The 72089-nt window shown below is 34.5% G+C and overlaps 6 protein-coding genes across 7 annotated transcripts; 3 read left to right on the top strand and 3 right to left on the bottom strand.

The window, feature by feature from the left end:
- Window positions 1–2210: 2210 nt before the first annotated feature.
- On the bottom strand, window positions 2211–9975 carry LOC130221195 (beta-galactoside-binding lectin-like). The gene is made up of 4 exons (XM_056453555.1): window positions 9871–9975; window positions 5809–5888; window positions 5557–5728; window positions 2211–2729 (listed from the first exon to the last, which is right to left on the bottom strand). Exons 1-4 carry the CDS (start codon window positions 9874–9876, stop codon window positions 2583–2585), a joined length of 405 nt encoding a protein of 134 aa, XP_056309530.1. The 5' UTR covers window positions 9877–9975; the 3' UTR covers window positions 2211–2582.
- A 2685-nt stretch (window positions 9976–12660) lies between these two features.
- On the top strand, window positions 12661–16735 carry eef2kmt (eukaryotic elongation factor 2 lysine methyltransferase). The gene is made up of 8 exons (XM_056453554.1): window positions 12661–12862; window positions 12935–12997; window positions 13086–13166; window positions 13264–13365; window positions 14540–14673; window positions 15987–16222; window positions 16367–16516; window positions 16593–16735. Exons 1-8 carry the CDS (start codon window positions 12734–12736, stop codon window positions 16691–16693), a joined length of 996 nt encoding a protein of 331 aa, XP_056309529.1. The 5' UTR covers window positions 12661–12733; the 3' UTR covers window positions 16694–16735.
- Window positions 16703–25382, bottom strand: alg1 (ALG1 chitobiosyldiphosphodolichol beta-mannosyltransferase). The gene is made up of 13 exons (XM_056453553.1): window positions 25105–25382; window positions 24854–24931; window positions 24670–24773; window positions 24440–24588; window positions 21198–21287; window positions 20983–21093; window positions 20726–20847; window positions 20596–20634; window positions 19924–19983; window positions 19520–19630; window positions 18652–18766; window positions 18500–18575; window positions 16703–17066 (listed from the first exon to the last, which is right to left on the bottom strand). The coding sequence occupies exons 1-13, from the start codon at window positions 25376–25378 to the stop codon at window positions 16929–16931; spliced, it is 1467 nt and encodes a 488-aa protein (XP_056309528.1). The 5' UTR covers window positions 25379–25382; the 3' UTR covers window positions 16703–16928.
- A 2055-nt stretch (window positions 25383–27437) lies between these two features.
- Window positions 27438–34523, top strand: c3h16orf89 (chromosome 3 C16orf89 homolog). Its single transcript, XM_056453552.1, has 8 exons — window positions 27438–27712; window positions 30520–30672; window positions 30773–30923; window positions 31007–31124; window positions 31240–31402; window positions 31507–31611; window positions 33667–33744; window positions 33851–34523. Exons 1-8 carry the CDS (start codon window positions 27448–27450, stop codon window positions 33952–33954), a joined length of 1137 nt encoding a protein of 378 aa, XP_056309527.1. The 5' UTR covers window positions 27438–27447; the 3' UTR covers window positions 33955–34523.
- A 92-nt stretch (window positions 34524–34615) lies between these two features.
- Window positions 34616–54690, bottom strand: ift70 (intraflagellar transport 70). 2 transcript variants are annotated; one of them, XM_056453550.1, is made up of 20 exons: window positions 54504–54690; window positions 54291–54356; window positions 53406–53615; window positions 50776–50832; window positions 49895–50030; window positions 49486–49590; window positions 49274–49402; window positions 47881–47930; window positions 42909–43061; window positions 42696–42761; window positions 42384–42437; window positions 42238–42303; window positions 42021–42097; window positions 40373–40583; window positions 39673–39720; window positions 39446–39517; window positions 39254–39357; window positions 37516–37594; window positions 36835–36964; window positions 34616–35139 (listed from the first exon to the last, which is right to left on the bottom strand). In XM_056453550.1, exons 1-20 carry the CDS (start codon window positions 54555–54557, stop codon window positions 35003–35005), a joined length of 2004 nt encoding a protein of 667 aa, XP_056309525.1. In that variant the 5' UTR covers window positions 54558–54690; the 3' UTR covers window positions 34616–35002. The 2 variants fall into 2 exon arrangements, with proteins under 2 accessions (XP_056309525.1, XP_056309526.1); XM_056453551.1 differs by lacking the exon at window positions 39673–39720 and having other exon boundaries at window positions 34617–35139.
- A 7436-nt stretch (window positions 54691–62126) lies between these two features.
- Window positions 62127–66013, top strand: si:ch211-76l23.4 (uncharacterized). The gene is made up of 4 exons (XM_056453549.1): window positions 62127–62227; window positions 62676–62796; window positions 63214–63343; window positions 65182–66013. The coding sequence occupies exons 2-4, from the start codon at window positions 62694–62696 to the stop codon at window positions 65381–65383; spliced, it is 435 nt and encodes a 144-aa protein (XP_056309524.1). The 5' UTR covers window positions 62127–62227; window positions 62676–62693; the 3' UTR covers window positions 65384–66013.
- The last annotated feature ends 6076 nt before the right edge of the window (window positions 66014–72089 follow it).

Below are 72089 nucleotides of genomic sequence, written 5' to 3'. Positions count from 1 at the left end.
GGCTATGAACAATTTACCCCTGGGCAAGACTGAATCTGGGGTTTTAGTAGCCTATGTCCAGTTTATATAAGAGATCTGTGAAGTAGCTATTTTTATCCTACAAATCCAAAAGGTGTTGAGATCTGAAATCCATATTTAAAAAAATAATAATATCTTATCTTTATCAGTAAGAAATATTCAGGGCATTGAGTTCTTCCTGTGGAAGAGATAGGAGCCGGTGTTTAATTTCACTGGCGTGGTGGGATCAATGTGGTCCTGAGAATGTTCTCTTGAGCTCAGGATTAAGCCACCAGTCAAAGCCTCATATCAAGGCATTTAGCAAGCGTTTTATTTATTAATTTATTTTCTCATAATTTCTTAATCTAGGACACACAAATAATTCTGAATATGATCATGTCTTTGTTATATTGATGAAAAAAAAATTCTCAAATAAATTAATGAAATACGTCTTGTATGAAGAACAACATGTATCCTTGAGGTGGAGGATACAGTGATATTCATTTTTTTTTTTGTCACAATTATTAACCTAATTATTAAATTAACTATTATTAAATTATTGAATTAATTATTAACACCAAAGACATACAGACATTTTCATTTAATCATTCATCAATTTAGCAGATATTTAGATCTTAAGCTACTAACAAATAAAGACTTTTCTTTTCAGCAAATACTCACTACAATTAAGGGAGAGGGGGACAAAAGTAACAAAGCAATTTTCTTGAAGCACTGTCAACATTTGCTTTGCAGGCTATAATAGCACATTCAGCATGCAACCCTTGATGGAGCTGCCAAATATCATGTTATTTCGACACCATGTCCAGAACATAGCTCCAAATTTCAGTTTTAAGTGCAAAAAGTAAATTATAGCAGTTCTTTTTTCCTTATTACAAATTGCGTTTCCCCTTTCATGTCACAGTAATGATCAATCTATAGGTCATTTAGTGCAATAACACATCCTTAAGTTTGAAATGTCTGAGATTTTCAGTGTAAAAGAAAATCAGATTTAAATGGCGAGAGTTCCTGTTGAAGGTAACACTGTTATTTATGTCCCACTGATAATAGCCATACCTTATTTTTCACTTCCACGTTAGAGTTTGCAGTGTTTGGATTCATACGTTTTTAAAAAATGAATGCAGATTGTCAATAATAAAATATATATAAAAATAGTAGAAATTTTTACATTTTGCATTATTGGATTGCTTTTGAAACATTTGAACTAAGCATATCTGGTTTCAAGGTTTACCCTGGTTTGGAAAAGTCAATGGTTTTAAAACCGCAAACATTTTCTGTTATACCATTCCTAAGGTTTAATTTTCCTAATTTTTATGTGTTTTTTATGTGCTGTAAAAAAATCTGTGCTTTAAAAAAATAATTAAAGAGAGAAGTCAATAATTTATTTGAATTATTTAGCCTGTTTACTGTTACAAAATAATTCTTAAAATAAAATATATTGTGTTTAATGGGGTAAAATGTGTTGTTGTTTTTACCCAGACATTACACAGAACTTATTTTAGAGCAGTAATCAATACCGTACAGTGAAAATGTGTTATTTTTATCCAAGGTTATCATACCGCCATGCCTAGATGGAACTGAAATTAAAAAAGAAAATACCATTAATTATTATTATTATTTTTTTTTTTTTGCAAAAATAAAGGCCAAATTTGTTTGCGGTTACATTAACAAGGTCAGAAATATTTAAAATGAACAAGATCAAGTCAGTAAATCTAGCAAATATTGTTGTGTTACTTTCGTCCCTACTGATGGGTTCAAAGTAACAATGTGCAATTTATGTTTAAAGCGAAATTATTTTGAAGTTGTTCTACATTTGTTCAAAATACCACCTGATATTGATAGACCACACTTACGAGTTAGTAATATACTTCTCTCAAAAACATTATCTTTTAAAAATGGTACTTACGTCCCCATTCTCCCCTAAAACTTTATTGCTTTATCAATGCTTTGTTGTTTCCAACCTCAGAGAAAATGCATACATCAAAATACCTTTGAATCTCATGCACTGAATACATCATGTCATGAATGACCTATTTAAATAAACTGGCAGTGGGACTTCAAATTCCTGACATGTTTTTATATCAAGCACCTGACAGAATTAAAGGTTTTGTTTCACTCTGAAAGTTCTTACACGGTTTGTGTACATCCTTGAATATATTAAGCACAACTAAACTTCAAAACAACATGACACTCTGTTTATGTGTGAAAACAGGATTTAATTTCATCTGCCAACAGCTGTAGTTTGTGAATTTGCTTTAGCTACAAACCAGAATTAAAACCATGGTGTTGTATTACAGAAAAATAGTAGGAAAAATAAACTATTTGAAAAACGAGACAATGGTTAGCATGAACCGCTAAAGCTCATGGCAATTTGCTGTAGTTGCGCTCCCTCTAGTGGTTAAGACAGACAGTGCCACAGAAAAATTATAATGCTGATTCGGCACACAAATGTGATTGAGATGCTCCATAGTGACTGAAAATTGTGAATAAAAGAGCTGCATAGTAACAACATGCACAGAATAATCCAGACTAAATCAGATTATAACTGTGAGCCACTTTTTATTAGTCTATTTGATTTCAACCCCTTGGATCCTGACTTCACCTTCAAAATGCATATACTTGTACTTCTCTGAGGCTTGACGGTTAGGGAAGTGGATTTCCGAACCATCAGGAAGAGTCACCAGAAATTCTTCATTGGTGAACGTGATTTTTATCTGAAGGAGGAAAAGGAATGAAAGAAATAAGAGTTTATGTCGTCCATTTGCACTGCACTGTTGAATTACATGAAGACAATTTTATTCAGTGGCGTAATCTAGATCACTCGCTTTAGAGAAAAAACATTATAAATGCACAATTTAGAGGAACAAATGAAAATATTTAGAGTGGGACAGACAGCACTGCCTATGAGATATATGACTGATGTGCCATGGCCTGAGAGATAGCAGATAAGCATGTGTATAATATAAATAATGTGTTTTTTACTCTTTGCTTTATGTCTGACCTCAGTGACACAGTCTGTGTGTGGTATACCACATTGGGGTATGAGGTGTTCACATGTTCTTATTTAATACATTGTTTAATTAAGTTTAAATTGTGATTTCTTACTTCAAAGTGGTTTGACTGATAACTTAAAAAATGTAGATTACATAATCCAGATTGTGTGTAATCAGTTACTATTCAGTTTAAAGTGATAATCAACATGAAAATAAATATTTACTCACTATTTACCCTCTCTCAGGTGGTTCAAAAGCTTTTAAAGTTTGTCGGTAGAAAACAAAAGATGATATTTTGAAGAATGTTGGAAACCCGCAGGCATTGACACCCATATTAGGAGGAAAAAATACTATGTAAGTCAATGGATACCGCTTTCCACCATTTTTCAAAATCTCTTTTTTTTTGTGCTCAGAACAAGTTGACAGAGAGCAAATGTCAGAATTTTCATTCTTAGGTGAGCTATATTATTAAGTTCTTGCTTAAATAGCATTCTTTCATTTCCATAGTCCCTTTATTCATCAGGCGTCACCACAGTGGAATGAACCGCCAACTTGTCCAGCAAATGTTTTACACGACGGATGCCCTTCCAGCTGCAACCCATTACTGGGAAACATCCATACACACTCATTTACACACATACACTACAGCCAATTTAGTTTATTCAATTCACTTATAGAGCATGTCTTTAGACTGTGGACGAAACCGGAGCACCCGGAGGAAACTCATGCAAACACTGGGAGAACATGCAAACTCCACACAGAAATGCCAACTGACCCAGCCGAGACTCGAACCAGCGACCTTCTTGCTGTGAGGTGACAGTGCTAACCACTGAGCCAACGTATTGCCCTGCTTAAACAGTGCCTCAATTTAAATCACTATAAAATAACAATGGGTTTTGTTATTGGATACAATGATATTTGTTATTTGCCTCCCCACGTTAGGCAGGCCGCAACCCTTTCTGTTTTTAAATCTAGTCCTAAAACCCATTTTTACTCTTGGCTTTTGGCTTTTAATACCATATAAGAGTCATGTGTCATACCATATCAGAGTCATATGAGAGTCATGTGTCTGTTGTATTTGTCCTTTGTTTTAAATAGTGTACTGTATCTGTGTACAGCACTTTAGTAAGCACTTGTTGTTTTTAAAAAGCGCTTTATAAATAAACTTTGACTTGACTTGGATTTTATTTTGTATAATAAATCAGTGTTTAATGTGCACATTATTATTGATTTCATTGACATTAAACATTCCATTAATTTATTATTATTATTAATCAATAAATCCCTCTTGCAACAAAATCTCTTCTCTGATGATGCGTTCAGTGCCTTGTGGGCAGGGTCACCTGTCACTCAGACGAGACAAAGTTCCTCTTTGGATGAGATCAGTCTTAGGCCCAATCCCAATTCTATTTTTGTACCCGTACCCCTTCCCCTTGGCCCTTGAAACAGAGTGTGAAGGGGAAGGGCTTTAAAATGTACGCCTAAGAAATGGGACACCACAACAACACCTACGCATGTCATCATATGTCATCGCAATCTCAATCGACAAAGGCGACTGCTGTAGTTATTCCAGTTGTGTTATTTTTTAGTATTTATCTTCAGGAAATCACTGAAGGCAACGATATCATGTTATCATAACGATCTAATGTGGCAATAAGCTTCGCATTTGCACCGTGGCCATATTCATTTATGTAAACACACAAAAAACAACATTAACATTATACCAGACACTGTAAAAGCTCATTCCCACACTCTCAGAAATAAAGCTGAGCTGTCACTGGGGTGGTACCTTTTTAAAAGGTACACATTTGTACTAAAGGGTCCATATTGGTACCTCAAAAGTATATATTAGTAGATATTATATATTAGTATATAGATTAGTACAAAATAAGAGGAACACTTTTGTACTTTTTTAAGGCACTAATATGTACACTTGAGGTATTAATATGGACCTTTTAGGTACAAATTTGTACCTTTTGAAAAGGTGCCACCTCAGTGACGGCTCACGTACCTTTATTTCTGAGAGTGCAGTCACTAGACTATTCTGACAGGGTATTCGAGTGTAAAAGTATGTTGCGGGACTACTATACAGGTGTTAATCTTATGGATTATAGATAGCGAAATTTTGTTTTTTTATTTTAGCATTTATTTTTAAAAAAGGAAGGAAATAAAACACAAACGCCAGTATGTATTTATTAAAGCATTTGCTTGTTTGTTGTAAAATTTCGTAATAATGAGAAAAAATCCTAATTTGTGCAACTCCCTAGTTCCGTGTGCAGCCATACTGTCGTTGCAGATGGTTTATGCTGGGAAACGCGCAAAACAAGAGGTAAGGGGAAGGGCTAAGGGGTAGAATTGGGATAGGGCCTTAGCAAACTACAATTTCCAATTCCAAATTCCAATCAATTCCCAATAAATAAAAACAGATCCTAACCTACATTTGTATTCTTCTTTGAGAAGCATTAAACTTGCCTTTATGATAGTAAGATAGTAAGTTAACTTCTTGTCATGCCAACTTTAGGTTAAATGTGAAAGTTTTTTGTCTTGCCTGGAACTCCTCGTTCTGAATAAATGGAAAGCTGTTGCCTCTGTGCTCCTCACACCAGCAGCCGCCCTGGAATGAATTGCACACTATAGTGCACTGGTCCCCATGGGCATCAAATCGAGGGTTCATGTGGAGAGCGATGTCTTCTGCGCTGTTACCAATGTTAATGGCAAAACTGCAAAAGGGAAAGTGGAAGATATACTTAATATAACTTTGAACATTCTAAATTCTAATAGCTACATTTAGTAAGCTTACTTTGTGGAATCAGGCTTGGGGACTCCTGTAATAGTCAGAGTCTGACCAACCTTGAAGGACATATTCTGTATAAGCACACCCTATAAGACAAAAAGAGAGCGCTTACGTTGTGATTTATTCCATATAATTAGATTTTCCTTTTGTATATCCCACAGACTGATTCATCTGACACACACACACACACACACACACACACACACACACACACACACACTACAGGTCCGGATAGCAGAACATGTGCATCCACTTAAATTTGACTTGTACAGGTGGGCAATGTGCCCATTTTTCTCCTGGAGGCCAATGAGAGGCTGTTGTTATAATGATGGAGTGGACAGAATCAGCCTTGGCAATGAAGGTTGTCAAATGTTCCTATATGGACTGAAAGGAAAATCCTGATTCAATGGTAAAAGGCAAAGAGCCAGAGCTGAGCTTTCAAGAAACTGCAGATGTGGCACGGTTGCTTTGGTTGAAAACTGTGCATATATTCTGTAATGGCAACCATCAGATCACTAGCAACCACATAACAACACCCTATAGCAAACACTCACTGTATCATAGCAACCACAACAACACCCTATGGAAAGCGCTCAGTTTCCTAATATAAAAACCTAGAGGTGATACAGCTTCGGACACTTTGCATGCTCAAATCAATATAGCATAATTTTAATGACACTGTAAAATAATCACTATTATATTTTAGTGTGAGTGGTAGGTTCAGGGTGTGGGTAGGGGTAGATGTTCATAAAACACAATAATGGGTCATTTTAGAAACATTATAAATAATTCCTGTTACCTTTCGGCTATAGCTGTGCCGCTTCTAGCAACCACCACATCCTAACAATCACATAGCAATCATAGCAACACTATAAATACAGAAATTCATTTGCAACATCATAACTATTTTTTTAATTGATACCCCCTAAAATATAGTCTTTGGACCAACCTAATGTGCCATATTGGGTCATATTTTTTATATGTATTTTCTTAATATGGATTAAAACAATATATAAATTGTATATGTATATAAATAAAAAGTATATGTGTTTGTATATATATATATATATATATATATATATATATATATATATATATATATATATATATATATATATATATATATATATATGTGTATGTATATATATATATATATATATATATATATATATATATATATATATATATATATATATATATATATATATATATATATATATATATATATATATATATATATATATATATATATGTATGTATATATGTATATGTGTGTGTATATATGTATATGTGTGTGTGTGTGTATATAAATATATATATACACACACACACACACACACGGTTGAAGTCAGAATTATTAGCCCCCTTGAATTATTAGCCCCCCTTAATTATTTTTTTCCCCAATTTCTGTTTAACGGAGAGTGATTTTTTTTAACACATTTGTAAACATAACAGTTTTAATAACTCATTTCTAATAACTGATTTATTTTATCTTTGCCATGATGACAATAAATAATATTTTACTTGATATTTTTCAGGACACGTGTATACAGCTTAAAGTGACATTTAAAGGCGTAACCAGACTAATTAGGTAAACTAGGCATGTTAGGGTAATTAGGCAAGTTATTGTATAATGAAGGTTTGTTCTGTAGACTATCGAGAAAAAAAATAGCTTAAAGGAGCTAATAATTTTGACCTTAAAATGTTGTTTTTTTTTTTTATTCTAGCTGAATTTTAATAATATTCTAGCCGAAATAAAACTAATAAGACTAATAACTAATAAGACTGAAAAAATATTATCAGACATACTGTGAAAATTCCCTTGCTCTGTTAAACATCATTTGGGAAATACTTAAAGACAAAAATTCAAAGGGGGGCTAATAATTCTGACCTCAACTGAAATTATATATATCTCCTACTGAAAAAAACAGCTTAAACCATCTTAGGCTGGTTGACTGGTTTTAGCTTCAGCCTGGAAATGGCCAAAACCCCTCTAAAACCAGGCTGGTTTAAGCAGTTTTTTTTTCAGCAGGGTATTTATATATATATATATATATATATATATATATATATATATATATATATATATATATGGACAGACATATATATATATATATTAGAAAGTGTTAAGTTTAGATAGGCACGTTTTGATGTTGTTTCTTGACTAAAGACCTAGCTTATGTCTGAGACAAAAAGCAATCCAAATCTTTTTGTCTCAATCAATGTCATTTTCAGCAACAAAAAAAAAAAAGAAAAAGAAAAACTTTCAAATATATTTGCATTTTGAAAGTTTTGAAACCGATTTTTTCTGTGATTTTGTGATAATTTGACAACCAAAACAACAATGATGACGACAGGACTGTATGTGCACGTGCGTAATGTTTCTTTACGAAGTGACATCACCAACTATACTGGTCTCCCATGCAAAAAACAGCACTTCCAGAAAAGCGGACATTTTTTCTTTGTACTGTATGTCATTGTCGAAACTTACGAAACATGGAAAGAAAAAACAAATTTTAAGTAAATAACTTTAAGTTTACGTAGCATAAAACTTTAAGGTTTTAAAACTAAAATATTGGTTAGGCTTCCTTAAACCAACTGCAAAGTTTGTTTATTAACTTTACTTACTCATCATAACCAGAAAAGAAGAGTTACTGTATCTTGTAATAATTCAGTCTGTAAAAACTAGTGGACAAGCCATCTCTGAGAGAGCTGGTCATTGATTAGAAGCCAAGTTTGAACAACAGCTGCCAAATCCAAACCTTATACTGTATACAAGACCTCGATGTGACTCACAGCTGCCACGGAAAGCAGATTTATATAGCTGTTTAATGATGACAGAGAAGATGCAGGCTGCAGCTGGCTGAACAGTAAAGAGAAAGAAAATGATCAGACAGAGAGATAGGAAGAGAAAAGTGTCAGAATCAGAATGTGAAAGCAGATGTGGAGCAGAGGTGAATACTTTCCACATTAGTCTGTGTACATTTTTGCAGAAGAAGCCCCTGCAGAATGACCCTCCCTATTCCTTCCTTAATATTCTGCTTTAGCTGCAAAAGGGTAGCAGGCCAGTGATGCTCAGGCTTTCAGTTCAGCATTGCATGAATCACTGAGTCATGCTGCTGCATTCTCTGAGCTAAGCTAAAGGCCTCTTTACAATGCACCCAGACCATAGTTGGGCTTAAATTGGGAAGTCTTGCCTTATTATTAGTATTGGCAGAAGACTGAACAGCAAAGTTAACGTCTGTCCCAAATTGAGTATAATTCACTTTTTATTATTAGATTATGATGCAATTCTCAATAAACACATCAGCCAACTGATTTAAAATTATATTACATTTGAGAAACCAGCAGCCATTTCAGAGTCACAAGATCCTTTTCAAATCATTCTAATATGCTGATCTGATTTCTTACACACAGTAAGTTTCATATTTTATGGCTTAATATATTTTAAAATATTTTTGTGGAGACACACCGTTTTTCCAATAGCATATTTTTTTTTCCATCATTTGTTCATGCATTTTATTTTTGCATCAAATGCAAAGTTTTTCTGTGACTTTTGGTCTATTTAAAGCATCCTTGCCAAAAAATAAATTACTAACTTATTTCATTTATTTATTTTTGATGACCCTAAATTATAGCAAACTATGAGATACTCTAAACAATATACCATAAGGCCAAAGCCATTAAATCTCAATTTTAAAGAAGGAAAGTTCTTAACTTAAATTTTAGGGTTTTTTAAGTCACATGATGCCACACTCACACTATTATTCAAACATTGCTAATAATTTAATCAATAATAAGAGTATTGAAGTTATGAGGGGTCACACCCATGAACAATGCACGTGGCTACAATATCTACAATAACTAGCAAATAGACAACAGACTGTACAGCGTCAATAAGCATAAACACCGGACTTCAGATGCTTCGAGTAGGCAATTTAGGCTACTATATATTAGTATAATATAGACGAGACATTCTCCCATATGCTCTCTTACCCATATATAAATCTCATACAGTCCATTTGACATAAAACTAAACAACAACGTATCTTGTTGTAAAATACTCACAGCCATTTTGACTCCTTTTGAGACCCTTATGTGAAGTGAAACGAAGTGACGGAGAAAGTTGCGCAGTGTGAAGGGCTTCTTATGCCCACTGTGTTCAGCTGTTCAGATGACCGACATTTACTTCAACCAATTAGATTTCTTTGTCAGTCCCACATTGACCAATCGCAGAAAAAGGCATGCGGAGTTACTGTATAGGGTCTATTTCTAGGCATACCCTTGTAATACGCTATAAATACACCTAACTAATTAAAACTCAACTAATTTAACCACTGTGAATGTTGGTGTACGTTGCGAGAGACAACAATTAATGTAATTATACGCTTGTAAAGCAAAACAAATGTACTTATTAAGGCTTTATTAAAATAATTGGCTACGGTTTACAATGTGATTGAACGCTTAATGCAAGTGACAGGCTTATGAAGAGATGAAAAATGTGACACGTTGTAAAACATACTGATCATATGATAAGTAAGGAGTTGGTATCGGAGGTGATGTATTTGTGGTCTGTATGCTGGAATACTCGGCATTTTGGGGCTGGTGACATTAGGGTGTGGCACTGCCAATTTGCGCTGCTTTGCGAAAGCGACGAGCACATTAACATGAACGTGTTGTTTGCTTAGTCTACACCGTACAACCGAGTTTTTCAGCATATTAGAAGCTGGTACGTTTTTGAAAGGGGCAAAATGTTTTTTAGTGCTGCAGGATGTCTAAAGACAGTCACAAGATACAGACCGCAAACTGGAAATGTTTTGGAGAAGTAAAAAACACTTATTTTTTTCTTGTAACAATGTCAAAGTGTTTTCGTCTACTTTCGATCTATTTAATGCATCCTTGTTGAATAAAAGTAGGGGAGAGTGGGAGAGTTGCAACACTTTTTGATTTTGCTGCAGTTTGTCAGAGACTCAAAATTTTAATAGGCTATAATAAACCAGCAACTATTGGACACCCACCCACATTGCTATAATATGTACACTGTAAAATGTAAAAAAATATATATGGTCAATTAGTCATGAAAGCACATGTTTTTAGTTCATTGTAACTTAAACTGAGTTAATCATGTTCTAATGTAAATTAAAGTTAAGCAAAATAAAGTAACGCAAGATGTTTTAAGTCAGTTTAACATACACTGTAAAAAATCAATTATTTTATGGGTTTTTTTCGGCAGTTGGGGTGGGGGGGTTAAATAACGGCAAATTACAGACAATTTACTAATATTACACTGGCACTGGCATTTACGGGCAGCCGAAAAACCATAAAATAACGGTAAATTACACATTTACCAGAAATTTAAATTGAAGGAAATACTGTAATAAGCATCCGTTATTATGGTTTTATGTATTTTAACGGCCATTATTTAATGGTTTTCAGGCTGCCGGTAAAAAACATAAAATAACAGATTAAACTACCTGATAGTCAACCCTGATTAAACCATATACGCTTGATATCTGTATTTAAAGCTAAGAAAAGACTGATTTAAATTATACAAATTAATGTTTCAAAAAACAGATTAGACAATAGGAGAAATTTTCTGAACATTAATTTTTTTTTTTACTTCAAAATGGGTTTTATACTGAAGGAATGGTCACATATGGATTTCTCTCAGATTGAGAGCCCACCTGAGAATATGTAGTATGAATATCATATAGCTCATTTCTGAATGAAAGAATAAGTCTTGTTGCAACTGCCCCATGTTGCAACTGTCCCCACTCTCCCCTAATTATGTATCAAGTTATATTTGGGAAGTAACTATCAAAGAAAAAAAATGAAAGAAATGCAGCATGATCTCTCTCTCTCTCTCTCTATTATATATATATATATATATATATATATATATATATATATATATATATATATATATATATATATATATATATATATATATATATATATATATATAAAAACTGATGAGCAAATGACATTGCAGACAATACTGTTCTATCTATCCATCCATCCATCCATCCATCCATCCATCTATCTATCAGTATAAATTATAACAGCATTATGAAGCATTATAACAGTATAAATTTTATGTCATCTGCTCGTCAGTTTAATAAAATAACATATTTAATTTATCACCGGCAATAACGTTTTGTCATCAGCAATTTCATCTTAATCGTCATCATCATCACCCAGATGCGAGCCAGAACAAGTCTGTCAGTCAGCGTCCTGCTGTCTTCTAAACCACGCCCACAGTTAGTCACGCCCAACACTAATCGCTCCTGTCATGTATGCACAGAATACTGTATACTGTACATTTAAAAAGGCAATGGCTGCATCTGAAATTGAATAATACAAGCCTAAAATATTCATTCATTCATTCTTTTCGGCTTAGTCAGGGGTCGCCACAGCGGAATGAATCGCCAACCTATGCAGCATGTTTTACAAAGCGGATGCCCTTCCAGCTGCAACCCAACACTGGGAAACGATAATCTATAGAAAGCAAAGAAGTCTAAGTCACAGTTCAGGGTTGCTGACTAACAGCGACGCGCGCGCATGTTTATTAAGTTCTAGGGTGCCAAAATCATCACACCTCACAAACGAGGATGCAAAAAGTCGAGTGGCAAAACGTTTGCAATGCAATTCAGCGAAATTTGAGAATGAAGCGCATTTAAAAAGTATTTTTAGAACATATTATACAATAATAATCTTGTAAACAACTTTTATAAAACAGAATCTACTTGCAGAGATTAGGGCCTGGAATTTTAGTTCACGGCCATAAATCGACGGTGATAATGCACAACCAAACCGGCAGGTGGCGCTGCAACCACAATATATGTGGAGTGACACACACGAAGAAATTCACTGTGGAGCTCACACATGTATCTTCCGTAGAATAAACTACAATGATTGTACGGTTTAAAAGATGAACAATACACATACAGTGGGAGTACAAGAAGATGAAGGAATGGAACACAAAACCAGAAAAGACATCATTCACACCTTTCAAGTAAACTTCCTCGCGATGAGTCTTTTAAATGCATTTCCATGGGATGTAAGTAATGTTGGCTCATTGCAACCTATCCTGTTTTAGTTCCAGAAATAACATAACACACTCTTTTTACAGTATTTAGACGAAGAAATTAGAAGTTCAAATACTTCAGACATCATAGAAGACATCCTTCAGAAGGTAAACAAGCTATTGAAGTTATTTTGATAAAACAAACTAAACATTTAGATTTTTTTTTTTTTACATATACACATTTCCTTTTTTACAGACATGCTTGCATCCCATTTGCATCAAGAATCCTCCCTCTTTAAAATACAGAAGACGCTTCCTGACAGAATTGATTAAAAGAGTAAGTTTTATTTACAAAGATAAAATTGTGTACAGGTTTATCTCCTACATATTCTCAGATGCAGCTTATTTTCATGAAGACTTATTTTTTTATGTAGCAAGAAAAGCTCTCTGCTGAACCTCTGGATATACTGTATGAGGCTCTCGGTGAGGTCATGTGTGCTCAGGAGGAGGACGTATGCTACAAAACCTACTTACTAGTAAGTTAGATTACATTAGCACTGGACATTAAGTAATGATACCTTTTATTACACGGCTGTCTGGAATACTTCATTCTGATTGGTCAGTCGTTATATTCCAAATCCAAAGTTTGTTATTCCAAGATTACAACCACTGAATAACACTAGGAAATTCGAATCGCCTTGCCTGTCAGCGTGAATACGATAACATCTATATACTTACATTGATTCATGTCTGGTTCCGATGTTTTCGACTGTTTGACCCAGTCTTGTGAAATGAATGATAAGTAGGTTAGTGTGCTCCATTGAACCGTTTCGTTCTGTCAGCTTTGCATTTTTGACTGTTTTCCGCCATCTTATGAGTGATTAATGCACAGGTTAGTGAATGCTCCATTCAGCCGTTTGCATTTCTGTCAACTTGGCTTTTAGTTAAATAAGTAATAAACTATTACAGCTCAGAACAATATTTTGTGTACAATTTTTCATATTGTGTGGCAAGTATTTGTGTAATAAATGGTATAATGAACATCCAGGACGGTCGTTTTCACAGAATAAAGCTGCGGTCAGACTGGACTTCTCTCTCCATAGACTTCCATTCATACGCACGCGAATGAGTCAGACTGGAAACAAGGTCATGCATCAAGTTTCGCAGGTCGCTGTGGTGCTTAATAAACTCTGACCTGCAAAATCGCATCACTTGACTGCGTGAGACCAATTAAGGATCAAAACATGACCTCTCTGGACAGAAATATAAAACATGGAGCAATCGCTCGTTTTTTTTAATGTCTAATCATCTTGTTTAATCCCACCCCTTTTCGAAGCGCCGCATGACAGAAGTTCGCATTATTAAACTCTAGTGTGACCGCAGCTTAAGCCCTTCAGTCTTACACAACGATAAGACTGTCGGGCATTATTCTGCGATAACCACCTGGATGTACTTTATCTTTAACTTAACATATAGTTGAAGTCAGAATTTTTAGCCCCCCTGAATTATTAGCCCCCTGTTTATTTTTTTCCACAATTTCTGTTTAACGTAGAGAAGATTTTTTTCAACACTGTGACTTTTCACAATACTGTGAAAATTTCCTTGCTCTGTTAAACATCATTTGGGAAATATTTAAAAAAGAAAAAAAAAATCAAATTCAAATAATTCTGTCTTCGACTATATATACACTTTTTAAAAAATTATCAACAGCCAACAGGGGATGCTGTTAGCCTAGCAGAGAATGTGGCCCTCATCTCTCAGGGCACCACAGGTCTGGTCACCTGGGAAGCTGCCCTTTACCTTGCTGAATGGACTCTGGAAAACACACACATCTTCAAAAACAAGTATGACTGACACCTCACAACTATATAGCATTTTACCCAAGAGCTTCATGTTCAGAAAGGTATATCATGTAGATCCATTTGTCATTAAAATCCAAGTTTTAGTATTTTGAAAAATAATTTTGAAGAGGCGACACCATTTAGTAGTTTAGAATGTTTAAAGAAATAAACATTCAGCAATGGTGCATTAGATCAAAAGTGAAAACAACAACTTTTATATTGCATTGAAACAAAAACTGTCTTTTGAACTTACTATTTGTCAAAGAATCCTGAAAAAAGCAGTTTCCACAAAAATAAAGCCTCTTAATCAACTGAAAGTAAGATGTTCCCACACAGCAGATAAATGAGTTCTGAAAGACCAAGTGTGGACTAAAAACTGTAGTAATAATGCTAAAAAAAATCAGCTTTTTTCATAATCTAGAAAAACAAAATGGGCTATAGAGAAATTACTGCATTTTGAATAAACAAATGCTTGGTAAGCAACTTAAAAAAACAAAGCAAATTAAACCCAAACATCTGAACTAATGTACGTACTAATACATATACAGCTACATGTGATATCATTTGAAGGTCTGAAAGCTTGTTGCCCCGCTAGGCCTTGCTGTCCTATGATAGAGTGACTTTCATTCATACGAATGCTAATGTGACAGACTGGAAACACAAGCTTGTGTGACAGGTTTCACAGTTTGCTGCTTTGCAAAGTTCAAGCACGGTGAACTCTGACCTGCGAAATCGCATCATGTGACTGCGTGAGACCAATAGAAGATCTGTTCTTTCTGAACAGAAATGTAAAATATGGACCAATATTTAAAAAAAAAAAAAAAAGTCTATTCATCTTGTTTAATCCTGTCTCTATTTGCAGTCCCATAAGACAGAATTCACATGCCCAAACTTTAGTGTGACCGCGGCATAAGGGAGTACTGTATTTGCTTACTAGAATACCAACTTCTCGCTAGAAATGCTATCAAAAAGTGGAAAACATTAGCAAAAACATACATTAACACACTTAAGCAGTGCTTTGAGATGTTTACTGTTATAGTGCAACTATTAGAAATGTAACAGGATTGAGGGCTATTGAAGGCAGTATAGGAGATCTAATGTACCTTTAATTAAATCAGAAGGCATCACAGGAAACAGAAAATTAGGGTTTGGATGGGTCTTGATGCCTTCCTACTTTGGAACGTTGCAGTATTTTAGAGCTTTCAGATGCAGCCTTTAACATTTTTTTTAAATTTTGCTAATAGCTTGAATTTAAAACATTTCATTAGCATGCAATTAAAAATTAATATTTGTGTTTTTGTACATTGATGATACAGGACAGTGCTGGAACTGGGTAGCGGAATTGGACTTACTGGCATCGTATTGTGTCGGTCCTGCAGCCTAACCAAATACATCTTCAGCGACTGCCATCAATCTGTGCTTCAGAGGCTGAAGGACAACATCACAAACTGCTTAGCTAACTGCGACGACGTCAGCGTGGAGGAACTGGACTGGGAAAACGTGTCAGATGAGCAGCTGCAAAGAATACAGGCCAACACAATCATTGCTGCAGGTGACACAAATCCCAGAGATACTGTCTGGATTACAACAATTGTAGATTCAAATATGATTTAGATTTATTTTAAATTTAACGAATCATGTCTAGTCCTTTACAGTGTTATGTTTTCAGTAACATTACCGTATTTGTTTGAAGCAGATGTGGTGTATGATCCTGATATAATTGCGTGTTTGGTGAGACTCCTGAGCAGACTTCTGAACCGTGAGGTTGAAGAAAACCATCCTGATGTTTACATTGCATCTACTGTACGCAACCCACAGACATACGAGTGCTTTAAGAAAGATTTAGGTAGGTTTTATATTATTAATATATATTCTTCTCAACTGATTTAAAACTTAAAACTAATTCTTTTTTCTATATGCAGAAAGGGCTGGACTGAGACATGTCATCATAAAAGATTCTGTTACTCAAGTGTTTCCATACAATCGAGCCTCCACTATAGAAATGATCAAAATATATGTATGACAAAATCAATTTCTTTATAATAAAGTATTTATTTACATATTATTTACAGTGACAGTGTGCTTTTTATTCTCATATTCAAGTCTTTCCCATTTGGCGTTGCTGGAATGCTGTTTGTCCTGACGTGGGGACAGTTAGCTTAAAAATGTACCCTGTGCGAATACCTGACAGTAACTTTCTAGTGAATGTTTGTCAAAGGATTTGGGAGCATGCTACAAAATCCCATCGGTCTCAACGGTCAGTCACAGTGCTCTTTAATAAGTGGCAGAACGTTTTGGTCCCAGTTCTCATCCCATCGCTGCTGCCTGCTTTCCCGTAGATTCTTCCTGAAGACGCCCAGTTTCCCCTGATCACCAGGGAAATCTAAAAACAGAAGCTAAAGAGGTTGCAAGAATTAGCTGTGAACACTTGTCTCATTAACTTTAATAGGAGATTCAAAAGCTTTAAAATACGTATTCCTTTAGCATTATAAAAAAGTGGACATAAAAAAAGGCTTGGATATAATTTTTTTGCTGGATACCTGGTCATATGGGATTTATTGGAAATAAACATGCAGATAAAGCAGCTAAGGAAGCCCTACAGTTGTAGATAACTGAATGTCAATTTCTTGTGTCTGATTTTAAACCTGTTTTAAATCTGTATAATGAGAAATGGCAAATGGAATGAGATGAATGTAGAAACAACAAATTGTATGAAGTGAATTCATTTATAAATGAAAAAAAAAAATTACAATTTTGAATATATGATCAGGTTGTACATATTGAATATGAGGCGTTTGAGTTTTTTTGTTGAACACATAGAAAGATATACTGAAGAATGTTTAAAAAAACAAAAAAAAAAACAGCCATTCCATCATGTTTTTGTCCCTGCTATAGATGTCAATGGCTGCTTTTTTACAACATTTGTCACAATATCTTGTTTTGTGTTCAAGAGAAGAGAGTAAATGGTGAGGAAATTCATGTTTTTGAGGTGAACTATCCCTTTAATACAGCCTGAAATTAATCAAGTAATTCCATGGTTATTTTCTGCACACCACAATGTCTTTGATTCAGTGTAGTTTTAACTGAGTCCTGGAGGATTACGTCTTGTTGCTCCCTCATAATGAGATTATAATGGGACTTTGGCAATATTGTGATTAAATTTCACCTCATGTAAATACAATAATTTGATCAAACTTATAACCAGCATTGTATTTGATTGTATGTGGGGTAGGCCAATTTTAAAATCACAAAAAACAGAAATATAGATACCTCAAAGGCACAGAATTTAATTTTTGCCACTAGAGGGCACATTCACAACAAACATAGGCGTACTTTGATGACACCTTGACTAAGTGTGGAATCATAGAAGTCGTGATCTTCAATATGGATTTGAACATTCTTTGAAAGAGTTGGGAAATGTCAGTACATAAGTCAGCAAAATCTTAGCATATTTCTTTGTCTATTTCACATATTTTCATTAAAAAAGTTGGCATATTGTGCCCTTTTATCGCATTTGTACTACTCTGACCAAAGTAGACATGGCTTGGAGGTATTCAGATAGGTGAGAGTGGGTAGCACAACATTATGAATGAACTGTCAAATAAATTATTGCAATTATGGTTATCTCTGCACTTCAAATCACGAAAATGCCAATATGAACTTTCAGGGAATATAATACTACAGTGTATATTTGGAGAAACGTAAAGCGTTTATTTGATTCTTGGATGGATCAAGACCTCCAAAACAAAATTAGGAAGCTTTAAAATAATATTAAATCCACATCTTTAATCTCAAGTTCAGTTTTTTTTTCCACTAGCAGATGACTTACCTTTAACTGTTCAGCGAGTTCACTGGAGTCTTTGAAAATGAGCCCATTTTCCTCATGTTTCACCAACTCATGCAAGCTAACAAAATACAGATAATGAGCAGATGACTTTCATTCATTCATTCTACCATAACAGACAGATCTCACAGTCTTACCACTCAAAGTGTATGGCACAGACTGGCAGGCAACATCCAAACATGTCAACCACTTTCATTGGAAGGTCAAGACCACTGGAGGATTTGTGCAAGCAGACCCCAAGGTCAGCAGAACCTGTGCACAAAACAGAGAATAGCAAGATCATGAGGCTATTTTTTTTTAAGAGAGGTATCTGGAGTAAATAAGAGGATTTTATTTCTGTTCAACCAGTCTGTCTTTTGAGAGTCTGATAAAATACAGTTTTATAGCATGGTATGAAAATCTGACAGTCCAATCAAAATCAAATCTTGCTCGACTTGTAAAGACTGCTTTAAAAGTTGTTGGTTGGAAAGTTAAAAGACCTATTCAAGAGATGTATGAGTATAATAACTGTTGTAAGCAAAACTAAGGAAATCATTTCTATGATGATACACATGTTTTACACAAGAATGTTAACATGTTAGCCAGAGGAAGACGATTGCTGATGATTGTTAAATTACTTATTATTTAATGTTTAATGTTAAATTTATTGTAATGTGTTGCTTGACCACGTCACGTACATCCAAGACAAATTTCCTAGAAATGGGCCAATAAAGTACAAACAGCAACAATAAATATGTGCGTTTTAGGCACTTAAGGTTATATTCAGTGTTTATGAAAGTAATTTTGAAGTGAAAACAATATTTTAATATGTTTATTAAATTTGAACTTATAGGTACACAATAAGTTGCAGAGAGATAAAGAATGAGGCCAACATTTAATGCCATGATTTTGTTCAGTTAAGACTCTGTTCTGACTGAAAATCTTCTTAAGTATTAATAGAAGGTCAAATTAAGGCATATAGACACGCAGAACCCCCTGATTTTGCTGTTAATTACATCCTCTCACCAAGTAAAACAGGATAATCTTCAGCTTCCAGCCATGGAGTGCAGATCTTGACATGATGAAATTCCCTGGAGTCAATCAGCTTCTTGTAATACTCCTTCTGAGGACCTTTCCCTGCATTGACAAGTCAAAGTATATATATATATATATATATATATATATATATATATATATATATATATATATATATATAATTATTATTATTAATATATATATTATTTCAATGTGGTGATGGCACAGGCCCATGAACATTTCCTGCTTGTTACCAAACTATTTCCTAACTGTAACCAGGCAATCATATCGTAATGTTAATCTTGGACACTATGGAAACTCAAAATTTAATACCGGAAATAGGACCATTGTTATTGTTTACATCACTTGAAATGGTCTAATCAGTTGATGTGTACCTGTAATCACGCAAACCAGCGAAGGGAGTCTGTTCTCGGTCTCAACAAATTTCTCATACTCTGTTAAAGGAAAGAAATAAAATACTGAGATTACAGTGTATTCGGTTGCAGTGTAAAAATAAATGTAGTACTAGTAACAGAATCCTGGCCAAGTGGGAAAAGCGTGTTCAAAAATGTTATTAAAAACTAAATATTGAAAAAAATTTGTTTTACAAGTTAGATAACTAAAAATGTAATCATATGACAGCAAAACGGAATTGTCAGCATTCCGCAGCCATTAGTTGTCTTCAGTGTAACACAATCATTTGACAAATCTGTTCAATATGTAGGAAACAGGATACTACCTATATGTTATTTTATACATATTTTTTGCTAAAGGATACGGTTTTGTATGGTTCTTTAATGAAGTTAAAGATTTAAAACAGTACTAATTGGAAAGATTTTACTGTTTGTCATCACTTTTGAAAATCCATGCATCTTTATAATAAATATAATTACATTTTTCTTTTTGATCCCCAAACCATTGAACATTAAATGTGCTCAATTCAAAAGGTATTTGTGATTTTTAAATTAATTATGCCCAATTTATATCATCTGTTATGAATAAGTGTAATTTCTTCAAAACTAATCAGACAGTAGTGTATACGATTAGATAAAAAAAATAAAAATAACCTTCAAGTGCTTGTAACAGAACTGAGAAGTCTTCATCCTCTGTTAGAGAAAGTAAATAATGAATAGTTAGGACATTTCAATTATTGAATGAAGCCTATTACCCCTATAGCTCAGAGTATGTGGCACTGACCAGTCCAGCTGGTGCTGCTGATAAGTAGAGCAGGTCGTCCAGCAGAGTGTGTCACAGCTCCTGTCTGAGTGTTTCGCTCTGTGAAGGCTGTCAGTTCCATGTACTCCTTAGTGACAGCAGAACTAAAAAAAATAAATATATATAAAATATTTGTACATAAAATGACAAAGACATAAATGACTGGTATTATATTGTCCGAAAATGTTTTTATACTACAACACAAAAAAGAAAAGGAAAAATGGTATGAAAATACCTACCTAGGCCTAAATGGTGGATAAGCACTTCCCATTCTGACAAACAGCTCATGTTGAAGTTTCAAAGGTGTTTCTCGAAATATTGAGGGTGGTTTGTCATATAATGTGGTTGCCCTGCAAATGCAAAACTGTTTATTAGCATGTCTGATTAATTAAGAAATGGTTTTAGTATTAATTATTTGATAGCAATGAAAACAAAACATGAACGCTATACATACTCAATATTCCAGTTCTTACAAAGATCTGCTTTCATTGCACTAGTGACACACAAGTTATGATCCGAGAGACATCCAAAGAGCTTCTCGTACCTGCCAACAAAACAAAGGTGTGAAGATTCTCGAGGGCCATTCATATTGCTGTTTCCTTAAGAAACGTTCTGCACGCTGTATGATTTATAATATTTCTTTATGGTTCGCAAGTAACACAGGGATCTCTTTTGTCATTAATACTAGACGGTATTACAGTCAAGACTAGCACACAGTTTTACATCATTAATCTGTGGTACATTTGATGATAGCGACCTGCATTTACAATAGAAACAGAATTTAAATATTGGTTTGCAAACAAAAACAATCTCTTGAACATAGCTTGTCCTGAAAAAAATGTGCAAAAAAATATGGCAGTTTGCCACACTAAGTGCATCATCAGGTTTTGTGCTCATATTAGTCCTTAAGAAAATGGCATAATTAAAAACACTGTGTTAAACCATTTAACACTGGCATAATTATATCTTATTTATTATTATTTTATTGTAAATATGTTATTTATTATTATTGCAGTGGCCATTAAATGGTTAGTTCTAGGCCTGGGTGATTACTCTAAGTAATCGAAATCGACATTCAGATCCTATAACCGATCTAATTTTTCCAGCTCATGTTCGTAGCCTTCGCTCGGTCGCATACCCACAAACCTCTCAAAATGTAACTACACGTTGCACGTTTGCACTACATTGACGATGATTGGAAGCTGCACCATAGATGCCTTGATATGGCATATTTTCCTTTAGACTAAAATGATTACTTACATTAAAATATTTGTTTACAGAAAACTCAAGAAATGCACTGTTTAAAATATGATTTACAAGATATACAAGTTTTTTTATTTAGGAGAGATGATGCTTATTTTCTATGGAGGACAAAACCCGCAAAAACAATAAATAAATAAATATGTAAATGAGTAAACGAGTAAGTAAATCCAAAAATTCATGCATAAATAAAACAATAAATAAACAAATAAATATATATAGAAATAATAAATAAATACATATTTAAATAATTAATCGTGAGGGCAGATAAATAATTAAATGGATTACACTAGTGTTGGGGGAATAAGAAAATGCTAAACTGAAAGTTTATCCACTCCCCTTTCAAACATTTATTCATTTCTTTAACGTAGTTCCGAATTTACTTTCATCAGGCCAACATGCTAATGAAAATTAATGGATAAACGATTGAAAACGGGGTGAGAGGGGGGAGTGGACAAACTTTCAGTTTAGTATTTTCTTATTTCCCCAACATTTGTGTAACTTATTTAATTATTTACCTGCCTGCACCAATAATTATTTATATATTTATTCATGCAGGAATTTGTGGATTTTAGATAAATTTATTTATTTGCAAATTTATTTATTATTTTATCTACGCAGGAATTTATGGATTTAATATACATTTATTTATTTGCATATTTCTTTATTTATTATTTTACTTATGCAAGAATTTATGGATTTAATATACATTTATTTATTTGCATATTTCTTTATTTATTATTTTACTTATGCAAGAATTTATGGATTTAATATACATTTACTAATTTATTTGCATATTTATTTATTATTTAGATATAGACAAGTGGCATTTACTGTTTGTTGGCGACACAAAGATGTTTTTGGAGCTTAATGATTAGTTGAACATGGAAAGCTTTGACTGTTTTAGTTCCTTTTCTTTAACATCTCATGACCACTGTTGTGTATGAAGGATAGAGAGAAGGTTTTGAGTTTAAACAGCAAAAATCTGTCCAAGGCACTCGAAAAATGTGGAAAAAACATGAAATATAATTAAAAATATTTTTTTTTCCACATTTTTCAAGTGCCTTGGACTGATTTTTGCAGTTTAAACTGATGAATCCCTTACCCAAAGAGCACCGACACATACCCCTGTGCACTTTTTGTTTGATTTAAGGTTTTGAGTTTGCCATATCAGCTTCTCTGGCTGTCTTGTCCAAAAAAAAAAATAAATAAAAACATTTTATAAATATCACTTTTCTGTAATTATCAAAATATTTTAACAATTAAAATTTGTCAAAACCAATAAATAAAACATAAGAAAATACATTATTATTATTAATAACAATAATAATAATAATAATATTAATAATAGGATGGTGGTGCAATGGGTTGCGCTGTCGCTGTCACAGCAAGAAGGTTGGTGGGTCAACTGGTATTTCTGTGTGGAGTTTGCATGTTTTCCCCATGTTCGCTTAGGTTTCCACCGGGTGCTCAGGTTTCCCCCACAGTCCAAAGACATGTAGTATAGGTGAATTGAATAAACTAAATTGGCCTTAAGTGTATGTGTGTGAATGAGTGTGTATGGATGTTTCGCTGTACTGGCAGGGCATCCGCTGTGTAAAACATGCTGGATAAGTTGACGATTCATTCTGCTGTGGCGACCCCTGATTAATAAAAGGACTAAGCTGAAAAGAAAATTAATAATAATAACAATAATATTAATATTAAGATAAAAATCTAAAACAGTTTATGATTTACTTTTAATAAAATGATACAATTTTGGAAGGATTCACATTTTAAAATATTTCATTTAAAGTCTCTCCATATAAAAATCGTTCTCTGATAACATTAAAAATAGGGCATTCCACAAGAATATGTCGAACAGTTTGGTTTCTGTTGCAATATTGTCATTTTTCTTCTTGTATAAAGGATTAGCGCTCTCTGATTACATCTTATATGTTAATTTGTGTATTAAAGATGAATGAAGCGCTCAGACATTTGGAAAAACATGAGAGTGAGTAGTTTCACTTTTGGGATGATGAATATTTTAATCCTCAAGTTTTTTTAAGAAAATTGTGTCCTCATTTAGGTGGAAAGGATTCTAAATGATCCAACTCATTTTTTTATTTCCACATTATGAATTGCTTTCATCTGGTAGGAGATATAGTGTCCCTGGGTGTAGGTTGAACCAATATAAGAAAACCTTTGTACCAGTTTCAGTGGGTTTACTTAACAAGTGTTTATCTTAATTAGCATTATAATTATTGTAATTACTGGACTTTGTATTGTTTTTATTGTTTGATTTTATGGAATGTCTGCATCAATATGGTAATGCCCATTTCATGTCAAGGACAACAAAGTTTTACTACTACTAACCCAGTCTATATTACATTTCTTTGACAAAGGCTACAGATTTGTTGTCAAACATCCAAAAATCACTCAATGTGTTGTACTTACCATTTTGCCAACCTAACAATTAAATGATTTTCCCCATGAGTGAGAGCCATAATGGTGTATCCATAGTTGTGCCAGTCTATGATAAACTGATTTCCCCTGATACGACTCGCCACCCATGTCACCGCTATAGCCGGCAGTCCAGGAGGGTTCTTCAAGAAACACAAGTACGACTTACAATTTGAATGACATGATCAGATTTAGAAATGTCACTTTATACACAAGACCGATACCTGCATAAGAATATAGCCTTGGTCCTCAATCGTCATCAAGACATAGAGCAGCTGGAAAGACTGGAGTATCACCTTTGAAGCATACCTGAAAATTCTGGGGCCAACTGAAAGGCAAAATACAGGTAATATTTATATCAAAATGATTGTGCTTGTGCATATCCTTTATAGAGAGTATTTGTATTACCTGTAAGCCCCTTTAGCTCTGAAATGGGAAGAATGTCTATTCTGTCATCCTCAAGAATGTCTTGATGAGGTTTAGTTCCTATATGAACAAGATCTCGGTGTTAGATGTACTATAATCAAGGACTGCATACTGAAGTGATTCGCATGTTTATCAGTATGCCTTGATTCAGACATACTCTTATGGAGACCTTGAATCATGCATACAAGCAAATAATGAAGCGATGAGAAGTGCATGCGTTAAAATGTATATACCGAGAAAGCCAATTATGGTGACATTGTATCCATGTTTGCTGAGAGAGAGCGCATGATACTGCATGCGAGGACTGCGCCCAATATCTCCCAGCACCAGCACGCAAACGTTCAAATGGGCAAGTTCATCTCGTCCCTTAAGTCCACTGGCAAGTACAAAAATAAGCACCACTACAGCTACCGGCAGAAGAGCCCACAAAACGCTTAGTCCCGATAAAAGTCCTAAAAGAACCAATGAAACTGTCACCACAGCTACTGCCGCATTGGCATCCGCCATTGTGTTTTCCTGATTATGACGTGGCCGAATGTAGGGCAGGAGATTTAAAGAGACACGAACTGCTTATAATTACATTAGGCAAACTGTGATGTTAATAATGGCTTAAGTATATAGAGTCAGATTTAAGTAAGATATAAGTATATAGAGTCAGATTTGTTTATTTATTATTTAATAATATATTTAGTTTGAGAGGAAAACTGAGTATATTGTAATAATAAAAAATAAAATATTGCTAATAAAATGTTTTGTTAAAACGATTTTAATTGTAAAATAAAATGCTGTAATTAATATAAACTGTAAATTGTCCATAGTGTATGAGTGTGTATGGATGTTTCCCAGAGATGGGTTGCAGATGGAAGGACATCCTCTGTGTAAAACATATGCTGGATAAGTTGGCGGTTCATTCTCCTGTGGCGACCCTGGATTAATAAAGGGACTAAGCCGACGACAAAATGAATGAATGAATGGTTGCATAGAAAAAAAATCTATTGTCTTTATTTTTGATTGAATAATAAAGAAACAAATCCCACCCTATATTAGTAGCCTATACAGTTAATGACTTTAAAGAGTATTATTACGATTATCAGAGTTCGAGGAGGAGCTTGCACATAAGCTAATGAAAACGTAATGTATATGAAAATACATATGAAAAATACAGTTTAGTGACCAAAACGTGCAATGTTTTCTGTATGAAGCCATAAACAATTGCACAATTGACTGTTTTTATGAGAGGGGTCAATCTCAGCTTGCATCATAAAGGCTGCATCCAGATACTTTTGGTATTTATAGACAGTTTTTACAATATGGCCATGGCCATATCACCTTGCAGCCCAAGACCAGTTACTCACTAAAGCTAAACAGGGCTGTGACTGCTCAGTACCTGGATGGGTGACCACATTGGAAAACTAGGTTGCTGTTGGAAATGGTGTTAGTGAGGCCAGCAGGGAGTGCTAAATCTACAGTCTGTGTGAGTCCTAATGCCCCAGTAAAGTGAAGAGGACACTATACTGTCAGTGGCGAACTTTTGGATGAGATGTGAAACCGAGGTCCTGACATTCTGTGGTCATTACTTCTCATAAAAGAGTAGGGGTGTAACCAGTGGTGTAGTGGATGTGTCCAATAAATAACTCACCTCAGCCTTAACACCACCTCCAAATAACTCACTCACATTCATGCGATCATAAGGACCTCCAAACCCTCTTCACTTTGCGCGACCAAGCAAGCCGCCCCCCCCCCCCCCCCACCCCCTCACTTGGAACAGTCATAATCATCAACCACACTAAAAAAAAGTATTCAAAGATGATTCCTTGGATTTACTCAATTTTTTTAAGTTAAGTGGTTGTAAACAATTTATTTGGGCTGAATTTAAACAAACAAATTAAGTTGAACATTATTACATTTATTTATTTGTTTGAATTCAACACAAATAGTTTGCAACAGTTTTTGCATGCAACACTTTTTTCAGTGCACTGGTGTCTTCAATTGGCCCTAAACTCCACCGATAGCTGGTGCAGTTGTCCTGTGGCTGCAGTCGCATCATCCAAGTGGAGAGAGATCCCTACATCCCCCCCCCACATGCTTGTGAAGCGCGTAACACGACAAATACAGTAAACTGTCTTAAAAACATGTGTATGAATTAAATGCCTACTAAACAAGTATCAACATACACACAAATAGATATATAATATTAATAGATAATATAATATAATACAACCAAAGCATATACAGTTATTTTTTAATCAGAAAATCTAAATATAGGGAATGTTATTTCAAAAACATGCTTATAAAGACTCAGGCATTAATATAATTGTCCTTTTATAGCACGATGCTAATATTACATGTATCAGTTGAGATTTGAGATACTCTTTATAAGAAAGAAAGAAAGAAAGAAAGAAAGAAAGAAAGAAAGAAAGAAAGAAAGAAAGAAAGAAAGAAAGAAAGATGACTGCACTGTCCGCGGTACAATGAACAACAACCGCTTCTTCAGCAAAAGAATGTTCAAGCACCCCAGGGTTACTAGCCTACTTCCCCAAATCATATTCGGACCGAGTCACGTGATTTGGTCTGCTATGCCGTACAGCTTCTACTCACGGGGGGACAAAAATAGCCGGAGTCTACTTGTTTTTTATCGACTGCATTCTACCTGTTATTTAAAGTATCTTAAAATGCTGTATCCTTTTCTCGTGCTTCTTGTTTTCTCGTCTAAAATTGATTTATCAAACCAGGATGTGATTGATAACATTCTTGTGAGTTTATCCAAGGGAATCACTTATTTCGACATGCAGGGCAGTAACATAAATCTGGACGGTGTTGTTGGATACATAATACTACAAGGTAAGCTTTTGTGTTATGTTGAATTTACAATACGCTTGTTTCAGTATATCTGAGGCCATTTAACCTTTTATAGGATAAATATTTAGGAATAAAAACCTTGACATAAATACTTATAAATATCGATTTTTAACGAAATTTCTGTTAGGGTCATTTATAATGTTCAGATAAATGTATAATATACATGGCGCAGTCACTTCACCAATGTTGCTATTTTGGAGCCTTTGCACTGTTGGCTAACCACATCAGTTATCATTATAGACGTTTCAAACTTAACACGTCCAATAAAGTAAATCAGCGACATTTCTGTCATTTTCTCTCAAAATATTTGCTATTTTTTTCTGCGCACTGTTGTGGTTACTCCATCATGCAATAGCATAACATGTCTGTAATAAGATTTAGATTTATTGTTAGAGACAAATAGTTATTTATTTAATCTAAAATTATAAATAACATTTTTCGACATGACGTTAAACATTTTAAATAAGTTACAGGCTACGAGATTTGCTGTCATCCTGAAAAGAAAAGCATATTAAAATACTGAAATACTCAACTGTTCTTTAAACAAATATGTTGTTTTTGACATTATTTTACACTACAGGATAGAAATGCCTTTAAAGAGAAAGGGATAAGTAGCTTATAATTTACCTTGATTGTCAAACAACAAAGAACGTTCAAATATAGATACAAACAATATCAACATTAATTAAATAAAAATCCATAGTTAGCTTTAATACTTTCACAGAGCTAATAATTTCTAAACATCATCACCACAAAATACTTAAAAACATTCACACTCAAAATGACCAACAAAAAAGAGAGATTAATAATGAGTTTAGCAAATGTTGTTTAATAGATTCAAATGCTTCTTAAAAGACCATCGCATCTTTGTGACTCGGTGTCCCAATTATATTTGTCACACCAAAGGAAGTGTCAGTCTTTTTGTGTCATTTATCAACTTTCCTATTGCTAGCTAACCTGTAATTACCAGTTATAAAGTTAGATGTGATTTATAGAATCATACTTGAGGTAATTACATCATAGTACAATTATGAGATTTGGCTCAAAAATTAAAAAGTATTAACCCTTTAACTGCCACACCAAGAAAAAAAGGATTGCATTTCTTAACTCCTAATGTCACTAGTTAACACACTCAATGCATTTTTTTTCCAACACATCCCATAATTTCTAAAATATCAGCTTCTAGCAAACGATTGATATATCGGTTTATGGTAAAAGTAGCGGAATTAATACATGTATTAGGGCTGCACGATATTGGAAAAATCTAGCATTTAAATATTTTTTTTATTTTGCGATATAAATTGCGATATGAACAGAATTTCATCAGATGACTTAATATCTCTATTTAGAAAGAATGTATAATGTTAGATCAATTGGGATGATTCTGCACTGGGAATGCATCTCTATATAATCTAATAAACAATCTATAAACTTTTTGGGGTCCCCCCAACACATTTTTATTGTGGTCTTTGCTATTTGCAGTGCATTTGCTTATTTACATGTGTTGTGTGTATTTTGCTGCATAACAATCTAAATTCAGTCAAGAAAAAGATACAGTTGAAATAAAGTGTTATATCATTTTCTGAGTCTAACAGTATTCAAGTATAGTAACTGAATGATAAAAATAAAAAGACTTCAATAAAATTATTTGTAGTTAAGGTTACAAATGGTACAATTAATCATGCCTGAATGCTTTTAAGGTCATTAATTGGTGAAGTTTGTTCCTTGCCACTGGCTTGCTTGGTTTGGGACTTGTGGAGCTGCACATCAATGGATTTGCTCTTCAGTGTTTGGACTTTCAGCAGTGAAAATTAAACCACACTGAGATGAACTTCAACTCTGAAAACTGGACTGACAGTTTCAATTTACAAGACCTACTTTGTTAAGCTGCTTTGACACAAACTATATATATATATATATATATATATATATATATATATATATATATATATATATATGTGTGTGTGTGTGTGTGTGTGTGTGTGTGTATAAACAAGAATTTAATTGAATTATCCAGTCACAGGCATCAAAAATGCATGCAAATCATGGATAATAATCCAGACTCAACATTGTGTATGCTTGCGATGTGACTACTGCGAATGATCACATTGCGATATCGATGCTGAAACGATATATTGTGCAGCCCTAACATATACTATGAAAATATGAAGTGTAAGGCTTATTTACATAAAAACAATCAAAATAAACATTTTTGAATAATAAATCATCTTTATTTTTTTGAAGCGTGCCATAAAAAAATTTCAGATTCTCATTTAACACATTTTCTTTTTTACAATAAAACCGAAATCAAGTGTAGTAGTGCTACAGGATTAAGTTTTTTAGATTTTTTGTAAACCAACAATGCTGTGTGTGTGTGTAAACTATTATTTAAACAGTCATTCTTTAAATGACTTTAACAGTCATTATTTAAAACAGTCAAATATGGTCAACCATTTGGTAGAGTAGGCAGTTAAAAGGATAAAGCAGTTTTTAAAACAGCAATTTAATTTAAGACAAAGAAATGTTTAATTGTCTAATGCATTTTAAATGACAATACCAAAAAACATACATTTTTATTTTTGTTACGGTAAAAAATTCTCGTCACAACAACAACTATGTAATTACTTATGAAAGGAAATATTTTAAAGACTGCTAACATTTAATTTCGGTCTTATCAAAGGGTTCAACGCTTAATCTCAGGGGGGCTCAGACCATCGAAATCCACTAAACTAATCATTTTAGGAAAAAAGTGGTTCACAATTAAGCTTCTGTCTGCTTTTATAATTCAGCACAGCTGCGGGAGGCAACACGAACTTGGCCGCATTCAGATTTTCTCAGTCTCTCTCAGCGCGCAGCTGCGATTTCCATGCTGAAGAGACTAAGCAAGAGCCTTTCTACTGCGGCCAGCACCCTTCAGGAGACAGACCCCAAATACTTCAAAGGTAAAGCTTTTTAAAACAGACTGAAATCTTTTTAGATTAATGACATAACTTTTTAAATAGTGCATTAAAGACATAATGAAAACCTTTTTTTCTCCTGCAGAGTTTGAGCCCATTTTGGACAGCTCCTTCTGGTCCCTGCCTGGCGAATGGAGCTCCACTGACCCTTCTCTGGTTTATACCTCGGTGAGAGCTATGGAGTGCTATGATGAACACATGAGTGACAAGTGCATGACTTTTCTTCTAGGAACCTGGTGAGAAGATTGTAGCATAAAATTAAAAAGAAATACTATAAATATAATCATAGTCAATACTGCAACTGTTATTTTGCTGAAAGGAAAGACAATGGAACCCCATGCATTGTGACTAAGACCTGTAGAGACACAATGACACAGTTTGGATGTCCACACTATTCCCTGTCCCACCAGCTGCTGTACTTCATGATAGGAACCATGGTAATTTAATCTTATTACACTTCCTAAAGCACAAGCAAATGATTGTTTACCTTGTTTTGAGAAAAGAGATGGTACTGTATAATCAATGTCTTCAGCATGATGCTTGTGTCCTCAGAAAGGGTGCTCCAAAATGCTGAAGGGGGACCTAAGATTGTCTCGTGTCAACATAACTGTGGGACATTACAAGAGGATTTTCTGCTCCAATATGATGAAAAGCAACCAGGATATCTTCAAGAACAGTCTCACTGGCCAAATGCAGGACATCTTCATAGAAAACAGTTAGTATGTGGTAGAGTTGTAAACAAATAAAATGAGAATTTGGTCACATCTGGTAAAATTACATTAATTTATTGTATTTCTTTATGCGTTTGTTGTTTTGCAGTTCTTCTATGTGGTTTAGTAGGATTCTCGGACTTCTATAAACTGGACTGGCTACAGTCGATTTTAACATGGCAAGATCAAGAAGCGGGCTGTTTTGGCAAAGAAGGTGAGTTAAATGAATGTTAAACATATGAGCCGAAGTCCCAGTTTGGTGTTCACGTCAAAGTAAAATAAACAAATGTGACTTATTATGCATAAAAAGATGTTTATCTGCAATAATATGATTTAGTTAAATAAAATAAAATAGAATGTCAAACTATGAGTAAATAGTTCCATCATTTATCAGTTAAAGGGCACCTAGGTTACCCCTTTTTTCAGATTTAATATAAGTGTTTTGCGTCTCCAGAATGTGTCTGTAAAGTTTCAGCTCAAAACACCCATTTCATTATACCTTTTACAAGAGTATATTTTTACATTTTTGCATTAGGGCGGTTTTGTCGTACTGCGCCTTTAAGGCTAGTCCTCCCCGCCCACCGTTTCTACGTGCCTTTCTGCGTGCCTTAATCTCCTCCCTCAGCTGCGTATATACACATGTATATACTGTATATATATAATTCTGACTTCAACTGTGTATATATATTCATTCATTCATTCATTTTCTTTTCGGCTTAGTCTCTTTATTAATCTGGGGTCGCCACAGCGGAATGAACCGCCAACTCATCCAGCATTTTGTTTTATGCAGCGGATGCACTTCCAGCTGCAACCAATCACTGGGAAACACATATACACTTATTCACACACACATACATACACTACGGACAATTTAGCCTACCCAATTAACCTGTACCACATGTCTTTGGACTGTGGGGGAAACCGGAGCACCCGGAGGAAACCCACGCGAATGCAGGGAGAACATGCAAACTCCACACAGAAACGCCTACTGTTTAACGGAGAGAAGATTTTTTTTTTCAACACATTTCTCAACATAATAGTTGTAATAACTCATTTCTAATAACTGATTTATTTTATCTTTGTCATGATGACAGTAAATAATATTTGACTATATATTTTTCAAGGCACTTCTATACAGCTTAAAGTGACATTTAAAGGCTTAACTAGGTTAATTAGGTTAACTAGGCAGGTTAGGGTAATTAGGCAAGTTATTGTATGATGATGTTTTGTTCTGTAGACTATCGAAAAAAATTGCTTAAAGGAGCTAATAATTTTGACCTTAAAATGTTTTTTTATAAAATTATAAACTGTTTTTATTCTAGTCGAAAAAAAATATTATCATACATAATGTAAAAATTTCCTTGCTCTGTTAAACATTATTTGGGAAATATTAATTATAAAAAAAAAAAATAAAAAAAAATAAAAAAAAATCAAAGGGGGCTAATAATTACACACACATATATACATATATATATATATATATATATATATATATATATATATATATATATATATATATATATACATATATATATATATATATATATATATATATATATATATATATATATACACATATATATACATATATATATGTATATGTATATATATACATATATATATATATATATATATATATATATATACACATATACATATATATATATATACATATACATATATATATATATATATATATATATATATATATATATATATATATATATATATATATATATATATATATTTTTTTTTTTTTTTTTTTTTTTTCCTTTTTACTTAAATTTCAAATAATACAGAATATAGATGTGCAATCTAGATATGCAAAAGTTTATTTCACTTTAAGTAAACGCACAAAAAGATGAAAATTAGACAATTTATTTTCTGATAACTGCAAACAGACATCATCAAAATAGATATAGTTTTCAAATTTTTCAATATAAAACATTTTTTATAGATACCTTGATGTAATGCGTCTTATTATTCAAAACTGTTTCATGAACGTTTTTGTTTTCAAAAAATAATTGAAGATTTATTTTGGAGACGCCCATTCTTGCTGACAAATCAGTAGCAATAGTTGTTTGAAAGATGGTGGCAAAACATAAAGATTTTACATGAGTAATTTAAATTATAATTAGTATTTTGAGGCCCATGTTTCTAAACTTGTTATACTAAATGACATTTTTGTCTGTCATTATCTTTTTGTTAAAAAACAACATTTTAATGTCACATGGGTGTAAATGAGTTTCATAATGCTTTTCCTCCTCAGAGGACATCTCTCACATCTTTGAGGAATTTTTGGATGCTCCACACAAACGAGTGAAAAGAAGGGAAAAAACCCTGACAGGTGTTTATTTGATCTAAACATGACACATATAAAACTGAAGTATTATTAAGTTACCATATTCAAATGTATGCAGTCTAAAACCAACTTGTGTGTGCTCTTTTTATAGATGGCTGCTCGAGTCACATGACAGGAGTTGCAGTGAGTGCATTAGGAGGTTTTCTCAACTTTTACCTTTCAGAGCAGGACATAACGAAGAGACCCATAATTTAAGGCCCATACATTACTTTTTTAACATGCTTTGTGGACAGGGTTCCCACTCTTTCATGGACACCAAATTCAAGGACTGTTTCAAACGTGTCATTTTTATAAATGTAGAGCGTTTAAACAGCTATGTTCAGAGAATGTGTTGTATTCAATTCTGTTAATATTCAAATGTGGTTTCTGAAATATTGATAAAATATGCATTATTTGTCATAGTTCTTGTATAAGATTTAAATGTAGGATTTTTAAATTAAGAATTTCTTCGTTTTTCGTTCAGTTTTTTAAAAGCAGCACAGTAAAATTAATTAACTAACACCATAAACTTTAAATTCAGGCATTGTCAAGGACCTATGTTTGATTTAAAGTACTTTCCAGGTACTTAAATTCATATTTCTGAAAGTCGAGTACTTTCAAGAAGCGTGGGAACCCTGTGTAGATCAGTATTTTTGTATTTATTCTTTCCGTTGTGAATGTATGTTAGATTTTATGCTGTGCATGTGAAAACAACATGTTTCTAAGAAGGGAATAAGCCAGGCTTTGAAGATAAAATACAAAATAATACATCTGAATAGTCAAATAAATAAATAAAATGTACATTTTATGATAAATAAATAAAACAAAATCTATTTTTTCTTTTTTATTCTGAAGAAAAATATTTAAACTGTACAGTTTTAATGCCATTGATTGTGATGCATCGAACCTTAAAGGTTAAATAGACATGTTTTATAATATTTAGAGCAAACAGAGCTTAGTTTAAATTAAAAATAGATGCCCTTCTGTGTCGAATATTTTCTCTTGGGTTAAGCTTTCCTGTTTGGAGGGAACAAACCCCTGTGGCTTCATTATTACAATGAATGCATGCTTAAAAATGCATGTTTGAATTCAGCCCAGAAACAGCGTGATCTCCCCAAAAGCAGCTTAAAAAGCAGCCAAGCTGAGATGCCTTATTAGTCAAACTGCCATCTATCCAAGACATCATTTAGACTTTAAAGCATCAGTGAGAAAACCACGCTGTGTGTCTGAAAATGCGTGTGTCCCAATATATGATACATAAGGGTTACTCATTCCATCCTGTGACTTCATAGAAGAGAGCTTTTATCAGGCGGGATTCATACGTGACCGTGTTCTTGCCGATGTGCATGCGATCCTCCTCCAGAGGTTGCTCTATGATGGCAAGCACATCTTTGCCGTACACTAGAGAGGAAGGGGGAGAAAGTAATTAGTCCCGTGGAGAATCTGAGGATTGGAAATTCATTAGCGTCTCTGCTTTCAAAAAGCAGCATTTCATCCCCACTGAATTAAACAATCAAATCAACGATGAACTAGTAATCAGTGTATTAATTCTGAATCTTTCCGTATTACTAGAGGATTAAAGCTGTGCATTGACACAGTCCTGCTATGAATGAAATACGATACAGCACCTATTTTCCAAACACAAAGCATGAGGTCATGCTAATTCTCAATCTTTGTACTTGTGGAGCCAATATCAAAGATGATAAATGAAGAGCACCAAGCTATCAGAGCAACTTCTACTGTTAAAGATAAGCTGTGCATTTCCAATGGTTTTGTTATTCACTGTGAATGTCCAAAATTTGGACACTTTAAATCACTAATAAAAACATAAAATGAGTACAAACTTTTATTAAATCATTAATTATTTTACAACTTTTTAATTCAAGTTGTATAATTATAGTTTTCTGTTGAGCTATGGTCACTTTCTAGGATAAAAATGTATTAATTATTCACAGATAAACATTGGAGTATTTTTTTACATTAATCAAACATAAAAATAATGGAAAAAACTGTATATAATTGAGGAATGCAATTTAAAAATTGTCAACTATTCTAGAAAATAATATAATTTAAAGTTTGACATAACTACAAAAATGTATTTTTGTTAGAGAAATGTCCATGATGAAGACGATTATATAATTTTTCCATGATTTTTACAGACCTAGAAATCACATCATAAAAATTCCTTGTAGTCATCTGTGATTATAAAAAATACTGAAATAAAACCTTAAAGGTCCCGTGAAGTACTTTAAAATGTGCAGTTTGTATTCAATGTTTAATGTAATCTCAATTAAAAAAAAAAAAGAGGATGGGACATAGAGTAGCTCAAAAGAAAAGAAAGTTGAGCTCAAACGCATCAAATGAAAAGCAAATGAGAAGCATGTTGAAGGGGGCGAGGGATGTCAGATACTAGAGAGCATTTGATTGATCAAGATTTGATGAGAAATTGAAGTATGAGGTGACATGAAAAACAATTTTGGATGTTTATATCAGTTTTTTATTTTCAAAATGCTAATTTTATCACTATTTTGGAGAATACTCGCTAATAGACCATTTTGAGGGATGTAAACAAAACGAATGGTCCCAACGTATGTTCTGTTTTACATTTTTAATTTCTATAGCTTCCGAGAATCCAAAAAGAGCCACACATTGATAAATAATGGTAAGAGAGCTGTTTTAACATTAAGTTGATTGGATTGCTTCTTGTTACAGTTATGAAAGTTTAAACATGCAGGAAATGTTCATGAGCCAATGGCATGACCACATTGAAATGGTCTATAGATATCCTTAAAACAAACAGAATGGAAGATAGAATTAAAAAAATTAACATCTATTTTTTTTTAATTCCAAGGGACTTTTAAGATTTCTTTGTATTGTATTTCTATCTTATAAAATAAATTAGAGCTTAAGATAACTAGTATTAAAGTTTAAAAACTTATTTTAAAATCTCTTGTCCTCAATTAATCCCAAGTGTAGATTGAATCAATTATCTTAAGTTTTAGCTTATTTTCAATCATATTTGTCTTATTTTAAATCACTAAAGTCACCTTGCGGCCCGCAAATAGGCCGGTGCTTTACAGAATACTGAATACTTACATTCACAGTGCTCAAGGAACTGAATGCACTCTTGCACCACTGAATCTCTGAGCATGATCATGTGCTTGGCCATGTTTTCCAGCAGCGAGAGAAAACATCTCTTAGCGTAGAACCATGTGTCTGTTCCAAGCTGAAAAACAGGACGTCAGTGGCATGCCAAGTGCAAATGACTACGTAGCATCACATGAAAAATCACATCAGTAAAACTGGTAAAGATCAAGTGGATAAAAAGTTGAGTCTAAAAAGGCAAAAGTGCATCTGCTACACTGTTGTGAGAACCAGAATGTTAAGTAACACTGTTTATGCAGCTGGACAGAGCTCTTTAATAGATACAGATGTGGACAAATTGTCAGTACCCTTCGATTTTGTCCAGGCCAGTTTCATTAAGTTTTCCTATTTTAATACTTCTGTTGAACCACAATATCAGATTTTCAGTTTATTTTCTGTAATTGTTGATTAATCATTACTTCTTCACTTTCAAGTTATTTTAGTGTAGTTTTTCTTTTTCTAACGGAAGGGTGCCAACAGATTTGTCCACATCTGTATTTGTGAATACACTAAAATACCATGATGGAATCTGAGGAAGACTTTGTGAAATACAGTAAGTAAAGGATATGAAAGTTCATGTGCTCTGTGAACCCTTTAAATATTATTAAAAGCATTAAAAGAAATATTGATTACCTTTTTGTTGTATGGCTCAAGGCTCTTTATGACTCGAGAAATGCCAAAGTCATAATTCCCTTTAGCACAATACAGAGTCCTGAAGGAAAGTATATGCTTCAAATTATAAATGCAATTCACACTAATGATGTCTTTAAATTTAAAGTTACAGTTGACCCTAATTTAAAAACCAAACGTTACATTAACATTTAAAGATTGAGGTCAGTGAGGATTTTATTTCTTTATTTATTAAAGAAAAAGAAAAGACACTTCTTTTTTTATTGTTTCAAAGTGCTCATGTTCATAAGGCTATATTTGTTTCATCAAACAAAGTATAGTACTGTATAAGATTATCAATCTGCAGGGTCTTAAAGGGTCTTTTGTCTTAAATTTCAAAAACAAAATTTTAGGCCTTAAAAAGTATTAGATTCACAGAAATATTGTCTTTTAGGTCTTAAATCATTTTAAACAGGTCTTAATTTTCCTTTGTTTATGTGAAGCTACCCAATCGCTCCAACACACATTCATTCTTTTTCTTTTTGGCTTAGTCCTTTTATTAATCAGGGGTCGCCTCAGCGGAATGAACCACCAACTTATCCAGCATATGTTTTACACAGTGGATGCCTTTCCAGCTGCAACCCATCCTTGGGAAACACCCATACACACTCATTCACACACATACACTACGGACAATTTAGCTTACCCAATTCACCTATACTGCGTGTCTTTGGACTGTGGGGGAAACCCACACGAACACGTAGAGAACATGCAAACTTCACACTGAAATGCCAACTGACCCAGCTGGGGCTCGAACCAGCGACCTTCTTGCTGTGAGGCGATCATGCTACCCACTGCGCCACCGTGACACCAACACACTTTCAATTACCAACAATACATCTCAATAAAACGTTTCATAAAACTATATGTATTAATAATATAACAGTCTGTCCATACATTTAGTTTTTAAAAAGTTATGTTGGAAAAAAAAATGTATGCAACGGGGATCTGCTTGTTTTGACACATTTTTGAAAATGTTGGCTAAAAATAACTAATTACGATTAGTTTCAATGGCCCATTGAAAAAAATCTTAGCATTTAGCCCTATGTAGGTCTGAGATTTCACTCTTCATGGTCTTAAAAAGGACTTAAATAGTCTTAAATTTGACTTGGTGAAACCTGCAAAAATCATTCTGCTATACTCATTTGGTGAAATATTATGTAACATTATCAATATTGAAGACAGTTTAGCTGTTTAATGTTTGTTTTTTTGGCAAGATCAAGTAAAAAAACGTTTATTTGAATTTTGTGTATCTATTAGCTTTTGGTAACACTTTATTTTGATGGTCCATTTAAGTATTAGTAGACTGTCTGCTTAATATCTGTTGATACTGCTCCTTCAACAGACATTTAACTGACTATTAGAAACTTTGCAAGTACATGTCAACTTACACTAACCCTAACCCCACCCTAACAGTCTACTTACAATCTAATGAGAATTAGTTGGCATGTAGATGCAATGTAAGTTAAATTCAACAAATGGACCATCAAAATGAAGTGTGACCAACTTTTTGCATCCTTGCTGCATCCAAGGGTTTTAAAAAACAATGTCTCCTTGTTAAAAAATACTGACCTCTAACATTTAAATGATAATATATAAATGTAATATTTCAGAATGTAAAAGACATATATAGGACCAAAAATGCTTAGAATTGCACTTGTGAGTTGATTTACTGATTGTGCAAAAAATATTTTGTACGCACCCTATTACAAGGTTGACAATGCACAAATGAAAGATTTTTTTGTCTGGATCATCATAGGAGATCTGCTCTTCTTCTTTCTCTATCTTCCTCATCAGTTCCTCTGCCTGTAATAGCACACATAATTAAATAAATGTAAGAAAGACATCTTCTCCGACTGTGTTAATTACATTTCATTAATATTGAAATGTTTACCTCTTCATTTTGGCTGGTCATGATGTACGACACGCACAGGTTTGCAAGAACAATCGCACTGACGTTGAGGATCTATGGGACAAAATGGGATTGTTAATGTTTTGCAAGGATTATAATGACAACAGCCACTCTTCAATTAAAAGAAAATAAATAAGTGCATAAAAAAAAACATGCCGCAATCCCATGCAGTCACACAGCACGACTCCAAGAGTCACAGATCATTTTACCGAGGGTTTAGTTTTGCAGGGACACTCTTGAATGTTACACTGTTCCAGCTAGCAAGCAGAGGAGCAAAGAACATGTTTGCATTTCAAATATTTAGATTTGTTAATTTAGCTTCACCAGCCATCACAAGACGACGAAATGTTTATATATTTATTTACTAATTTATTCATATGTAGATTTTAAGATGCACTATTAGCTAATTAAATCATCAAAATAAATGTAATGATTCATAACAGGCAAATTGCTGTGCTTCAGGAAGTCAGTGAATAATGGTAGTGTTTAATAGTGCAGAGTTAAGGCAATTTTGCATGCACAATTATCTTTGTACACACTAAATCCTTGAATTATCATCTCTGTATTTCCCTTTTGTGTTTAGTATTATCATTTTTAACATGGTTTAAAACAAATCTGGATTCCCAAAATCTGATTGGCTGGTTTGGGTTGTTGTTTTTTAATGATCAATCCAAACACAAGTATCTGCACAGAAATAATAAAATATCTGAATATCTCAAAATGTGATTCTTACTAAACTATACTTTTGATTCTTTAAATCAGTGTCACAGAGAACATTTTAAGTACTGACTATTTTATATCTAGTTGTATAATGTGGTATTATAATTAATTATATTAATTATAAATATATTATATACTAAAATATATTATGCACAAAATTGGCATTTGGCAGTATTACACTGTACTTACATTCTCATAATGCTTCTTAACAATGGGCTCATAGAAGCCAATGGCTTCTTTATATTTGTTATCTTGCATGAAGAGCACATGAGCAACATTTAGTTTCCAAGTGTCATGCTCATTGCAGAACTCCAGTGACTTGTGGAAGATCTTTTCCACCATGCTGTAGTTTTCACGGTTCCAGTAGATTTTAGCCTGTGCCATTAGTACAGGGATGTACCTAAAAGAATGTCAAGAAAACATAATGAAAATTAGGTTACACTTTACAACTTTAAAGTATTTTTTATCTTTGTTTAAGTTAACGAATATAAAAGTTGTTCATTGTTGGTTCCTGTTAACTCACAGTCTAATAACTGTTAACAAGGATGAATTTTACTTATGCATTAGTAAATGCTAAACTTTGATTAATAAATATTGTAGAATCATTGTTCACAGGGCTGTTTCTAAACTTTTTGCCACCCTATTCAAAATTACTATTGATTACACCAACCCCCGCATAATTTGTATGTAATCCTGGGGTTATGTGACAGTGCTCCTGCCAAAAATATGATTTAAAACACTAAGACTAACAATGTGTTATACTTTTAGGAATTGTGTACATAATAAAACAATACAAACAGGACAAAAACACATTTAAAGTCCCCATGAAATCAAAACTAATCATACCTTAAAAACTAACCATTTTGTTAGCTCACTTTGCTTGATTGCTTGAAGAATTCAACAAAAAAAACTTCCTGTTTATTTAGAAAAAAAATTCAAATAAATTGTCAGATTACATATATAGCTTAGGAATTGGGCCTGGCTAACATATTTAATCACGCTGCTCCAACTGTCAGTTTTGACAACAAACAGAAATGGTGAGAAGGAGGTGTCTGTTAGGTTGTAATAACTCTCCCCAAACTCTTTTCCCAATCTTTCTGAAAGAAATGCCCACTGTACTACATCCATTCAGGTCGCGTTAGAAAAAAGCCACGCTCACTGTTTTATTATTTGCGTTTCTCAAGGAACTGCGTCACAACTTTGAATCTCCTCCTTGCAAAGATGTTTCTTTATGTTTGCTTTGAAACTCCAGCAAACTATTTCGTTCACTTCAGCATGCAGTATATGCAGTGATGGTTTTCTCTTTAACAGAAATGAGGTCAGTGCATTTTTTCAATGCTATGCTACCAATGATAATGTTACCTACTTGGAGAAATATCTACAGCAGTGTGAATACAAATGCTTGAAGCCTACACCCAGGGTTTCTCTACTCTTCTCTGCTTCTCAGATGGTGGAGTCTGAAGACTTTAGCATCCTTGTTAGAGCGCCTCCCAGTTTGCTGCCCTTTTTAGAGCATACTTGCTGAATTATAGGGTTACTTAAAAGTAATATTTTAGCTGAATTATTTGTGTCTCCTTCAAAAACATGCCCCCTTATACGGCTGTTATTAATCTCCTAGTTCACCTATGCCTAGAAACGGCACTTATTGTTCTTTATTGGTTCATGTTAGTAAATACATTCTTGTTAGTAAATTAGTAAATACATTCTTAAAACCTTCTTGTAAAGTGTAAATGAAAAATAGTTATATATATATATATATATATATATATATATATATATATATATATATATATATAATATATTGACCATTTTGCATGCAAATACAGAATAAATGTACCTCTCAAGAACCTCATCATAGTCCTGGACATATTTTTTTAAAGATTCATCATCTCGATTGTGCCTTGCTTCTTGCACCTTTGAAGAAAAAGAGTTTCTAAATTCTGATTTGCCATTTGAACGTCAGACACATTGATTTCATCATGTTGTATTCAATATTAAACACAAGCAGGCATGTGTGCTGAGAATTTTAAAAATACAAAATGCCAAGGCGTAACCTGTTTGGTAACCTTTCGGAGCTGCTCAGTCAGTTTTCCAGCAATTTCATCAAATTTTCGAAACGCCTACAACAGATGAAAAGTCAATTATTTAAAAACGAATGCTCGCTAAAATCTTGCAGAAATTTCTCCAAAGGATCACTCACTTCCTCAGGAGCTGTTTGGCATGTGATCATGGCATCCAGGAACTCATACAGGTACTAAAAAGAACAACAAAACATGAACACTACAGTCTTGATGCAGGTTTGGGCTGATATAAATGTCAATTTGAATAAAGCTACTCTGCAATTATCACCTGGTGTGTTATTACTTGCAAAAGCCTTGTGGCCAGATAAATCAATCAGTGTAGATGTTATTATTGGAATGACTATCTAAGCTAATAAAAAAGAAACTCGTATCTACATGACTCCATTTTAATAAAACTAAAGAGCTGAAGGGAAATAAATATTGTACCTTACCGGTGTAAGAAACTTGTAAGTGAGATGCGCATTTTCAGCCAAGACATCTGCTGCGAGGTCAAAGTACTGTAGATGGCACAAACAAATAACCTCTTGTACACTTCTTGAAAGAACTGTGTATTGTAATAGCTTCTTTAAAGACGATTTGTATAATTTCAATGCCATTAAATAAAGAGTTTCAAGTAAGAAGTGTTATCAATAGAGTACACTCACCTCATATTTACAGTAAAGCAAAAGTAAGTTGCCAAAAGTGACAGGAGGGAAAGGGTTTTGCTGAAGGAGGAAAGCAAGCTTCTCAAAGCCCTCTGTAGGTTTGGTGTCCATGTTCATTAGGGCCTGATTGTGAAGAGTAACTGGATCCAATTCCTAAATGCAAAAAAGAAATGATTATAACTGACATTTTCTTCATTTATATGGTTGACATCAGAGTACAGACAAAATTTCCAAATTCCCATCAGAGTAGAGAGGAAATTCCCGAGATACATCCCAATTTGTATACATGATCATATTTGTATACATGATCATTGTATACATGACATATTTATACAAATATGTCAACTTCTAAAATAGAAATCCCAAATTAGAATGTGTGTATTTTAAAGTATTTAGATGGTTCACTTTTTTGGATGAAAATGTAAAATTGTAACATTTTGAATGGGATGAAAGTGCAAATTCTTGAATATCCGATATATAGGTGTGTGTGAGGATTTGATTAAAACTACAAAAATTAAATGAAAAAGTGTTAAAAATCAACAGCAAATATGTAATACTGATGAAGAGAGGTCTACTTAAGTTTTTTATCATCAAAATCTAATCTGACAGAAAAAAAAATCAGCAGTATCCACATTATTATATTATTTCACATGCAACAATGCAGTGAGATATTATAAAAATACTTTTGATCATTACCTTTCAAAACACATCATTATGCAAACACACGTTAGCATTTTTGGTATAAAAACAACATGCTAGTTCATTTCTTTTTAATACAGTTAGAAATTTAATTAGATTTGATGTAGACGTCAATAACTTAGTCAAAATGATTGACAGGGGAGTTTAAATAGTGACAGAATCTGCATAGATAAGCATCAGAGTAGACGGTTAATGGGACAACAGTAGTGTATGCAAACACTTTCTCTTCATGTTTTAGTTTATTGCCAATTCAGCTTCACTGGCTATTATAGTATATGGTACATACAATTTAAACCTGTAAGAACATATTGTCATAAATCCAATACATTAAAAGCAAAGATTTCATCCAAAACAGCTTAAATTAAAAATAGACAAGATTGGGTGCAAAATAAAAATGCTTTTCTATAAGAGAATGTTTATAGAAATGTATTATTTCAATGTAAAATAGTCCCTGTGTTTTTAGAGTGGCTTTTATTATTTTACTTGTAGTATCCTGCTCATTGTTCAACTATTATTAAGTAAAAGTATGAACTTTAGATTGGCTACTATAACAAAATAACAACGAGAATATAAAATATCACAAATTATGAATTAAAATAGTATGTTAAAAAATTCCTGTGTGCTGTTTAAAGCAGTCTAATAAGCTGTTTTGTATATAAACAACCAACAAAAAAGCTAATTAATTACACTGCAAGCCAGACGCATTATTACAAATGGCTACATGTCTTACATGAAAAAATAGACTGGATAAGCATGTGGATAGAGACACAGCAATAGAAGACTAATGCTAAAGTATAGATGATATAGATAGATCCTGACTGATAAGTCTGTGAAATGTTTTTGTATTGAATCACTAGTTACAGTCGTTGTCACTAGAGGGCAGCAGACATCTGTTTTTGCTTGTGCATTTGTTCTGTTCTGCATATATAGGCTTCAACGTGAAGGTTTATCAGTGCATTTCTAAACTAACAGTAAAACTATTATGCATTTTAGTTAAATCAAAAATCATGTATAGAGACTCTATAAAAATAGCAAGCCTCTGTGAAAAAAATTTTTTAACACCCTGCATTTAAAAAAATAAATAAATCTGATACATTTCTTATGCTAGTCCTAGCTACAGATGCAGTGTTTAAAAATACCTGTCCTGCGGGAAGAAACAGTGTATTTAATGAGTGCTTATGTAAGATGGATCACTGTTTGGACTCATTAACTTCTAGATGCCAGAACAAACAAGCACAGAGACATGTCCCTGCAGCCCACCATCATTCCAGCCAGCAGGTGTGGGCTTACCATTTTTCACAATACAAACCCCTGCAGAAACGGATTAAGCCCTGCACAAAATCACAAAAACAGGTAATTCCCAGCGCATAACTGAAGGCAATCTTGTTAGCATTTGAGAAAGTTAAACTTCTCTTGGACTAGTAAAACTGGCTTTTTTTTGTTCTTCAACCAGAATGGATGACACATGGTCTGTCAATATAAGATAAAAGTTCTGCAAGTGAATTGGCATGTCTATGACATTGATTCATAAGAAGCAATGCTGCAAGAGTGAGCACGCTCAGATCAAACAGCATAACTAATGAGGAAAATATTCTCCTGACAGGCATCTCGTCTTTTCCAGCAGCTTTTGTTTTCCGCATCGCTATATAGAAATGAGAAACTTTTGGGAGACATAGGAGCTAAATCACCTGGAAATATACCAGAAAAAACAGTTATGTGCTATGAATATTGTATAGGCACTTTAGATTATAAGATTGGAAAAGCACATAAAGGGTTAGTTCACACAAAAATTTAAATGTACTCACTATTTAATCACCCTCAAGCATTTTTAAAACGTTTATGTGTTCTATTTAACACAAAAGACAATATTTTGAAGAATGTTGGAAACTAATAACCTAATTTCCATCGGAAGGACAAATACTATGGAATTCAACCGGATTCAAACATTTTTTCCAACCATCTTCTTTTGTGTTCAACTGAAAAAAACACACTCAAACAGGTTTGGGACAAGTGAGGTGTGAGTAAATAGTGAGACAATCTTATTTTTTTTCCAATTTTAGATTATAAGCCAAGTGTGCATGCATACACAAATACCATGAAAGTCAATGGTTACCAATTTCAAACATTTTGCAAACCATCTTCTTTTGTGTTCAACAACAAAAAAAGATTCTCAAACAGGTTTGTGACAAGTGTAGTGTGAGTAAATATTGAGATAATCTTTTTTTTTTTTTTCAATTTTATATTATAAGCCAAGTGTACATGCATACACAATTTAATCAGATTGTGAAATTATTACCGAAACCACCTTCAAGTTCTTATGATTTTATTTAATGAAGGATAAATACAATAAGATGTAATGCAAATTTATTTTAATTAAACAGTGTGTAATGATTACACTGATTGAGTTTATTTGTAATGAGATGGAGCTACAAATAATAATTATCTGTCACTTTGATGGACTAGGTTTTAAATTTTAAAATCATGTCATTAAAGAGCTTTAGCAGCTTTTCTCTTATTATTCTGCTTGCACATTGAGAATAAAGTCAACAGGCATTTAGGTCTTGCAATCTGCTCATCTAATTGTATGACCAATATCCTATGAATTATTTCACAGACTACACAGAGATTTTCTAATTCCTCAGTCCAAATTCTTACTTGTGTTTCTCTTCTCCAGATCTGTTTTTGTGTGGGGCAGTTTTAAAATTTTCTCAGTTTCTCAACTGGTATCCTTTACTTTTAAGCAGGGCAGTTCAATTGACCACAATATGTATTATCGGTCAAAATGAAAAAAAAAAGAAAAGAAAAAAAAACAATAAAAATATATGGTTAAAGCAGTCTCTAAAGCAATATGTTTTTTTATACATATATATTTTTACAACTTAATTATATGGTAAAAATGAGACGTACAAACATCATTCAAACAATATATTTTCCAGAAATAAAGAGATGTCATTTAAAAACCAATTTACCTAAATTTACTCTAGAATAGATGTTGTCATTAATTTTCATGTAGCTTTCCAAAATGGTGTTGTTTATTGGTAACTACTAAAGCTTCCTCTGACATTTCATCATTTAAATCAAAAGTTTGATTTTTGTGCCTCTATAGTCTTACATGTTCTTGAAGCCAGTGCAGTGTTTCATAATACTGAATAATATGCAAATGGATGATTTATGTTCAATAAGATTTGTAAAGCAGCACCTCAAGGTCTTAAAGTCCTTCAGTGGATATAATTATATAAGAGAGCTACGGTAGCATCCATTACCAAACAAGTGATTCTGAGTAAAGAGTAAGAAGTTATTCTTTTGTTTTATTTTATGTATTATGTTTTCAGCTCCCATACTCACAAAATCATTCTGCATAAATCTGTAAATGTGTTAACAAAATGCAGCACAGAAATAGCAGAAAGGTGCACAGATTCTGTCTGGCCCATGCCTCTTGCCAAACACATTCACCATCTCAATAGTTTTATATGGTATATAAAATATATTTGTCACTATATCTGTTTGTTTTAAATAGATTTTTATATATTGCATGGGAAATAGGCCAATGTTGTCATGTCACAAATGAAATAGTTATTTTCTTTCAATTGTGTGAATAACATAGTGATTTCATGGCATAACCCCCTAGGGCTTCAGTGTCCACATATGTGGACAGCACATATTAGCTCTTAAATGGCTGTTTAAAATACTCTGAATGTTTTATATCTTGTTACAGACATACAGTGTCATCATGCAACTGTTTTGCAGCAGATGAAATGTCCCAAACCCTATTTTTAACTGTACAAAATGGGGAAAAAAATTGTTTTTGGTCTCTAATAGTCAAAACAAGTCAAAAAAAATTCTATGTTAAATATCCATTCAGGAAAAAGTGTTTTATGTAAATTTGGACCACGAGTCCACATATAAAGACATTTTTTCTCTAAAAGTACATCATATCAAAAGATGATACTTAGATTTTTATTCGAATTAGGTTCCAATAGGCCCAAATAGCAAAGAGAAATAAAAAATGCATGTAAAAAAACACCTTGGACCTTAAGAGGATGATTTGTCAGTATTGTGAGGAAACACTGTTTTACCTGCATGGTTTCGTTTTATTATGATAAGAAACAGTTTCACAACATAGCATCTCTTTATTACAACATAATTGAATAGAACAAAAAAAAATGTATGTATATATGCATGTGTGTATGCATGTGGTAGCAGTGTGCCAATTTATAAAAAATGACACATTTAAATAAAAATTGTAACCTTTTAGGAGTAAACATTTTATTACCTCTTCTGACCTGGGAGGCATGTCCGTCAGTGCTTCCTGTGCTGCAGCATCTGTAAACAGATTTAAATATATGACGCCATTAAACACTCTATTACATTTTCTAAAGTTTAATATTAGCAAAAACTACAGTACATAGTCAGAAAACTTAAGTTAGCTTACTGAAATCCAATTAGTAAAACACTCTTGTTGACACTATGCTTAATGTTCATCATTTACTCATGCTCATTACATTACAAACCTATAAGACTTTTGTTTATATTCATAGCACAGATGGATATATTTTTGAATTCTGTCTCACTATAGAAAGTCCAAATCTTTTATTCTTTAAAATGTTTGTAAAGAGATATAAAAAATGGGAAGGTTTTGTAAAATGCAATAAATTAAAAACATCAGATTTGTTGATTCTTTATAAAGGGACCGTTCATCCAGAATTTAAGATTCTGTTATCATTTACTCACCCTCAGGTTGTTCATATACAATTGTTTGTTCAGCTGAACACACAAATATCTGGAAGAATGTAAGCAACTAAACAGAATTTGCCAGCGTTTTACTGACCTAGTTGGAAAAATAAATTCTATGGGAGTAAATATGTTGCAAGATACATTTGGTTACTGACGTTCTTCCAGATATCTTCCTTTATGTCCAACACAATGATTTTGTAATCATTTAATACAGGGTTGGAACAGCCTAAATGATGGCAGAAATGTCATTATTTTTGGAAAACTATTTCTTTAACCTTTATTATGTACTTGACAAAAGTACAAAAGACATGATTTCCAATGCTTCCACTGACCAACAACACTTACTTTGCAAATATAAACACATTTAGATTTTGATGGTTGCAGCACAATCTAAAAACATGAGACACAGTGATGTTTAAGGTGTCACATAAACCTTCATTGTAATTACAATGAATAATTGTTTGAAAACTGAGGACACTGATTGCTCAAGTTTCACAAGTTATATGTTTGCCCAATCTGACACGATACAAGACTTCCACTTCTCAGCCTTAAATCAATATCTAACTCTCTTTATTTTGGATCATATATTTTAAACAGAGAACAGATCTAGACTGCACACAGGCAGACTTGATTTAATAACTAGCAAACTATCAACAGAGAGACAGAAATCTCTCAGACTTGTTAAAAATATGTTCATTTGTGTTCCCAAGACGAACAAATTTCTTAATGGTTTGAAACAACATGAAGATGATCGAATAATTAAATGAGAAGTTGCATTTAACGCAAATGCATCAATGACTCCTCGAGGCCACAGATTGTCCTTATGAACCTGTTTTATTATACACTATAAATAAACAGAGCGCAAATAACCAAGTACATAATAGGAAGGCGCCTACATGAAACCTCAGGCCAGACACTTTATCTATACTTACAGTTCTTCAGCTGGTATTCAATAGCTGCTTTCAGATTAAAGGCTTCAATCAAAGCAGTCTCGTGCAGGACTAGGGTGTTGCCGACACTCCTTACATCAATGCCTTCTGTCGTCATTCCAATACTTAGTTCTAAAGACATAAAAATCGGTCTTAGAAACCCACTCTTTAGCATTTTGCAACACCTACAGTAAAGGATTTTCTGTCACACATACCCGGATGCTCTCTAATTCCACGTTCAATAATTTCAGCAATATATTTGAGCGCTGATGCATACTGTTTTAAACTGTAGTAACAAAGTGCTATATTGTATGCCAGATCTGTAACAGGAAAAAAAAAGAACAACATTAGATTAGTTCAACATTACAACAGCTAGTTTTATAAAACATCAGTGTGTCAAAAGCTCTCCATACTGCATTCATTTCCATAAAAATCTAAAATTACTACCCTTATGCAATGTGGTCAGCCAGTCAATGTTATGTTTGCTACTCTTGGCTAACCAGTTACTATGAGACACCAGTGTATATGTGTATATGTTTTTGTGTGTTTTGTCTATTAAGCTTTAGCGTGTAGACACCACAAACACACACACAGTTATAAATCAGAACAACTACAGAAGCTCACCTGGCTGGTAGCCTAGTACATTCATGGAGGACATAAACTTTTTGCAGGCCTCTTCATACTCGCCCTCCTTATAAAGCAAACAGCCGAGATCCACATCATAGTCTGGATCTTCCTGAGGCAACTGCTCAACCAGTGTCTGGAGAAGCAAAACCAAAGGTTCCAGCAAAATAAACATTCATTCATGCTGCATTCTGTGGTCAGATGGTGATTCGTTTTCCACATGTGCCATAGCTCAGAGTTCTGACTGGGTGTTTCATGTATACTGAGGTCTCTGAATGTATTTAGACACTTAAAGGGACAGGTCACTCAAAAAAATTGCTAAATACAAATAAAATATTTTATAAAGATAACAAATGAGGGGCGACATGGTGGCTCAGTGGTTGGCACTGTCGCCTCAGAGCAAGAAGGTTGCTAGTTCGAGTCCTGTCTGGGTCAGTTGGCATTTCTGTTTGGAGTTTGCATGTCCCCCCCTGTGTTCGTGTGGGTTTCCTCCGGGTGCTCCGGTTTCACCCACAGTCCAAAGACATGTGCTAAGTGAAGTGGGTAAACTGAATTGGCCGTAATGTATATGTGTGAAAGAGTGTGTATGGTTGTTTCCCAGTACTGGATTGTAGCTGGATTGCGCTGTTTAAAAAAATATGCTGGAAAGGTTGGCAGTTCATTTCGCTGTGGCGACCACCGATGAACAAAGGGACTAAGTCAAAGGAAAATTAATGAATGAATGATAACAAATAAGACTTCAGTCCTTAATGAAACAGTTCATAGAGGACTGACAATTTAGTCATCATTTACCCATATTTCCTGATTTTTTTTTTCTTCAGGTTTTTTTTTTATAACACATATGTATGTGCATGTTTAATTGCAAAAAAAGATGCTCTTACCTTTGCACCTGAAAAATCTTCCTCTCCATATTTGATTGCTGCCTGCAGTTTGATCATCTGTTTATAAATTGGACAAATAATATGTTTATTTTAGGATCAATTGAATTTCTATAAAAGCCCATTTTCAACACATTAAGTAATATGATGAATACTGATAAATAACATTTTAAAATCTGTTTATTATCAAGAGTCAAGTAATTTAATATATACTTTATTTTAATCTACATTTTTATTAATGACAACATTATTATTACTTATTATATTTGTACTTTTGTTATAATTATTATTTTTGATCTTATAATTGATTTATTTGCCCATCCTGAGGCCTCTAGATATTGTGCAGTGCCACTTGATCAGATCTAAGATCCGTGAAAATATGATGCCAACTATCCAAGGACATTGAGGACAACACATACTGTACACTGAATACACTTCATTGAACATGTACACATCCAGGGTTCATACACATTTTTACTACAAAAATTTCAGGACTTTCAAGTCAATTTTCGTGACCTAATGTTTCCATGTAATGTCTACATATACGTGGTAAATCATAAGAAACGTTTAAATTTATTACAGCATATCATAAAACACACAATAGTTTCAATTTATTTTTATATCTATGTAAAATAGATGAAGCTTACACAGCACTGATAATGTGAGAGCATGTTTTTGGTCAAGAAAAGAAAAAAAGTAAAAACAACAACCTCCATTCCAGTATACAGATATTTGTCAAACTAATTTTAGATAATCGTAATAGTTTGTTAAACTAGTAATAGTAGGTAAAACTTCTTCTATTATAAAGCTGCGATCACACTGCACTTTTTGCTTTATAGACTTCAATTCATAGGCATGCGAATGCGGCAGACCAAAAACGCAAGCACATGCGACAATATCACTGCATTCGAAAGTTCAAGCTTGGTGAATTCTTACCAGCGAAATCACATCAGGTGATTGCGTAAGACCAATAGAAGATGATTTAAAATATGGAATTTAATATATGGAGCAATCGCTCACTTTTGTTAATGTCTAATCATATTGTTTAACCCCATGCCCTTTTCGCAGCGCGGTACGACAGACTTTTGCAAGCACAAGATCTAGTGTGACCACAGCTTAAGTCACTTTGAACAAAAATATCAGCTAAATGACTAATCGTAAATGTAATTTCCATGACTTTTACAAAACTCTGTGGGTTTTTCTGTTTTTCCAAAATTTTTTCAGGCCTGGAAAATGACATGTCAAAATTTCATGACTTTTCCAGGTTTTCCATGACTGTATGAACCTTGCACATCACCGTTTTTGGAAGGACACTATATTAGGGCTGGGTGATTTGGCTTAAAATCAAAATCTCGATTAATTAAACATTTTAACTTAATTACAATTAATGATTTTGCCCTCCTAGATTATGGACAAGTTTTGTACAGTAAATATGCTCACATATTACAAGTGAGAGATTTTTGAATGAAGGGTGCTTTACTTTACTTTAAAATAATTGAAGGAAACACACACTATCTACTATCTATGATTATTTCTTGAACATCAACGCTGAACAACTGAAATTTAAAACACACATTGCCTGAAACCAACAGTCACCTTTTTCTTATAAAAAAGTCAAAATAATAACTTGCATTTTTGGAAACAGAATAAAATATTTTCAATGTTTTTCATAATAAAAGTAGAAAATAAGCAGTGTCACTTCATGTATATAATATTTTAAACTGTGCATTCTTGCATCTGTATTTTATTGTAAATAATAATTTTAATGTAATGGAAAATATGCCGTCTCAAGGCACAGCCTCCAATCATCGTCAATGTAGTGCAAAGTAAATTTCAAGAATGGGTCCATCATCCTACTTGACTAGAGATTAGATGTGGCTGCAAAGTGTGGCTAACAGAGCGGTGTCACGTGACCCCACCGGCAGTAGGGAAAGTCATTGAAAAAAAAATACGAAGAAAAATTACATAGATTAAAGGTTCTGAATATCAATTTCAATTACTTTTAGCTTGCATATAGCTTTACACTATAGATCATGTAACTACAGGTTAACTATGTGTATGTGTAACGTCCACCCTATACACAACTCCTTTTCTGATTTTAATTGTAATGCAAAATTGTGCACCTTTGGTAAAGCTGCTTTTAAACAATAATTATTGTGAAAATACTATATATACATTATCTATTACAGTTAATATAATAAATCCAATACATTATCCAATACAATAATAATTTATATTATATATATATACAAATAAACTTGAATTGAATCTGATATGGCACAAATAGGACTGTATACATGAAGTGATGAAGAATAAATCAAATCAAATTATGGTAAAGATGCAAGAACTTGTTTAATTTGCAAACACTTTTAACTCAGATCTTTTAACTTTTAACTGATGCAAGTAAAACAAATATATAAAACTTAAATTATATGCTTAAAAATCATGGATAAGTTTTTATGTGACTTTAGGGACATGTGGTTCTTTTTACAAAATTTATAAGGGTGCAAAATTCATTACAGCAATCCAAGATTACTTTTTTAAATGAATTTATTTCACAGGCTTTAAGGCTGGTAAAAAAAAAGAATTCACTCACAGATACGATTACAAAAGTTAAGTTGATGTTTGTGCACCTTAGTATGACTAGTTGTGTTGTCCAAGAGAAAAGTAGACTTCATGGCATCTGGAAAGGCACATGCTCCATACAGAGACTGGGCGTAGTAAAGTTTGTAGTCCTCCACCTCAGGGTGAAGCTGTGTTAACTGCTCATAACACTCAGCTGCATTAGTGAAGTCCTGCATGTGATAATAACAGTAGCCTAGCAGAGACAAAGCAGCCCTGGACTGGATATAAGCAGAGATACAATAAATTACAAAGGTGTATATAATATCTCAGTTTCTCTGATGTATAGTTATGTTTTTAAGCAAATTGTATTTTGTTTCTTTATGCATGTTTCAATCTGTAAACTGCTAATGACAGTTCTTACAAATTGAAAAGAGTAATGTTATTAATGTTATTTGGTTTTAATGTTTTTAATCAGTTTAACACAATACCAAAGTTTTAACTTAACTTTTAAGGGTAACAAAATCAATATTTGGTAGAATAACCCAGATCTTCAGTCACAATATATGAAAACCTATGTGACTCCAAGTATCATCTCTTGAAGGCAAAATACATAATTATGCATGATTATAATTATGCATAAAAATACATGATATGATTATTTAATTATATAATAGCTGATTATTTGTCAAAAAAATGATATAGAAAACCCTTTATAGAATAAAACAAGTAATAACATTTAACTCAAATCCAGAGAAACTGTGAACGTTCAAGTAGCCTCTTATTTATTTTTACAGAGCTGTATATAAATTTAATAACAACAACAAATAATAATATATACAGTACTATTATGTTGATATTGATGTTATTTTTAGTTAGTGTTATTAATGGTTACATTTAGATCTTATTTGATGTTATCACGTTAACAGATTAAGAATACGTGCAGTCTAACTTACTTTAGTATGTTTCTGATGTTCTTTGCTCAGGATATGAATTGCGTCTCCATATCGCCCTTCTTTAATCTTACAAAGACAGAAAAATGAGTTAATAAAAGCCAGGAAATACATAAAATGCCAGTCGTTTCTTTTAAAACGCGAATGAAAGCAAACAGCAGATAAGAGAAGAGGTAACTAAGGTTAGCCTGTTAGCTTGTGCAGCTAATAGCTCACCATTTTGTACACGGTGGCCGTGTATTCGCCGTCTTTAATCGTCATTAGCGGCATTATTGAACACAATGCTGCATGTAGCTTTACTCCATAAATAATAAGGTCAAACGTTTGTAAAGTTGAAGATGCAGCGCTCTGTTTTTTTAGAGGAACGACGCAGACATCCTGTCGCTTAGCAACCTTCCCAGAAACGGATGTGACGTAATCAATACGTGACGCGTCACACACTTGAAAATATTAACGTAGCATGTTTTTCAGATTGGTGCATTTAGTTTTGCTACTTGCTAAATTTCACATTCATAAGTCAAAATTTTCTCACTCCAGACCTATGTTTGTGGTTTTTCTGAAAGAATTTAAACAATACCTTTCATTGATCCAATCGTCTCATAACAAAAAGCCTCTAAAACTTCTGCGGCTCTTTCCCTATGTTTAATGAGTAAATTTAGCTTTTTCAATATATATATATATATATATATATATATATATATATATATATATATATATATATATATATATATAATATATATATATATATATATATATATATATATATATATATATATATATATATATATATCCCGTGTTTAGCTGTTTCTTTTTCTTTTTTGCTGTTTTATTTTTCTCTTCTTCATTGCTAAAGATAGTTGTTCTGCCTATTTTTTGTTGTATGTATAAATTGTATACACTGTTTATGGGCTTGCATGTTTTTCAGATTATTGTCTCGTTAGGTAAAAGTTGCATATATTTCAGTTACAGAGGTCTCATTTAAAATTCTGCATAAATTTTACCCTGTCAAACATTTTCTTTCGCCAGTTTAGCCAAAATATAGATCAAAACTGTTCATTTTGTTTGACACAGCCAGAAACTGTGCCCCATATTTTTTGTAATTGTCAACTCTCAAAGAAAATATGTTATGAGATCTCCAAATTCATAAATGCCAAATTATTGCCAAATTTCTGTTTAAAATACCAACATGTTATTTTTGGATTTTTTAACTGTAACCAAAAAAATAAAAAATAAAAAATAAAAAAAGGAAGCTACTGTTTTTAATCTTTTGATAATATTTACAAAGTACCATATTCACAGTACCATACCAAAATAATTAGAACACTATCCGAACAACATAAAGCAAGGCACTAATAAAAAAAGCCATTTAAACCGTTTTTTTACTTGAAACTTTCAAGATCCTGTAATCCCACAGGGCCATTACCGTTTCTTAGTATAAATACTTTCACATATATTTGCTTGTCTTATTTATATTTTGTGTTTTGTATACCCTTGACCCTTTTTTCCTTTTTGTATTTGTATTGTTGTGTACTTTGTTCTTTAAGCATTAAAAAAACAACATATTTTTGAGATACAGTATTTGAATATGTTGAAAATGTTTTGTTGACCTATTATATTACAAAAGGGCAGGCTACAAAACAATAACAAAAATAGATATTTGTTTATGTTAGTAAATAAATGAACTAACAGTATTGAAACCATACTATAAAGTGTTACCAATGAAACTGTGTTCAATTGGACTTCAAATTTATGATAAAAGTGTGATTAATAAAATAAATGAAGAGAGAAAGAAAGAATTAGCATTTTTGTACAAAATGGAAATGACAACGACAGAACACACTTAAAATAAAGATGCCGTCCAGTGTCATTACATCACTGCTGTCATTCCTCTGATTAGAGATCTCAGCCTAAATTTTGTATATTTTAAGCATTAACCAGAAGTAAAATAATAATAATAATAATTAAAATAATAATAACAATAATAATAATAATAACAACAACAACAATATGTCACGGATTGGTCAGGCTCTCACGATCCCCACTCACGAAGATCACCATCACCTGACTTCTAATGAGCACACAGCTGCATCACATTCACGAGCACCAGATAAAAGCACAGCACTCCAGTCGCTCATTGTCCGGGCTCGTCTCGACGAAAGCGGACAACTGAGCGACCACTCAGCGTAGTCATCCTCAGCTAAAACAAACGCTTTACTTACCTGTTCTCTTTGTATTCCTCCTAGTCTTCCTGGTCCACCCGAATCGTCCTGTCTTCCAGTCCTTCCAAGTCTGTGTCATCCTCTGTCAGCTGTATCTGGTGTGTGCTGTCCATCCTCGTGTATTCCTGTTACCCAGCCACGGAGGAAAAGACCCCAACATCATTCCTGATCCTCCTGGCTATCCTTCATGTGCTCCTTGTTGTCATTTAATAAACACCCTAACGTTTCCTTACCTCTGTCTCCTGTCCGCTTCATAACAGAAGCCCGGACCCATAACGACGACAACATGAGCACCCCCGATCACTTTCAAGAGCTGGTGGACCAGTTGAAGCGGATTCTACAGCCACCAGCTCCACTTTCCAACGCACCACCAGCACCGAGCACTTCCGCCTCCACAGTTTCTTCTTCGGCCCTTCCTTCCAGTCCCATGGCCCGACCAGCGCCCTACTCAGGCGGAGCGGGGGAGTGCAATGGTTTTCTGTTACAATGTTCCCTCATATTCGAAATGCAACCTTCTCTATATCCCACAGATAAGTCAAAGATCGCCTACATCGTATCACTACTCTCTGGGCCTGCACTTAAATGGGCTGAGACGATCTGGAACCAAGCCGGGCCGGTCATGAATTCCATCACTACCTTCACGGAGTATTTCAAAGAGGTGTTTGGACGTTCTGATGGGGAAGTAGCCGCTGGAGAGCAGCTGTATCATCTAAAGCAAGGTACTCTATCTACACAGGAATATGCTCTCCGGTTTCGCACTCTAGCAGCTGCAAGTGGATGGAATGAGAGATCGTTGTTGACCACGTACCGGCTCGGCTTGGAACCCACTCTCCGAATCCAGCTGGCCACATTAGATGATACTATGGGTCTGGAGAGATTCATCCAACATTCTCTCCGATGTTCCGATCGTCTCCGTTCCTATCAACAGGACACCATCACCCCCTCGTCTGCACTCCTCCAATCGCCTGAGTCAACAGCCTCTCCAGAACCAGAACCCATGATCATAGAGTCTGGAAGACTGACATCAGCGGAACGACAGAGGAGGCTGACCCGGGGTCTGTGTCTATACTGCGGTGTCAGTGGACACACCCGTATGGAGTGTCCCCTTCGTCCCATTCGGACTTCAGTGAGTGTATTCAGTACGAATATTGAACAATGTAAACCACTTACTACCACCGTACAAATAACTACTGCCTCTATTTCTCTCCTTGTCACAGCCCTCATCGACTCCGGGTCAGCAGGGAACTTCATCTCCCAATCCCTCTGTCGTCAACTCCACCTACGTACTGAGGCGTCCTCGCATATATACCAGATACAACCGATAACCCAGTGCACTCGATCTTCGACCCGTATCCATCGACAATGCGAAGACATCCTTCTTCAAGTGGGGTTGTTACATCAAGAGAGGATTCAATTTCTGGTTCTGGAGGGTGCAAATATGGACATCATTCTAGGGCGCCCGTGGCTGGTGAAGCACGATCCCATCATCTCTTGGGGCACAGGAGAGATAAAGAAATGGGGATCTGGATGTACACCTACCTGTTTTCCAAATCTCCCTCTTCAAGGTCGGAACCCCATTTCTTTGTTTACAACATCGGTCGAGAGTCCTCCTGAGAAGCAGTCTATCCACATTCCTAAGGAGTACAGCTCCTTTCATGATGTCTTCTGCCCCAAGAGAGCTTCCCAGCTACCGCCGCATCGGCCATGGGACTGCGCGATCGACCTAGTTCCAGATGCCCAGTTGCCAAGAGGTAGGATCTACCCGCTCTCGCTTCCAGAGAATCAGGCAATGGAAGATTACATAAGGGAGGCTCTGAGTCAGGGGTACATACGTCACTCAAAATCACCAGCCGCCTCAAGCTTCTTCTTTGTGGCCAAGAAGGACGGAGGGCTGCGTCCATGCATCGACTACAGGGTCCTAAATAACGGTACAGTAAAATACCGATATCCCCTTCCTCTGGTACCAGCCGCTTTGGAACAGCTCCGAGAAGCTAAAGTCTTCACTAAATTGGACCTCCGCAGCGCGTATAATCTGATAAGAATACGTGAGGGGGACCAATGGAAGACAGCATTCGTGACCCCTACTGGCCACTATGAATATGAGGTCATGCCTTACGGTCTGGTCAACGCCCCCTCCGTATTCCAAAACTTCATTCATGAAGTCCTCCGGGAGTTTCTTCACCACTTTGTAATAGTGTACATAGATGACATCCTCATTTACTCCCGGAGTGAGGCCGAACATCGCCAACACGTTGCGGAGGTCCTACACACATTGAGAGAACATCACCTCTACCTCAAAGCGGAGAAATGCTCATTCCACCAGAAGTCGATTCATTTCTTGGGATACATCATTGACCAAACCGGTATACGTATGGATGGGAAGAAAATTGAGGCTGTTCTATCCTGGTCAGAACCCACTTCCATTAAGGAGCTCCAGAGGTTTCTTGGGTTTGCTAACTTTTATAGACGGTTTATCAAGGACTACAGCAGGATTACATCACCTCTCACTAATCTCCTCAAGGGTAAACCCAAAGGACTGGAGTGGACCAAAGAAGCAGCCGCAGCCTTCCGCCTTCTTAAGAAGGAGTTCACAAGGGCCCCACTCCTGACTCATCCTGACCCAAATCTTCCTTTCGTGGTGGAAGTGGACGCATCCACCACCGGCGTCGGGGCAGTATTATCCCAACATCATGATACACCGCCCCGACTGCATCCCTGTGCCTATTTCTCTCGGAAGTTGAGCCCGGCGGAGCAGAATTACAGCATAGGAGACAGGGAGCTTCTAGCAATCAAGCTAGCCTTGGAGGAGTGGCGTCACTGGTTGGAGGGAGCCAAACATCCGTTCCAGGTGATCACAGATCACAAAAACCTCCAATATATCAAAGAGGCCAAGAGACTATGTCCACGTCAAGCCAGATGGTCACTTTTCTTCTCACGTTTTGATTTCTCCATTTCCTATCGTCCAGGACCCAAGAATCTAAGAGCAGACGCTCTCTCTCGTTTACACGAGCATCACGATCATGAAGAACTCCCAACGAAGATTCTTCCCGAACACATCTCCATTTGTCCGATCACCTGGAACGCTCCTCCAGTCGTTGCCACTCCGGAAGCCCCTGCTCCGCCGGGATGCCCTCCTCATCGGCAGTTCATACCACCTGAACACCGGGTAGATCTGATCCACTCCTTACATACCTCGCTAGGCACTGGACATCCAGGGATCAACAATACTCTCTCGCTAGTATCCCAACGATTCTGGTGGCCAAACATGGCAAGGGATGTGAGGCAATATGTTCAGGGCTGTAAGGACTGTGCCCAATCCAAGAGCCCACGTCATCTACCCGCTGGAAAGCTCCATCCCTTGCCGATTCCGAACCGTCCCTGGTCACACCTAGGAGTGGACTTTATCACTGACCTCCCCTCGTCAGAAGGTAATACCTGTATTCTAGTCATCGTAGATAGATTCTCAAAGTTTGTCAAACTAATCCCTCTGAAAGGTCTTCCCACAGCCTTTGAAACAGCCGACAATATCTTTAATCAAGTCTTCAGGTCATTTGGTATTCCAGAAGATATTGTGTCGGACAGAGGTCCACAGTTCATCTCACGTCTATGGAAAGCCTTCTTCAAGCTCCTAGGTGTGGCCGTCAGCCTCTCTTCTGGATATCATCCCCAAACCAACGGGCAGACAGAGAGGAAGATTCAGGAGGTGGGACGGTTCCTGAGGACCTTCTGCAGTGGTCACCAGAGCTCCTGGAGCCAGTATTTGGGCTGGGCAGAATATGCCCAAAATTCACTGCGGCAACCCTCCACCGGACTCACGCCATTCCAGTGCGTCCTGGGCTTCCAACCACCGCTCTTTCCCTGGGATGGCGAACCATCTGATGTCCCCGCAGTGGATCACTGGTTCCGGGAGAGCGAGAGAGTCTGGGACGAGGCTCATCAACATCTGCAGAGGGCAGTCCGTCGAAGCAAGGTAACCGCCGATAGAAGAAGGTCTGAAGAACCCAGATACACACCCGGACAAAAGGTGTGGCTATCCACCCGGGACATACGCATGCGACTGCCCTCTCGCAAGTTAAGTCCCCGATTTGTTGGTCCCTTCACCATCGTGGAACAGGTTAACCCCGTCACCTACAAACTACAATTACCCTCTCACTACCGTATTCACCCTACATTCCACGTATCACTCCTGAAACCCTATCACGATCCTGTTCTTCCCTCCACAGAGCCTGACCACGAAGAGGAACCCCCTCCTCCACTGCTCCTAGAAGAAGGAGCCGTCTACGCAGTGAAGGAGATCTTGCGTTCCCGACGTCGTGGTGGCCAGTTGGAGTACCTGGTGGACTGGGAAGGGTACGGCCCCGAAGAAAGGACATGGGTTCCCAGAGCTGATATTCTCGATCCTAGTCTCATGGTGGAGTTTCATGAGAGCCACCCTGAGTTCCCAGCGCCTAGAGGCAGAGGGAGACCACCACGGCGTCGGAGGTGTCGGCCCTCAGGAGCGGGCCCTGGGGAGGGGGGTACTGTCACGGATTGGTCAGGCTCTCACGATCCCCACTCACGAAGATCACCATCACCTGACTTCTAATGAGCACACAGCTGCATCACATTCACGAGCACCAGATAAAAGCACAGCACTCCAGTCGCTCATTGTCCGGGCTCGTCTCGACGAAAGCGGACAACTGAGCGACCACTCAGCGTAGTCATCCTCAGCTAAAACAAACGCTTTACTTACCTGTTCTCTTTGTATTCCTCCTAGTCTTCCTGGTCCACCCGAATCGTCCTGTCTTCCAGTCCTTCCAAGTCTGTGTCATCCTCTGTCAGCTGTATCTGGTGTGTGCTGTCCATCCTCGTGTATTCCTGTTACCCAGCCACGGAGGAAAAGACCCCAACATCATTCCTGATCCTCCTGGCTATCCTTCATGTGCTCCTTGTTGTCATTTAATAAACACCCTAACGTTTCCTTACCTCTGTCTCCTGTCCGCTTCATAACACAATAATAATATCAATAACAATAATAATAATAATAATAATAATAATAATAATAATAATGATAAGATCAACAATAAAAAATTATAATAATAAATAATAGTAATAATAATAATAAGATCAATAATAAAAATAAATAAATAAATAATAATAATAATAATGATAAGATCAATAAAAAATTATAATAATAAGATCAATAATAATAATAATAATAATAATAATAATAATAATAATAAGATCAATAATAAAAAATTATAATAATAAATAATAGTAATAATAATAATAAGATCAATAATAAAAATAAATAAATAAACAATAATAATAATAATAATGATAAGATCAATAAAAAAATAAATAAAAATAAAATAATAATAATAATAATAAGATCAATAATAATAATAATAACAATAATAATAACAATAATAATAACAATAATAATAATAATAATAATAATAATAATAATAATAATAATAATAATAATAATAATAATAATAATAATAATGAATTAGCAAACAAACCTTTACAGAACATTTTGGACCTCAAGGAACGGTTTTGACATTTAAATCTCAGTGGCTTGTTCATACAAGCCAAGGGTTTGGAAAAGATGTGTGTGATGGGGGAATGCTTAAAACCAGAGGGAGTGTTCTTCAGTCTTTAGGACAGACTGGTGCAACTACCAAGACAGAATTCCAGGGGCACCACATAGAGCACACATCTTCCCAAACTCTCTGACTGGTATGTAAGCATGGGTATTTAGATCCACACATTTATATTATTCCAAGAATCCATTTTACTTTAGCTGTTTGTAGCAGTAAACAAATGTCTGTGATATGCGTTGTGTATTTATATTAACTTCACTTAAATACACTCATTATTTTTATGTGTATTATACTTTGCATGCAAATTGTTTTTGAAAAAGTAGCTTACAGATCATGAGGAACATTTTCATGCACAGCCATCAGGTAAGCAGGCACAGATTGTGCCCTGAAACCAAATAGTGTTTATGCAGAAATATTATTTTTAGGATTAAGATTAATAGTGAGTTTAGCAGCGCAGGGTTTGGTTTATCTCTCAGTAAATATACATCATCTGCTTAGTGGAGTAGAAGAAAAAACCTGAGCCATTATTTAAACATTTTCTACTGGAGGAAACTGACTTTTCCGGACATGTTAAACTCTTATAGGAAACGTAAAGAACCAGGATGAGTTTCAGGGTGAGCCTGTTGTACCTGACCATGATTGTGGTCATAGTCTGGGGTCAAAGGAGACGCCCTGCAAAAGAGGAGTGGAACTACCGTGATGGCTGTGAGTGGATGTATTTTTGTGCATGCTGATATTCTACAGTATTCAAATGAAATAGTCACTCTTTAGAATAAGGTTTCAGTAGTTAATGTTAGTTAATGTATTTACTAACATGGACTAAAAATGAAGAAGACTTGTACAGCATTTGTTAATCGTAGTTCAACACTTACTAACGCATAATCAAAATCTAAAGTTGTGTATATTAACATTAGTTAATTCACTGTGAGTAGTTAGGAAGTTATGAGTTCATTAACTAATGTTAACAAAAATGAATAAATACTGTAATAAATGTATTGCTCATTGTTTGTTTGTGTAAGTAAATACAATAACTAATGGATGCTTACAGTAGAGTATAACCAATGAAATTGTGTTCGAATAGACCTTAAAAATGTGATTACTTGTGATGTTTTGTATCCTTAGCTGAAAAAGTAAGCATGCGAGGAGTTGCAAATCTGACTCAAGTGCTTGATGACTGGAGGTTTGACATCCTGAGCAAGGTCAAAGGACTCCTGCAGAACGACCACCAGTCCCTGCTGCCTGACTACTCCAGGTACACGTTCACAAAGTTTAATATGTTACATCAAACTCTCAGATTCAGGCATTTTTCCAAAGAGAGAAAAGAGCAGAAACACAGCATTGTTATTTTGGTATCTGCCGCTATGTCAGAATCTGGACGGTGCTCTTTTCAGAGCAGAACATTTCATTATGCTGGAAACTTTGCAACATAGTTTATGTGCTTAATGGGGAACTTCCTGGCTCCTTATGGTCTGGAAGCTAGTTGTGTTCATATTCCTCAAAGCTCTTTGCCAACCAGTGACTGCTAGGGGCGTTTTTTAGGCTTTCATCTGCATTGGGCCACAGGGCCCCCATAAAAATGCCTATATTTTGATACTTTTTAAAATAGTTCTTTTTAGATTTAGCATTGAATATTTCCAGACCATTTTGGAAAGCTGTTCGACTAATTAGATTAAATAAGTTGATTTCTTTGCAGTAATCTGAAGTGCTTACTTCAGTGTTTAGGTCTGAGCCTAAACAGCAAATAGAAAACACTAGTTACTTGATTGCTGAAATATGTGACTCTGGACCACAAAATTAGTAAAAAGGTATTTTTTAATGTATGAAATAGGAATTTTTGGCTGAAATACAACTGCAATTTGATACATAAAAAAACCAAAATATTAAGAAGTCATCTTTAATTGACTGCCCCTATAGCAAATGGTTGACAATGTTTGGACTGCTTTAAATAATGACTGTTAAAGTCATTCAAAGAATGATTGTTTAAATAGTGGTTTACACACACAGATTTGTTGGTTTACAAAAAAAAAATAAAAATATCAAACAAACAAAACTGTTGCACTACACTTCATTTTGGTTTTACTGTAAAACAAAACAAAACAAAATCATGTCTGAAAACAAAACAAAACAAAACAAAACAAAACAAAACAAAACAAAACACTTAACAAGCATGTTAAATGAGAATTTTATGGAATACTTCAAAAAATAAAGACAATTTCGTATTGATTGATTGTTTTATTTAGATTTTTTTATAATAAATTGGTTTTCTCTTGATATTTTCAGATTTTTCATTGTATATGTATTAATTATTATAATAGAGGTTGATATTTTAGAAATTATAGGATGTGTTGAAAAAAAATATACATTGGGTGTGTTAACTAGCGACATTAGGAGTTAAAAAATGCAACCCAAAAAGTTTTTTTTCTTGGTGGGGTAGTTAAAGGGTTAAAGCTTATATTGAATGCATATACACATTTCAAACATTTTGATATATTTTAGAAGGATATTAACACAAAATCTTCCTGGAAGAAGATATTCTAATGATTTTTGCCACAAACAAAAAAATCTTTCATTATTTTCCAATGACTGCAACTTTTTGCAGGTTTTGAGGTTCAACCAGATCACATATTACCACAGAAAATAATCATTTCTTCATCCTACAAAAATGTATCATGGATTTATGAAAAGCAAGAATGCAAGAATGAAGAATGAATGAGTCTCGAACTTCTGGGACCAGATGAAGTATAAAACGGTCTATGAATCTTAATCCTAAATTAAATCCGAAATAGAAACTCTGACAAAATGTATAAACTCAGAATAAGTAAATGAGGTCACACTTTATTTTGATGGTCCGTTTGTTGAATTCAAGTTACTCTCATTAGATTATAAGTAAACTGTTAGGTTGGGGTTGGAGTTAGGGTTAGTGTAAGTTGACATGTACTTGGAAAGTTTCTTAAAGTAAAGTAAATATCTGTTGAAGGACCAGTATCAACAGATATTAAGCAGACAGTCAACTAATACTCAAATTGACCATCAAAATAAAGTGTTACCATAAATGATGACAGGATCCTTTACTCATTTACATCTCCCCAGGATTCAACCTCTGACCGAGGCGCTTGATGATTTGTACAAAGAGTTTAATGCTCTGAAAGCTCATCTTGGTGATCTGACAGAGAAGTTTGGACCATTGGAGACCTTTGTGGATGAACTAAAGACAGAAAGAGCCAGCGCAAGTGCAGCACCTGCTATCCCAGTGCGCAGACGCCTTGTTAAGAAGACCCCTGCTTCCACTTAAAAGCCCTACGCTTGAGTAGAGCTGGATCTCTCTTAACAGCAAACGACTTTGATATAGATTCGTTTAGCAGCCTTTTCTTGAGCTTCTCACTCTTTGGGCATCTTGTTGCTGTACATACGTTGCTGGGAAACAAGGTAATAAACAATATGCTGAACATCGAGAATGTCCCTCTATATGTGGTTTGGATTGTATTCGAAAGCAGCAATTTAAAATGTGACGGCCTGCTCGTAATTAACATTACTAAAAAATGATGCACACAGCTGTGACCGCAGGACTTTATTTTAGAGCCCCTTTCATTACTCCTAATCGAAAAGAAACAAACAGCCATTTGTTATTCAGCATCAGAGTATTACGTTTGGCTGGAAATGAGTCTGAATGAGTATATTCAAATATGCATGACTGTCAGTGGAGTGATATGTGGTGTTTGCAGCTCTCAGGATGATCAACGACTCGTGCAGGTATAAACGGATTATGTACAAGCTAAGAACATTTCAGGAACACAATAAATTGTGTTTTTCATTGTGTTTTTGTGCTTATAATCTGATGAGCATGGTAATTAGATGCTTAATATCTCTTGGCTCATATTTGCCATCTTATGCAAGCTACAATAAAATCAGTCTGTTGCATTCACTCTTAAGTTTTGGTGTGTTAGCTAACTTTAGGCATAATTAGTTTGGTGTGTAACAGTCAGTGTGGTGTTTTGTTCAATAATCAACCATTATAAGATTATTTGTCTCATCTCCTTTTCTCTGTTTCTTAAACTCACCTGAGAAGTATCCATCTATCCGTCTGTCTGTCCATCCATCCATCCATCCATCCATCCGTCTGTCTGACTGTCTATCCATTTGTCTGTATATCTGTCTGTCAGTCTATCTATCCGTCTGTATACCTCTCAGTCTGTCTGTCTGTTTGTCCATCTGTCCGTCCATCAATCTGTCTGTCTGTCTGTCCACCCATCTGTCCGTCTGTCCATCCATCCATCCATCCATCCATCCATCTATCTATTGTGTCCATTTATCCATCCGTCCGTCCGTCCGTCTGTCTTTCACAGTAATAATCAAGAGGACCAAACAGCATTAGAAGAGATGTCCATTATTTATATGATAGTGTTTATTTCATACTTTATGGCCAGTGATATAAGGTAATATAAGGTCTTCTGTAACCCTTTATTACTAGAATTCAAAAATGTACGCCCCTCATTAAAATACATGTAAAAATAACAGACAGCACTTTTATTTATTGACTCTTTCACAGTTTTAGTCTGAGCTACCTTTCAACAGTGGAACTGCATATATTCTACAATTTGGACACTTTGCAATTTTACAAACTTTGAATTTGGAGACTTTTGGATTATACAGTCCAATTTTTTTGTTCTTTCTTTTTTTTTTTTTACAGTTTTTCTCAGTCGCTTTGGTGCATTTCTCACAATTTACATTTGCACAACAGTTAAAGCATTTCTCAAAACAATTAGTACAAACTGCAAAACCTAGTGGGTAACCTGCAAAAGCGTGTCACTTGCTCAAAATGGATAGCTCATTCCTCAAAAGCAAGTATTGATGGTAATGAAAGTGTCAGTGTTATTAAAAATGAGAAGTCCTGACACCATTGTTTATGAACAAGACAGTCAAACGGCTTTGTCATGTTTTCATTATGATAGTTTACTCTGTTAATTTTTTCCAACGTAAAAAAGTCAGATTTTGGTGACAATTCCTGAAAATGCTCAAGACAGCACTATATACTATTTACACAGCCATTTGAAAACTACAGTAAAATTAGACATCACTGTATTTAGTGAGGTATCTGAGTACAAGACACTGGATATGTATGTTTCACATGTTTATGCTCTTTGCAATTCTAATTTAATCACAGCATTGTGTAAAAGAATAAATAAACCCTTATTTACAACAAACATAAACTCTGGCTAGAGCTGTGCACAACTGTAAACCATATTGCAGTACATATTGGAACTGAACCTACAACATACACAGGTCTGTAAATCATTCATGAAATTGTTCAATTTAAAAGACATTATCAGGAAAAAAGATTTACAATTTTTTATAAAATTAGCTTGACAGATTTTGTTAGTTTTATATGGAATGACTACTCAGCATTCACAAGTTTAGTTCATTTTGACTGACATGACATAAGCAAATGATAATGTTATAAAACAGCAGAGAGTTGTATGAAAGCAATTGATGCATGTCCAAAAGCATTTGTAATTTGTTGGAAGGAATGAGAAACTGCTCCTACGATGTGCACAAATGACTAATAGACATTAACGTTATGCAAATGTAAATAGTGTTGTGAGAAATGCACCAAAGCGACTGAGAAAAACTGTAATTAGAATATGCAAGAGGTACACAACTTGGGATCACATACAAAGAAAACAAAACAACAAAGAACAGACGGAAAAACAAATGTGTGTGAGTGTGGTTGTGTGTGTGTACTTCTACAACTGCAACTACAATCACTACTACTACAAAGACTGCTACTATTACTACTACAACAACAGCAACCTGAATAATGACAATGGTAGTAATACTTATAATAATGATAATGAGGAGATAACAGGAGGACAAGTGAGAACAGTAGTAATAATAATGAGAACAAAAGTAGAAGTAATAATATTAATGATAATAGTGAGGAGGTGAGGGGAGGTTCGAGTTTTTATTGCATTGCTCAAAAATGGAATTATATAGCCAGCAAATAGCTAGCATATCCTATACAATGCAAAGTTATTGCAAACACAGTGTTCAAATTTAGAGAACAAATAATAAAGACCTAGAGAATGTTGAAAGTATTTTAGTGCCTTTATCATAGTGCAAGTGTGTTGTACAAAACAACCAAATCACTTTTTTGTGGAACACACAGTGATCAACTGTAGCACAAAGGAAGATTAACTAAAATGTCAGTACTTTTTTTATCTCCACTGTGCTTTTAAACACAGATATGGCCACTTCTAATAAAATAACATTCAAACCCCTAGCATCATTCAAGATGGAGGCTAGTCAGAGCTACGTTTTTAGATCGTGATTGTTAGTTGATCTACAACATTTTGAAAATTTATTTTTCAGTGAACAAACCATCATAAAAAACTCATGATACTATTGATGAGACAATCATGATTCGCCTATTTAATTTCCTATGTTTCTCAGTCTGTGCGCTGCTACAGTTTATCAGTTCAGTATGTTCACATAACTGCCCCCTGCTGGTCATTGTGCTGTACTGCGCAGTACTGCAGCATTGTGTGTGGTCGTGTTCATTCACTCGCGCATTCTCAATGGTCACATTTGTATTGTATCTGCAAAAGCAGATGAACACTGTAGAATTTTCCAAAAATTTTCATTCGAGTTTACAATTGAATTCTTACTCAACGTAAAAGCATGTCTGAAAACTACAAAAAAAATTATCAGTCTTAATTTCCATAAATTAATTCATCTATTTATTGCAGTTATACTCACAACATAAAAACACCATACTTGAAAATGACTAAAACATGGATTGAACTGTAAATAAACTCTTCAAATGTTGCTTTAAACAAATCTTATGTAAACTGTCACACTTAATTCAACAGTTTACATAAGTGCAATTTACCAACATCTGGTTGTATTTTATGAATGAGGCACACAAACCACAGAACTGAGACGTTTATACAGTATGTAACCACCAGGAGGAAATACAGGCTTGCGTCTCTCTGTAGGTATATATTAAAAAGTAGTTGGGACACTGTGGTTGTGAAGTCATGGAGCAATTCCAGAGCTCCCAGACCACAATTTTTATGTCCATTATAGCCTCTGTGTCCTAAAAAAACAACATAGAGACGGTAGTAGCAAAATATATTGAAATACAGGTAGACTTAATGACAGAGGCATTTCATTAATCATAAATCTCAGAAGGAAGTCACTTATCTTGGAAGATTTATGAAGCATTACTTTGAAAGATGTGTTACACAGCCCTACATTGTATAATCACCTCTTATTCCCATAAGTATCTTGAGCTGTAAATTCGTTTTCATGACTGTAATCTGTCATTGGTGTAATGGAATAGGAAAGTTATTTGAAGTTTTGTGTGACAGTGTTAAACATCTTGCTCAGCTTATCCACAGGAAAACGACAAATAGCTCATTCAAAATATTGATCTGTATGTTATCTGGAAATGTATTTATTTATTTATTTATTTATTTATTTCATCGAACTAAAATGTCTTAAGGTCTACTCCAAGAATCATAACCATAAATGATTATAATTTACAGTAGACATACAGACTACTAAATTTGCTTTCACACCAGCACACAAAAAATTATTCCGCAACTTAAAATTGTACATCCTTTTTTTATTGGCATTGCTGAATTTCTCTGAATTCAATTGTATTAATTGGCAACAGTCTGTAAACCAAATTGTCAGAATTGCTTTGTCTTCCAAATTTTTTTGATTTGTGATTTTCATGTAATTATTTTCAATCAATTGTTTATTTCAAAATGATATAAGTTTAATAACAGCTAATAGCTTTAATAACAGAAATACATTACACAAAATACAAAACATGTATGACACTTTATCACTTTATTTAAAAATCTATTCCAGATTACAGAATTTGGTGGTAAAAAAAAATCATAATTTAAAGGATGTCTTATAGTTTCATCATTTTAATCATCCAGGATTAGTGATAACACATACTGGAATGTGGAATATATATAACGCTGTGAGATTAATATATGCTATAGGCTATTTTAAGCACAGAAATATTATGTAACTAATCTTGAAATGGGACTGTGAAACATATAGATTTAAATAAGCAAAAACTCAGTTGTTTTAGACAGTAGGTCACTGCTTTGTTTTATTTTTTAGTTATTTTAAAATGACAAAAGAAGTTAGTGCATTGTTATAAATTAGTATATCAGAGCCATATAGTTTGTTGTGTTCCACTGAGGAAAATTCATACAGAATTGGAACAACGTGGAACAACATGAGTAAATGATTATATAACTATTCAAATTAGGGGTGCACTATCCCTTTAAATATGGCTCAGGAATAAGCCTGCTTCTTCACAATTCTTGAGATTTCGTTAGGAGAACTTTATTGTTTAATGTTTATCCACTTAAATTTGTAAAAATTAATAAGTTACCTTAATTCATTCAAATCAATTGTGTGGAACCCAGCATTTTTTACAGTGTGATGTACTTCTAATTGAATTCCTTTCTTTTGATAAATCCCTTTAGACTACTGTTGACTGTAAGTGATTTCAACTAGAAGATGAACAAACTGACGATTTGCAAGTATACACCATTTCATTCATCTCTAAACATAACCAACATAACTCACAAACCAATTTTATGTTTAAAAGCAAGCGGCAACCTCCCGCTCTCCCTCGTGAAGCAAATACGGAAGTAACTGAAACTGCAATTCATCAAAATTATGCTAGTCCTGACCCCATAATAGAGCAAATTTCTATTGACCCTACTTTAAAAAAAGTGACCACCTTTACAACAGTAAAAAAAGGTGTTTACAGCCTGGTACAAAGAACGATTTTGGTTCATATAGCTAATATTACCCTTCATGACATCTGTGAGGGGGTGAAATATTTTATAACTCATCCGTTTTCTTTATATTAGGTTATGTTAAGTATGCATAATTAAGGGCGTGGCCACTTGATTGACAGCAAGGTTTCGCTGGTCACCATCACTTCACCTCAGCTGATTCCAGTTGATTAGCCACTGAGCACTTAATTGTACTCACAAATCATTTACATGGCCTCCATTTCCCAGGTGAGTGTAATTATATACTTTTATACCATCTCTATAAATGTATTTGTTTTATTTAAGATCATTTATCATTTATATTTTTCTTAAGACCTGTAATGCACTCCAGAATCTGACAGATTGATTAGCTTTAAGCTGTAGAACAGATATCTGAAGTGTTGTCATATAGTGTTATGCCTGGATTTCATCAATAGCTTTGCATTTACTAACACAGACTATATTTAAAGTGTTTGGAAGTAATTTGCGTTTTCCTGTAGAAAAACGTCATAAGAACAATGTTTAGTGGCTCAATTTATTACAGCAGTGTTTTTAAAAGTATAAACTCTTTATTGATATAGTGTACAACCTAGCACATGTGGTCAGAACACAAACGTGTCGCAGGTAAAAAAAAAGTATTAAGCGTTTCTCCCAAAGAAAAGCCTGTCTAAGCAAAATGCTAGCAAGCGTCTGTAGCTCTGCTCACGCTCCGCTCCGTTTGTCCTTGTTTGGTGTTCCCATGATGGTGCGATGATGCGTGAACAAAATGGTGACAGTTGGCCACGCCTTCTGGTCTTCTTTTGGGTTCTTCAGAAACCTATGGGTGACATCACAGATACTACGTCCATATCTTTTACAGTCTATGTTTAAAAGTCCTTTATTAGATTTTGTCTAAAACAAGGCAAAATTTGGTCTGTCAGTAAAAATCTAATAGATGTCTCAGCCCGATCTTACGAGGAAACGTAACTATTTGACGTTTTGTCAGTTTAGTGGCTAATTCCTTAGAGTTTAGTTGTACGAAAATGTACGATTTTTAAAAGTATAGGTGTGGTACACGACCCCACCCCTAAACCCATCCATCATTGGGGGATAAGCAAATCATACTAAATTGTACAAATGAGATCGTACGAATCTGCTTTTTAAATGTGTAACATCACGCAAAGTGGCTTTCAGGTCCAAGCGCTCTATCAA

This window comes from Danio aesculapii, chromosome 3 (assembly GCF_903798145.1).
Source record: "Danio aesculapii chromosome 3, fDanAes4.1, whole genome shotgun sequence".
Lineage (NCBI taxonomy): Eukaryota > Metazoa > Chordata > Actinopteri > Cypriniformes > Danionidae > Danio > Danio aesculapii.
The sequence above is the reverse complement of the archived record's forward strand: the minus strand, read 5'-3'. Positions and strand labels throughout refer to the sequence as shown.

Excerpts from the sequence above, each read along its gene's own strand:
- alg1 (XM_056453553.1), bottom strand. The coding sequence starts at position 25,378 with ATGGCGGATGCCAATGCGGCAGTAGCTGTGGTGACAGTTTCATTGGTT. Across the intron at positions 24,774-24,853 it reads AGAGCTAAAGGGGCTTACAG|TTGGCCCCAGAATTTTCAGG; the intron begins GTAATACAAATA and ends TTTGCCTTTCAG. Across the intron at positions 17,067-18,499 it reads AACTCGCTGAACAGTTAAAG|CTTCTGTTTTTAGATTTCCC; the intron begins GTAAGTCATCTG and ends CAACCTCTTTAG.
- c3h16orf89 (XM_056453552.1), top strand. The coding sequence starts at position 27,448 with ATGCCGTACAGCTTCTACTCACGGGGGGACAAAAATAGCCGGAGTCTA. Across the intron at positions 31,125-31,239 it reads ACTTCATGATAGGAACCATG|AAAGGGTGCTCCAAAATGCT; the intron begins GTAATTTAATCT and ends TTGTGTCCTCAG. Across the intron at positions 31,612-33,666 it reads GGGCTGTTTTGGCAAAGAAG|AGGACATCTCTCACATCTTT; the intron begins GTGAGTTAAATG and ends TTTCCTCCTCAG.
- LOC130221195 (XM_056453555.1), bottom strand. Across the intron at positions 5,729-5,808 it reads CCCAAGCCTGATTCCACAAA|TTTTGCCATTAACATTGGTA; the intron begins GTAAGCTTACTA and ends TCCCTTTTGCAG. Across the intron at positions 2,730-5,556 it reads TTCAGAACGAGGAGTTCCAG|ATAAAAATCACGTTCACCAA; the intron begins GCAAGACAAAAA and ends TTCCTCCTTCAG.
- eef2kmt (XM_056453554.1), top strand. The coding sequence starts at position 12,734 with ATGAACAATACACATACAGTGGGAGTACAAGAAGATGAAGGAATGGAA. Across the intron at positions 14,674-15,986 it reads ACACACATCTTCAAAAACAA|GACAGTGCTGGAACTGGGTA; the intron begins GTATGACTGACA and ends TTGATGATACAG. Across the intron at positions 16,517-16,592 it reads GTGCTTTAAGAAAGATTTAG|AAAGGGCTGGACTGAGACAT; the intron begins GTAGGTTTTATA and ends TTCTATATGCAG.
- ift70 (XM_056453550.1), bottom strand. The coding sequence starts at position 54,557 with ATGCCGCTAATGACGATTAAAGACGGCGAATACACGGCCACCGTGTAC. Across the intron at positions 50,833-53,405 it reads ACACAACTAGTCATACTAAG|ATGATCAAACTGCAGGCAGC; the intron begins GTGCACAAACAT and ends ATTTATAAACAG. Across the intron at positions 50,031-50,775 it reads AAGATTTTTCAGGTGCAAAG|ACACTGGTTGAGCAGTTGCC; the intron begins GTAAGAGCATCT and ends TTGCTTCTCCAG.
- si:ch211-76l23.4 (XM_056453549.1), top strand. The coding sequence starts at position 62,694 with ATGAGTTTCAGGGTGAGCCTGTTGTACCTGACCATGATTGTGGTCATA. Across the intron at positions 62,797-63,213 it reads GTGGAACTACCGTGATGGCT|CTGAAAAAGTAAGCATGCGA; the intron begins GTGAGTGGATGT and ends TTGTATCCTTAG. Across the intron at positions 63,344-65,181 it reads CTGCTGCCTGACTACTCCAG|GATTCAACCTCTGACCGAGG; the intron begins GTACACGTTCAC and ends ACATCTCCCCAG.